This window comes from Glycine soja, chromosome 19, assembly GCF_004193775.1.
Source record: "Glycine soja cultivar W05 chromosome 19, ASM419377v2, whole genome shotgun sequence".
NCBI lineage: Eukaryota > Viridiplantae > Streptophyta > Magnoliopsida > Fabales > Fabaceae > Glycine > Glycine soja.
The window spans coordinates 20477039-20548713 of record NC_041020.1 but is presented as its reverse complement, the minus strand read 5'-3'; the positions used below and the strand labels follow the sequence as shown (position 1 = coordinate 20548713).

At 40.3% G+C, this 71675-nt stretch overlaps 2 protein-coding genes and 1 non-coding gene across 3 annotated transcripts; 1 reads left to right on the top strand and 2 right to left on the bottom strand.

The window, feature by feature from the left end:
- Positions 1–10933: 10933 nt before the first annotated feature.
- LOC114399646 (bidirectional sugar transporter SWEET17-like) lies at positions 10934–13018 on the bottom strand. The gene is made up of 5 exons (XM_028361851.1): positions 12876–13018; positions 12479–12672; positions 12090–12315; positions 11683–11842; positions 10934–11192 (listed from the first exon to the last, which is right to left on the bottom strand). Coding segments are annotated over exons 2-5 (426 nt in total). The 5' UTR covers positions 12481–12672; positions 12876–13018; the 3' UTR covers positions 10934–11154.
- A 3932-nt stretch (positions 13019–16950) lies between these two features.
- On the top strand, positions 16951–18559 carry LOC114399779 (peroxidase 44-like). Its single transcript, XM_028361994.1, has 2 exons — positions 16951–17218; positions 17721–18559. The coding sequence occupies exons 1-2, from the start codon at positions 17021–17023 to the stop codon at positions 18483–18485; spliced, it is 963 nt and encodes a 320-aa protein (XP_028217795.1). The 5' UTR covers positions 16951–17020; the 3' UTR covers positions 18486–18559.
- Positions 18560–40444: 21885 nt separating this feature from the next.
- On the bottom strand, positions 40445–40551 carry LOC114401031. The gene has a single exon (XR_003664147.1). It is a non-coding gene; the product is annotated as a small nucleolar RNA R71 (small nucleolar RNA).
- Between the last annotated feature and the right edge of the window lie 31124 nt (positions 40552–71675).

Here is a 71675-nt window from a genome sequence, read left to right as displayed (position 1 = left end):
GGTTGCTTCCTCCAGAAGCAACCGCCTTCTGGAGGAAGAATCTGGAAGGCCCATGTGGGCCTGGTTGCTATTTACACCCCTTTTTTACTAAATGCACCCCCTTTTGCTTTTTTTGTGATTCTTTTTCCGTAACATTATGAAACTTTACGAATTTCGTAACAATACTTATTTTCTTTCCGTAAGGCTACGGAACCTTATGAATCATATATTTACTCTTTTTTAGCTTTCGAAGAAGTTACAGAAACTCACGGATTGCGTAACAATACTTCCTTTTGGTTTCCGCCACATTACGGAATTTCACAGATCGCGTAACCATGCTTTCTTTTGATTTCTGGCACGTCTCGGGACTTCACATATTGTGCAACAAAGGGTGCTAAGTGCTTCGAAGCGGTCAATCAAAGGTTGCATGCCATCAAGCAATAGTCCCCGAACGAAATTAGGGTATGAGAGTTGGCCCTCCTCCGGGATCAGGGGGTAGCCCAGGAACTGATAAAAGGAAACTACTGGCCCCTTAACCGGGAGTGCAAGTTTCGGTTAAGCATTAAGGGTAGAGGACCTTAAATTCTCTTAATGTGCGGATATGGATCCCAGTGAAGGTGAGAGCACGTAGCCCTCTGAAGGCGAGGACGTGCAGCCCTCTGAAGGTGAGGACATGCAGCCCTCTGAAGGCGAAGACGTGAAGTCCTCTAAAGATGAGGACGTGTAATCCTCTGAAGATAAGGACGTGCAGTCCTCTGAAGGCAAGGAAGTGCAGCTCTCTGAAGGTGAGGACGTGAAGCCCTCTGAAGTCGAGGACGTGTAGTCCTCTGAAATGGAGGATGTGTAGTCCTCTGAAGGTGAGGGCGTGTAGCCCTCTGATGGTGAGAACGTGTAGTCCTTTGAAGGTGAGGGCATGTAGCCCTACGAAGGCGAAGGCGAGGACGTGTTGTCCTCTGAAGACAAGGACGTGTAGTCCTCTGAAGGTTAGGACGTGTAGTCCTCTGAAGGTGAGGACATATAGTCCTCGGAAGGTGAGGGCGTGTAGCCCTACGAAGGCAAGGACGTGTAGTCCTCTGATGGTGAAGGCGTGTAATCCTCTGAAGGCGAGGGCGTGCGGCCCTCTGAAGACGAGGGCGTGCAGCCCTCTGAAGGCGAGGACGTCTAGTCCTCTAAAGGCGAGGAAGTCTAGTCCTCTGAAGGCGAGGAAGTCTAGTCCTCTAAAGGTGAGGGCATGTAGCCCTAGGAAGGTGAGGACGTGTAGTCCTCTAAAGGTGAGGGCATGTAGCCCTAGGAAGGTGAGGACGTGAAGTCCTCTAAAGGTGAGGACATCTAGTCCTCTAAAGGCGAGGAAGTCTAGTCCTCTGAAGGTGAGGAAGTCTAGTCCTCTAAAGGTGAGGGCATGTAGCCCTATGAAGGTGAGGACGTGTAGTCCTCTAAAGGTGAGGGCATGTAGCCCTATGAAGGTGAGGACGTGTAGTCCTCTTAAGCTGAGGGCATGCAGCCCTCTGAAGGTGAGGACGTGTAGTCCTCTGATGGTGAGGATGTGTAGTCCTCTGCAGGCGAGGATGTGTAGTCCTCTGAATGTGAGGACGTATAGTCCTCAGAAGGTGAGGATGTATAGTCCTCTAAAGGCGAGGGCGTGCAGCCCTCTAAAGGTGAGGGCGTGTAGCCCTATGAAGGCGAGGGCGTGCGGCCCTCTGAAGGCGAGGGCGTGCGGCCCTCTGATGGCGAGGACATGAAGCCCTCTGAAGAAGATAGGTACTAGTACCCAAGGGTCCACCCTTATGAGAAATCAAGAGATCGACTTATCGAAAGGGCCGGTCATCCCAAATTCACAAGATTGGACATTTAGATGTAGGAAATCTATGTAGTTAACATGATTTTTAGGGATGCAGATGCATACAACCTTTGTTGTGAAATTTGGTAAATGCGGACTTCATATGAAATAATGCAATGTAATGGAAAGTTGTACAATGTTCATGTCATTCTTTCCTTGTTTTGTGATTTTGATTTTGATTTAATTTTTTTTGGAAAACACAAATTGACTGTCCATTTGAAAAAGGTGATAATTCATGCAACCTTATCCTATCTTTTGCAAATCTCTCCGGGAACTCCCTCTAAGTGTATGTTTTGTTTGATTTAGCCACTTGGCCATTTTGGAGTGATGATAATGAAGCCGTTTGACGTTTAATCAATCCATTGAAATCCTAGGGTTTGTCCCCCCCTTTTTTTGTTTAAAAACATCGACGGGTGAGAACTTTTGATCTGCCCCTATGTTCACTTGAGGCTTATGCACGATGCCCCTCATTGCCCCAGTGTAAGGCTTTGAGGTACCAATTTTTATCTTTCGTCATGACCTTGTAGTTGGGAACCTATTGGGTGAGAACTTCTAATCTGCCCCTAGGTTTACTTAAGGATCATGCACGGTGCCCCTCATTGCCCCAGTGTAAGGCTTTGAGGTACCAATTTTTATCTTTCGTCATGACCTTGTAGCTGGGAACCTATTGGGTGGGAACTTCTAATCTGCCCTTAGGTTCACTTGAGGTTCATGCACAATGCCCCTCATTGCCCCAGTGTAGGGCTTCGAGGTATCAATCGTTGTCTTATTTTCACAACCTTGTAGCAAGGAAGAACGAAAGAAGCTATTGATTCTCGAGAAATAATTGAAGGATTTTTTTTCAGTTGATGGATTAAGTCAAATGACTCCTATTCTCGATAATTCACTTCTCTCTAAAAAAGACAAACTTTCCAGAATGATAAAATGAGGTCACATGAATGTTTATATTTTTACTTGAAAACACAGTCAATCAAATGCCTTTTTCCAACGTGCAGGACGAGTAATCTCTGATTGAACGGTCTTGGAAGTCAACACTCAGGAGCGCAGGTCGCTTTGAGCAAACAAACCAATGGCTTACACTCACATTCCGGTGGAAGTTGAATAAGCAAAAATGTGTTTGTGAAAGGATGAGAGAGACAAAGGATGTCAAATTCATCCATTATTTAGCATTGTAATTGTGGTTTACAATAATGGCATAAACTTGAAAATCCTGATGAGTCATTAGAGACATCTAACAACAGCTTTCAAAATTTCCCCATGTGTGGTGTCGCTTGTCAATGTTAGGATTCACAAGCGATTCTCCTCAAATTTCAGCCAGCCCGCATCAATTAGACTTTGCACCTTACGCTTCAAGGTCATACAATGCTCAATGGAATGTCCCAGAATTCCTACATAATATGCACATGTTGTGTTCGAGTCGTATCCTCGGAAAAATGGAGGTTGAGGAAACCTAGCAGGGGTTATGGCAACCATTGAATTATCGAGTGGATATGGGAGCAAGTCAGCATAGGACACCGAAATTAGGGTGAATTCTATAGGCTTTTTGCTGCAAGATTCCTTCCTTGGTTAGTGTTTTGGTTCGTGCTAAAGGTGGTGTTTAGCATTGGTTGTGTGGTAGGTGGGTTTTGTGGTTGATTTAGGGATGGCCTTTGTGGATAACTGGGTGGTAAGTAAGGAGAAGGGTTGAGTAATGACATTGTTGGGTTGGTGGGAAACTTGGCCGTATAGGAATGGTAGTCATAGCATGGGTTTCTCCGTCATCCTCACCCTCTTCATTTGCCCCAGTTTTGCCATTTGTCCAAGCAGGATGATTAAATTTGCCTCTTTTCAGACCCACTTTGATCCTTTCGTAAGTGAAAACTAAATTAGCAAATCTTGAAGGTGTGCACCCCACCATTTTTCATAGTAAAGCATTGGTAATGTGTCTACTATTATTGTGATCATTTCTTTCTCCGTCATTGAGGGAACCACTTGGGCTGCCAGATCCCTCCACCTTTGGGTGTATTCTTTGAAAGATTCATGCCCCCTTTTTGCACATGTTTTGTAGTTGCATCTTATCCGTAGTCATATCAGAATTGTACTGATACTGCCTAACGAAAGCAACCATTAGGTCCTTCCAAGAATGGACTCAGGAAGGTTCCTAAGTTAGTATACCAGGTGACAGTTGTCCCAGTAAGACTTTCTTGGAAAAATGTATCAGCAATTTCTCATCTTTTGCATATGCCCCCATCTTCCGGCAACACATCTTTAGATGGTTCTTAGGGCAAGTAGTCCCCTTGTACTTGTCAAAGTCCGGCACCTTGAACTTGGGAGGGGTGATGATATTAGGTACTAGGAACAACTCTTCTAGGTTAGCAAAGGCATAATCTTGGCCTCCTTCAATGGCCTTGAGCCTTTCCCTTAGATGATCCAACTTCTCCCGTTTCTACCATAGCATGAGGGTTTTTACCCGCTGTGGAATGCAAGGGGTGTGGTTGTGGGTGATACTGAGGGCCCTCCAAAGTGTTTTGCAGGGGTATATCACCAACTGCTTACCCTTCATTGGCATATTCGAGGCAAGGCTCGAAGTTGGCTAGATTGTGGCGGGGCATTCCATGTGTCTCCCCCATGGGTTGAGAGACATGTGCATGATCAGATTGAGGTTGTTGGCTTTCAATGAGTATGGGAGCGGAGTTATTGACATCCTCCTAGGGAGGCGAGTCATATGGCGGGAAGGCGTGCTTGTTTTAAATTTGCACATCATGGGGCCGTCCGTACTTCCCAAATCTTTGCCCACCATATCTGAGGTTGGATGATTCATTTGGTTGAGATCAGATGGGGGCATCGAGTTCACCTTAGCAACAGCGCTGGTAGCGGCAACTGCAACCATATTGGCTTCCATTATCTTCTTCATGCTCATCATGGCCTCCACCATTGTGGCGATTTTCTCTTTCATGGCCTTCATGTCGGCCTTCATCTGCTCTTGCACCTCCTCTACTTCACCCATTACTCTAGCTCTAGCACGGGTTCGGTAAGCCGCACTGACCTCCATTATCTCCTTTATGCTCATCATGGCCTCCATCATTGTGGCCATTTTCTCTTTCAAGGCCTCCATGTCGACCTTCATTTGCTCTTGCACCTCTTTTACTTCACCCATTACTCTAGCTCTAGCACGGGTTCGGTAAGCCTCACTGACCTCCATTATCTCCTTTATGCTCATCATGGCCTCCATAATTGTGGCCATTTTCTCTTTCAAGGCCTCCATGTCGACCTTCATTTGCTCTTGCACCTCTTCTACTTCACCCATTACTCTAGCTCTAGCACAGGTTCGGTAAGGGTGTCGTAAAGCGTGTTTTTTTCTTTTTGATAATAATGATTAAGTTCATTTTTTTTTCAAGGAAAGAATGCAATGAGCAATGCAACCAATGAAAAGCATGGATGTATGCGAATGATGCACAGTTGAAGTATTGTGAATTTTTACGCAGGACATGGGGTTGAATCAATTTAGATTTTTCAACATGGTTCATGACATCTTGGTCAAGGTGAAACTGAAAGTAACAAGGACATCAACAATCCTAAATGTGTTTGGCAGTAGACGAAGCAGTGATGTAACTCGATTCATCTTTTGCCCCAATTTTTGCAAGATGGTTACTTCCATACTTCAACTTGACTTGATGAACTTTTTTCGAAAAAGCATGAGCTTAGTTCAATCCTATAATCCAAGGAATGGTAATTCTGATCACCAATACTTCAACAACCTTTCATAGGGATGAATGACTCGGGCATACTTTAAGCTATGCATGGAAAATGTAATTATGAAATTGAGATGCCCGAAGAAACATCATTTCCTTGTTAACCATGCATTAGGTACCATGTTCAATCATTTTGTTTTTAAGTGAAACGGGTTTATGATCCCAACATGGTTGGCTCATGGTACCGAATATATGCAACTAAGAATGCATCGTGAATTTTCATGCTTCCCCATTTTGTTTTTGTTTTGCAGAGGAAAATGCAAGGATCATGCATGAGCGAACATGAAAACAAAAGGTATGCAGTTTGTAGAACAAAAAGTATATTGAACACATATGCATGATGATGCAATGATTCATGCAAAATGTGAGGCTGGAATATGATAACGGACAAATGCAGGAATGATATGTTCATTATGATGCCATGAAGAGATGCTTATACGACGCATGATATGAATGCATTTACGGACACGAGAGCCCGGAAGATTATCTCTTCTTACTTGCGCATTTGGGGGCGCAGTGCCCCATGTGTACAGTTAAGAAGGTGATATGGACCTTCCGGCTTCCCGTGACAAAGGACGAGACCAACATACAATGCCTGCTAGAGATAAAATGTGGGAGTGACTTGATTCGCACTGATCTTTGGAGTAAAAACGCGGGATAAACTCATTTTATTCAGAAAGTTTATAACTAGTCAAGATTTGAGCGACAATACAAACTTCCTAGCGGTTTCTAATTATATGGGTCATTAAGTCTATCATACGTGTTTGCCATCGCTTTAGCCTTGGCTAGTAATCGGGGAAGCTCTTGACTCCCATTCAAGGTAAGAGCGAATCGGTCCATCCACATCGTTGCCTCTTGATGTAGCGAGTCGATCACCCTTCCTCTAGCCTCCTTTTCCGCGTACACTTGGGCATACTCGTCCGCCACTCTATGCTCGTGGGCCGTGGCTAGATTTAGTTCTTCTTGGTACTTGCTGATGATGGCTAACATGTTGGTCTCTATCTTGCATAACCGCTGAGACAAACTTTTCTTGGACCTCGAGCAAGCCTTCAACTCATCCTTCAAGATCAAATTGTCTACTCGCGATTGGTCCCTTTCCTCTCTCTGGAGCTTAAGCTCGTTGTTACTGCCCCACAGAGCCCCTCGGAACTTGTTCCGACCGTGTTCTTCCCTACGAGCCCTCTTGGTTTCTCGTTCCAAGGCTTTGGTGGTAGCCACATTTACATCTCTCAGTCTGGTATTCTATTTTCAGATTTTCAGAGTTGCTGATTTGAACCTTTCTTTAACTGTTTGGGCTTGCTCGAGTTCCGCCCTAAGGGCCTGCACTTCTTCGTCTTCCTTCAGTGCCTCAACTTCCTCTCTTTTAGTGGTTCTCAAACTTGGGAGGCAATCCAAACCTTGCACGTGGGCTTTTAACCACTTACGATAGCCACCGATGGGCCCATTGTTACTGCCCCTGAGTTCCTTGTCCTTCTTTTGCAACACCTCCCATGCCTTGCGGACCTTCTGAAGTGTCTCCACGTTGGTCTTATTGAAGCCTCGTGAAATGACAGGTGCGAGCTCATCCTCTAGTGGTGCCCCTCTCATAGGGTAGCCAAGTTGTCTTATAGCAAGAACGGGATTGTAGCTGATGCAACCCCTCGTCCCCATCAAGGGAACATTTGGAAATCCTCCGCATGAAATAAGAACTCCGGTTCTTCCTTCCTTCCATCGAGGGAACCAGTTGACAGACGCTCTTTCTTTGTTTGATAAGAGTTAGTCCCAATTTGCGCCTCCTTTCTCTGTGCATGAACGGTGACCTTCTAACGGGCAAACATGCCTTACCTCCTGGCGAAAAAAGTGTGAAACCAACCATACATAAAGAGCAGGAGTACAACAGACAATCCTCGTACTGCTCTTCTCACATCTTCATTCGAAGGTGTCATATAGGTCGGCTAACATAGCGACAACCGGGCTTTCCTTGTGGTTATGATAGGCGAGAAAAGCATCAATCACTGCCAGGTCCACCAACCCATCCGCATTCAGAAAGAGGACTCCTCCAAAGATCAACAGTGCGAGAACGTGTATGAACGGGGCCCATTCGCTTCTACCTGCCAAGATTCTTGCTTTTGCCTCCAAACATTTTCTCTGTATCCCGACCACCCTTTTTTCGACTTGCTTTTGGCGGTCTAATTCCTACGCCGAGATTTGAACTATTTTAGAAATTCTAACTAATGAGGGATAGAACCCTGAGAAGAGGTATGGTTTCCTTCCCCCTAGAGGACATCCTAGGATTTCTTCGAATTCTTCCACCATGGGTGATAGCTGGAAGTGCCCAAAAGTGAAGCACCTCAACGGCTGATCATAATACTGGGCGAGGGAGGCAATGAACTCGGTGGAGACTTCTACCATGGCTAGGTCCCAGATTTTACCGTAAGCTTTGCGAAAAGCTTGCCGCTGGAGCTGACCCATTAACTACCCTAACTCCTTTAGACTAGTGGTCCCTAGGCTCTTGACCTTGACTTGATAGAACCTCTTTTTAAGCAAAGGTGTTTGACTTGATCCCATGTTTTACTAAAGTAAAACAAAATCGGTGCGAATCAAAACTCTGACATCTATCATGGGTGAAATGGATGAATGCATGAAGAGATGCATATGACACAAATGCAATTTATGAATGCGGGAGCCCAGGAAATTGTCTCCTTTTTAGATACAACGTCTCGGGGTAGCACGGTGCCCGACGTATGTATTTAAGAAGGTGAGACGGACCCTTCGTTGGTTTGCCAAAGAGAGGGGATCAAGACAGAACCCGTGCATGATGCATATGCGAAAGGCACAACATGTGGATGTTCACAAACAAATACAAGCAAAAGGGTACATGACACTTATGTATGGCAGTGTGAAAAATGGCACGTAGCGTGTTTACTCCGTGCCCCTATTTTAGGGACCTACAAGGGAGGGAGCTAAAAAGGCCTTTAGTGATATTTCCCAAGGTGGTCATATCTATCTTGATTGTCTCTAGAGGTATCATCCCCTTCAAAGAACATATTGCAGCAGTAGGGACTACTAGCAACAATATGTTATCAAAGAGAAAAACTCTAGATGAGGGTTCACTGTAATCAAGCAAGTCGGAGACCTAGCATGATCACAGATTCACCTCCACTTCTTATGTTCCCTTTTTCAAATCACCGTGTGTGCAAATAGTGTTGGTGTTTGTGTGCATCAAATGAAAATATTTACCTCATGCATACCTTTTAAAACACACTAAAAGCATCAAAGAGTTATATACACAAGAACATAAGGAAAATAAAGGGAAACCAACAAAGGAGGATGTCATGATAAAACATTGCACAAGATTAAATGGCCTAACTCTCAAAAAATAGTCCCCAGTGGAGTCGCCAATTGTCGCAACCTACCCTTCGACGGGAAGGCTCCCGGGTGCATCTTCCAAGAAAGGAATACGCGCGAAGTCGCCACCAACGTTTATTTGAGGAAAACGTCGGAAAAACCGGAAAAGACGTGATCTACGAACTTTAAGTGAAAGGTTCGGGAGTTGTATTTACGCACGAAGTAGGTATTAGTACCCCACACGTCCGTCACAAGAGACGGCAGCCTTTAATCAAATGTGCAAATATGACTTCAATTTATGTTATCTTCCCTTTTTACGTTCTTATGTCTTTTTTATGCCTTTTTATATTTTTATCCTTTTGTGGTCGACAAGGGTGTTTCCCTTTGCTCCTACGTATTCCTCAATTGTGATGAGAAAATCAGACCTACGTAGTTCTTTTGTGAACAAAGCGTTTTGGTTAAGTTATTTTTTTATCCTTTTTTGCAAGATATGTTTTTATTGAATGAAAGGTCATTTAAGGCGTTGCACCATTAGACAATCTTTCGATTCTTTTGAAAAGTGAGAAAACATTAAGGCATTGGACCATTAATGATTTCTTTATTTTTGAAAGAGGTAACAAAGTTACATATTTATTTTAGGTTTTTTAGAAATCTACACTTAACCAATAAAAGCGGAAAAGACCATTTCAAGGCGTTGGACCTTTGAAAATGGCTTTTTTAGGCAATGACAAAAGTTTGGTTTATGAATTGATTTTAGTCTTAGTTTCACTTTGGTTATTAGTCGATTCAATTTAAGAAAGAGAAATCCCAAAGAAACACGTCCGATTGATTTTTTTTATTTATTTTACTAAAAAATGTTTTTGATTATTATATTATTATTTTACCTCTTTTGGTTTCCAACGTGGTTACGACATGACCGAACGGTCGGATTTCATTTTAACAGAAATTAACGGATGTTACAATTCAAATGATCGGTGAAAAATTATTTTATTTTTCGATTAGGCGAGAAAATGACTTAAGTAAATGACTAAAGCACGTTAAAAACAGAAGAAAAGAAAACTGAAAGTAAATGAAATTAAAGTGAAAGTACACAAAACAAGAAATGAAGTGAAAGTCTCGAATTCGAAAACTTACCCATTGAAGAACGAAGAACGAACGAAGAACGGATGAAGAACGGTGAAGAACGACTAAGAATGATGAAGAATTTCCACAAAATCGCTTACGGAAGCATTACGGAAGCACTTCGACTCGATTTTTCTTCACGAAAACGTGTTTTTTGCCCAAAATAGCCGAAATGCATAGTCAAGGGGTCTTCAACATTTTGAAACAGCTCCCCCTTCCCCTATTTATAGGAAAAAAGGGAAGTGCTTGCCGCCCAGAGACTTAATGAAGAAGATTTCTAAGCGCACCCGAATTACTAAGTTCACCCCCCTTTTCGTATTTTACGGAAAAGTTACGGAAGCCTTACGAAAGTGTTACAGATTTGATCTTCATCTTTTTTCTCTTCCCTTTCACTAATGTTAAGTGGAATATGCTTACCCAAGGTTTTCAGAAATTTTACGGAAGCATTACGGAAGCAACGGAAGCCCCGGAAACTATTTTTCAAAAACGTGGAGGAGCTTACCGCACAGTTGCTTCCTCCTTAAGCAACCCAACTAACCCAACTTCCAAAATGTTCCAGAAGAACCTAGACTCGAATTGCTATTTACACCCCTATCTTGATAAGTTCACCCCACCTTCTTTCGTAATTTACGGAAAAGTTACGGAAGCATATATGACTTAACTTTCATCTTTTTTTCTCTTCCCTTTCACCAATGTTAAGTGGAATATGCTTACCCAAGGTTTTCAGAAATTTTACAGAAGCCAGGGAAGCCCCAGGAACCATTTTTCAAAAACGTGGAGGAGCTTGTCGCCCAATTGCTTCCTCCTTAAGCAACCCAACTTCCAAAATGTTCCGGAAGGGCCTAGATTCAAATTGCTATTTACACCCCTATCTTGATAAGTTCACCCCCCTTCTTTGCTGATTCTTTTTCCGTAACGTTACGGAACCTTACGGATTACATAACGATACTTGTTTTCTTTCTGTAATGTCACGAAACTTTACGGATTACGCAACCACCCCTTCTTCGGCTTCTGGAATGTTACGGAACTTTACAGATTGCGCAATAATGTTTCCTTTCGAGTCCCGACATGTCACGGAACTTCACGGATTACTTAACGATGGGTGTCAAGTTCCTCGAAGCGGTCAAGCAAAGGTTGCATGCCATCAAAAAATCGTCCCTAGACGAAATTAGGGTATGTCACTTTCCAAATTATATCTGAGAGAAAGAAAATTACTACTCAGGGAAATGATCAATTTAGTTGCAGAGATGCTAGAACATAAATACTTATATGGAGAAGGACTATGAATGAGTGATCAATAAAGTGATATTTGAGATTTTTGGAAATTGCCATATGTCAGATAAGAGGTAAATTATATATCTAAGTTTAAATCTATGTAAACTTATGGATATTAATTACTATCTATCTATAAATTCAATTCTATAAATATTATCAGCAATGCTATGTAGCACGAAAGTTTTATGCATGAACACTATAAGAAAATAAAAGTTGAAATGTGATTGGTCGAGTTTAGATGAACAATTTTGTAATCAAATCCTTTGACACAAATTAATGGTGGTGAGAGGTGGTAAAGCATTTCGTGCCAGAACGAATTCGTACTGATAAACATTTTCCAAATATTATATAGTGAGATATAATGGAGCTTTGGAAATTAATGATAGCAAGCTAAGATTTAGTGCAACTTACCATGACAGAGAGGTGAGAAATATATAACAATGTTTAAGCCTGCTCCCATAACACCAACAGCACCACCACGAGCTTCTCCTTGCAATGCTAATTGAGTAGTAGCTACTGCTTCTGCCGAAATTGCCACATCCAAAATCACAGCCAAAATGGCAGTCCTACCCTGAAATCATATTCAAATTAATCTATCACCACTTAACAATAAACGGGATTTTGTAAGGTGAATTAATTAGAAACTGGCTTATATAGTTATAATATAATTAATTCATTAATATAGTACATATAAGGTAAGTTGGATGGTTAAGAAAAAAGAGGAGAGAAAAAATAAATTTGATTTTCTCTCCTAATAAAACTAAGAATATTAATAATTAACATTTGTTCTTTAAAAAAATGAAATATATACTACATACCCTTATCCCTTTTGGAGCATATATGAGAAATAGAATAACATAGATTGTCTCCACCACAATGCCAAAGCCATTGACAGTAGCCACGAGGTACTCTCTAGCCTTTATGATTCCATAGTAAGTCCATAAGGAGCAATTAAGCAATGTGCAAATGTAAGGAAGGCTCAAGAAATCTTCCGTAGATCCGTGCTTCTTTATTTTAATATTTTCCAAAACGTAGGTCTGCATCCTTTTATTTAATTTATGTATCATCCAGTAGCAATAAATATGAGATATATTATAATCTAGAAAGCAAATTAAGCAATGAAAAGTGAACTCTGCAATATTAGTTGATAGACTATTTACTAATAAACAAAAATTTGTATTTTGAATATTTGTTTATTATCACTTACATGATGTGCTGGGGCTTCGAAATGATAGAATAAGTGTGGAAGTTTCTGGTGGGGTTGAACCAGAGATAGAACTGTTGCTCCCTGTTACCTTTGCCTTGGGTGAAGATGTTTGTGCGCAGAATATAAGGGTCCCCACTTAGGTTTCGCAAAAACTCAAAATGAATCTCATCATGTGTTGGCCCTTGGGATGACAACTGCACCGCAGAAAAATGGAATTACTATAGTTGTTGAAATGACCTTTGTGTGTGGTAGCAGCACAAACAACTCCACAAAGAAAAGGACATCATTTTGGGAAATTGTGATGTTTGTTTAGCTTACTTTCATTTCTTGAAGAGCATGCAAAAGTGGAAAAAAGACTTTATAACTATAACAATGAAGCAAGGGAAATGAAGACAACCTTAATAATTTGCCCCGGTTCACCCTCTTCTCTACTCTTGACATGCTTTGTCTTCAAATTTAAATCTTTCACTATAACACTGTTGTCATGCTTGAAGATTTCAGTAATCTCCCCAACTTTACCCCTTTCTCGTCCAAATATGACTTAAACCGCATCTCCTGCATTTTGTGCAAGATAGGAAGACTGTTTGGTTTACACTCCTTCCGCTCCCATCGTTTAAGCTGCCAGAGGAGAAACAGAAAATATATTACACAAAACATTAAGGATAGCTACATAATATATTTGAGTACAACTATGTCTAGATACTCTGTTTTGCAATATAAATTTAGAGAAGCTTTCAGACTTGTTTTGTTTACATTAACATGAAAAAGGTTCATAACTCATTGTAAAGACAATTGAAAACGGATCCCAGTAAATACAAAGCAAAATAACGCTCACAAAATTTGGACAGGTTACAAAATGTGTGTTTTAAACATTGTTATATACACTTCTTTTGAACAGGGTTTTTAAATACAAAGCAAAATAACGCTCACAAAATTTGTAGAATTCTTTATATCAAGTGTGGATCAAATTTGAATCACAAGCATTGACTGGATCAAGTTCAATTGTGCTCTTAGATACCAACAAAATATATTTTAAACAAATTGATTTTTTTAAGTGCCACCAAGTACCAACAAACAATGAACTCCAAATGACTGCACATGCAGTGTTCTTCAGTCCATTTTGATTGAGCTTAACAAAATTTGAAAAGAATAATCATTGGTCATGGATAAGGCAAGAATCTGATACTAACACTCATTACAATGGGACATTGCTTCTCTGTTGACTTACCCTGCATATGACAAAGATAATATAATATCAATTATCAAGTTAGTCTACAAAACTCTTGAGTACTGTAGGAATTATGAAATTTAGTAACAAACTTGATTTATTTTATCCTTAATGACCATTCAATTCGTTTGTCAGACAAAATATTATTATAGTTGTTACTTTAAATGAAACAACAAAATGATGAGCAAAAGAAATTTAATTAGCCTAAAATTTAAAAGATTATATTAATAAGAAAAATCACGGTAAATTTTTTGGAGACATTGAGACAATTTGAACCAAATACACACTAAAAGGAACACAAAATCATAGCTGCAGTATGACTTAAAAATATTCATTAAAAGATGATTAGCAATTTTTTGAATAAAGCCAAAGTTTTTCAGACCTAATATAGTGGAAAAATAAAGATAATAAAATAATAAAACAACAAATCCTCCGGAAACATCCTAGGAAGTTTTAAGTAAATCAATGTTACTAACATTACGCATTTCTATGAAGCAATGGGTTCGTCTATACCATTGGTAGAACTTGTGAAACCACGACTGATCCATAACGGAATGAATGGAAAGGAACGCCCTACTCGTTCGGCTCACAACAATCCAATTAGTTCACTGGACAATAAAACATTACACATTCCATCTTCGGAAACCAAGACTTTTGATGTTATTTGACGCACAATAATTTCTATGCGCACTACTGGTGGCAAGACGATGGTATTTCAATGATGTCTTGCAAGGAAACATTTAAAAAAATTACTGAACAACGTGAATGAAAGATCCGTGGGTGAGATCCTGGATCATCACAGTTACAATGGAAGTTGGAATTATCATAATACAATCCTTGCATCCTGCAGGACAATGTACCAAACTGGCTTATTGCAAAATTGCCTAAAATTAATCATAATACGATCCTTGCATCCTGCTGGACAATATAATCCAATACATATAAAATTAATCACAAAACAATGCCTAAAACTGGCTTATTGCAAAATTGCCTAAAAATTTAAGATGCTTTGTTTGGCCATAAAGAAATCAAACCTGTGCATATGCTTAACAAAATCATCTATTAAAACAGGCCAAGCACATGCAAGCAAAAAGAAAAAAAAGAGCATTGCGTCAGTTAGTCAAAACACTCCACACCCAAAATTGAAAATTTATTTATTTATTGAAAAGAAACTATATAATCAAGATCAAGCACATACAAACCAACAGTTTTTCAAATTGAAAAATAAAGAAGTTATTATTAAATCCAAAATCCATTAAAAAAATACAAAGGGGTTAAATCCAATTAATGGAGGAAAAAAAATCGACATGCAAAAAAGGAGAGTGGAAAAAAATGGCAAAAGCTGGGAACTTGAAGTGAGTCTGTGTGTCACAGACCCTAAGACACAGTGGGAAGTGTAGCTATAGTATCATAGTATGAGAAAAGGATTCAAATTTACCCACACTTGCAGCATAGTTGAGCGAATCCACCAGATCGCAGAGGCCACCCCTTTCTCCATTCGTGAGTGCACGAACCATTCACAATGCAAATGTCGAAACCCATTAATCCAAATTGCAAAATTCCACTGCCAAATACACATAATCCAAAACCCAAATCAAATTCAAAACCCTAAAGCAAAAACCACAACAACAAAAAATTTAAACCTGTCACACACTAAAATTACCCAGAGTCCATACATACCCATGCACAAAGTCTCAAGATTCACAAAGGGGAAAAACCAAAGGGTAGTAAAAAAAACAAACTTTAAGTATTTAAGCATAAAGAAAACAAAACCCAGACCTGACATGAAAAACACCAAAAAAAAAAAGAAAGGAAAGAAACGGAGAAAGCAAAATGAAGAAGAAACAAAGGCAACAAAGAAGAAAGAAAGCAAAACGCAACGAAGAAGAAAGAAAGGAAACGCAGTTGGTGAAGAATGGACGGGCAATACAGCAACACATGACACCTGTAAGCAATTTAAGAAAAAAAAAGACGCGTGCAATAATACGTGGAGCAACCAACAGGTCTGGAAGTGTGATACAAAAATGCCCAAAAAACCAATAAATTGAACACATGTCAACAACTAGAGCATGGGCATAATAGCCTTTTCCATATACATCTCATTTATAAGACTTAGTATAGATAATAATAATAATAATAATAATAATAATAATAGTAGGTAATTGATGACTAAAATATGCTTACTAAAAAATAGTAATGTTTTCAAATTAAAATTACAAGGATATAAAGGAAGAATAATTTTTTAAAATCTTTCCTTCCATTATGTAATAAATAAGAAAATTACTACCTCCCTTCCCATTTATTAAAATTCCTCTCACCCCCTCTTTAAAAAAACAAATACCCTCTTCACTTTTATTTATCAAATATTATTGACTAATTTATGCTTATTAAAAAAATTAGTTAAACTTAATTATTAACATTAAACTTGTTTGTAATTATATATTTTCAATGAGTGTTGCTAACTATTTACACATATAACATTTTACACATCTCAATAAAAATACTTTTTTTTTAATTATTAAAGCAATGCCAAAAGAACACTAATTAGCATTTGTCTTTCCAAATTTGTCCTTAATGTTATTGGAAGTCTATCTATCTTATTCCATCTCCATAAGAGAGAGAAATCAAGTCTTATAAAAAGAAATATTTTTTTTCAAAACTTCATCTTAAAAATAAGGACGGAAGATCGTGTAGTTCCCTTACTCAAAAATAAATCTATGAACTAACTTTTTTCTCAATATCATATGACATGTATTTTGTATGTTGTTATTATAATAATGGTTAATGTTAATTAGTATAAAATTATGTAAAATTAGTTGGATTTGTTATTTTATTGTAATGATTAAAGTGATAATCAGTGAAAATTTAATTTGTATAAAACTAATTATATGTTTATTAGTTAATTTTAATTTTATATGTAAAAATAGTAATTTTTAAAAAATTATTATTTATTAAAGTTTAACATTTAAACAGTTATAAAAAAATTCAGCCTAGGATTTATGAATCCATCAACTACAACTAAAGTGGACATAAATGTAGCTAATTCTCACTATCATAGTATTCAATATCGTTGTTATGTGGAAAAAGGAAAATATTTAAGCAACCGACCCTTCTAGCATCCTGCCAAAAACAACAACTAATTGCATGCATCATCTCTTTTAATATGAAACGTTTTTTATTAAAAAAAAAAGAAGAAGAAGAAAAAGAAAGAAGTATTTAATAGCATGGCCCATAAAGTTTTATCACCAAAACAATGTTATTTATAATGAAATAAATGGCATTTGCAAGAGACTCAAGGCAGTGCAATACCCAAAATGAAGCTCACTACCATCTTAATCTTCTTCATCTTTGCCCTTCCGTTCACATTTGCTAACCTGCGCGTTGGATTCTATACCGCAACATGTCCAAGAGCAGAGACAATTGTAGGTGAAGTTGTGCAAAGGCGTTTCAGCCAGGATAAATCCATTGTCGCAGCCCTTCTTCGCATGCACTTTCACGATTGCTTTGTTAGAGTAAGACCAAAACTATATATACTCGTTGAAAAACGTGTTAATTAGTTCGTATTTACACACTCATTTTCTTTCAATATATAGATGAGGTTATTTAAGTTAATTAATTTCTATCTGATTAATGCTATCTATGCCATGTTGTTACGTACGGTTTTAAATTGTAGTTACAGCTTAATTTATTGTCATCATTAATAGTATTAAAAAAATTATGATGTTGTGGTCACAAATAACTTTTTAAAACCATAAAAGTGGATAAATTGTGACTTTGTTAATACGTAGGAACTAAATACCCGTGTGAGGGAGTTTACAACACGCCCACACCCTATTTAATAAATTAAACTGGTGACTGATAATTTAAGTTAATTATGATGTTTTAAGTTAATTTCTTTTAAAAAATTATGTATAAATGTGACTGATAATGCCACAATTACCATGTTTCATGCAGATCGATTGTCGAAATTATGATGTTATATATAATTAATATTTTTTAGCATTTTGGTTTCAGGGTTGTGATGCCTCAATACTAATAGATCCAACAAGCACTAGAACATCAGAGAAGATTGCAGGGCCAAACCAAACTGTTCGTGGATTTGAGATCATTGATGAAGCAAAAGCAATCTTAGAACAAGCGTGCCCTTTAACTGTTTCATGCGCAGATATCATAGCACTTGCCACAAGAGATGCAGTGGCACTGGCAGGAGGGATAAGGTACAGCATCCCCACGGGAAGAAAAGATGGTCTATTAGCCGATCCTTCCTTAGTAATCCTTCCAGCACCATCATTGTCTGTACAAGGTGCTCTTCAGTTTTTCACCGCAAGAGGGTTGACACTAGAGGACATGGTGACCCTTTTGGGAGGACACACCGTTGGTTTTGCTCACTGTAGTGTGTTTCAAGAGAGGCTTTCAAGTGTTCAAGGAAGAGTTGATCCTACAATGGATCCTGAATTGGATGCAAAGCTGGTGCAAATTTGTGAGTCCAATAGGCCATCATTGAGTGACCCTCGTGTGTTTTTGGATCAAAACTCTTCTTTTTTATTTGACAATCAATTTTACAACCAAATGAGGCTTAGGAGAGGGGTACTTCACCTTGATCAGCAATTGGCTTTCGACTCATTGTCAAGGGACATTGTGGAGGATTTTGCGGCAAATGATGGTACATTTCAAGAGAGATTTGCAAATGCCATGATAAAGTTGGGGAGCATTGGTGTTTTGGATGGAAACGAAGGTGATGTAAGAAGGAATTGCAGGGCTTTTAATATTCCTCTGTAGAATGTGCTATTGCAATATTACAGAGAAATGCCTATGCAAAATCAATAATAACATTTGAACGTTATATTTGTTAACTTTTTATTTTTAAAAGCTAAAAAAAAATCCAGATAGTTTTTTCTTTTCTGAGAGGAAAAAAATACAAAATATAAAGCAATGTACTCCATCAAGTCCTTTTTAATATGATATTTAAGGTTTTGGCATTGGTATTAAAAAATCTAATTAATACTTTAAATTTCATAAAATATATTACGTGTAACTTCCTAATTAATATACCCTTTATATATCTCTATAATTTGTTAAACTTTTTCTCACTACAAGAAAAATGACTTTTGCCTACGGACAAAAATCATCACTAGATGTTAAAAATACGTAGGTAAATGTAATAAAGACTTTGTTCTACGGATATTTTGATCGTCAACTTTGAGGGGACATACAGTGATGGATTATAGTCTGTTAGTGGAGGTTTTACCTACGGATTTACTTTCACCTACAATTACATTTGATTGTCGCTATATATCATTCATACAATTCACAATATGTGTAGGTAAAAACCATTAACTTATTTCTACAATCTCTAACTGTAGGTCAAAACATTAACTTGTACCTACAACCTCCAACTGTAGGTAAAAGTCATTAACTTATGCTTACCTACAATAATCATCTTGTGTGAGTGGTTTCCCTGAAATTCTCCCCACAAAATCATCTTCTGTTCATTTTCACTGAGTGTCATGCTATAAGTTTGGTGTAAGTTGTGAAGAGAAACCAATAATCAATGAAACAATGAAACTTTCATGCTAGAACATGCCTGATAATTAATGGAAAATTAATACAAATGTTAAAGGATGGAACTGACATTCACTAACAAAAATGGATAAAAAAATGTTGTTTAAAAGAGTTGAAAAATTGTTGTTGACAAATCCAACAACCAGTGTTGTATCCAGTTAAGTTACTTATCTTCATGATATATTTTAATTGAGTTTTTTATCTCAGATATATAGAGAGCTTAACACGTTCATGCTATAAATTTATTTATTTTTTATTTGGAATGTATGTGGAGGTTTCTATTAGTATATATACGAAATAGCTGAATCATCTTACTGTGAAAACTTTATTTGGTAAACATCTTAGACCCAATGAAGAATAACATTATTTTGTATACCGGGTATCAGCCCATTCCCACTGACCCAAAACATCTAAAAGTGCTATTAACAATTCAACACAATCCCCTAACTACCCACCACACATAATTCTACACAAATATGCCATCTTTTCTAGATTCTTCAAACCATAACCAAACTCAGTTTTACAAACTTCAAAGGACAAAAGTTGCACAAGTATAATCAATGGCTATGCTTATGGATTATGAAGCAGTCTTTTATTAAGTAACAGGAAAATTACATAAATGAACACTTTAGATTTGTCCTTACCTCTAAATATTCATCCATCCCATATTTGGAGTCTTCTCTTCTGAGGCCAGACTGTTTAAAACCACCAAATGGAGCCACCTACATCAACACATGCACATAGATAAATGCATCAACAAAAATTCCATTGTTACTTGATATCACTTAATAAGGAATGAGATGCACCTCAGTTGAAATTACTCCTTCATTAACACCCACTAGTCCATATTCAAGAGCCTCAGCCACACGCCACGATCGTTGGATACTGTTTGTAAATACATATGAACCCAAACCTTCATATGTACAAGCAATTCCATGTTCCAAAGTTTCACAGCATTAAACCAAGAGTGACCAAATATGACAAAACTATTAACCTAGGCTGTATAGGAGGGGGAGGGAGAGCAAAAACCATTCTTCAAGGCTGTATAAAGAAGAACCAAACGAACGACCTGTGTTAGTGTCGTTAGCAATTCTGATAGCTTCCTCTTTAGTTTTGAATCACAAAAGGGGTGCAACAAGTCCAAATGCTTCCTCTCTAGTTTAAGCCAAATCATTTAGGTGAATTAACAAAAAAAAAGTCCAGCAAGCAAAAATTAACAACAAAATTCCATTTGATGATAACAAGGCAAAGTGAAATAAACCATATCATAATTTCTACACATATAGAATATAGGAAGTATGCAACACAACACTGTAAACTATATAAACTACATTGGTTTGAATCCTCATATCACCAAAGAGAGGTGAAGACTAGCTTTACAGAAGATATAATGATAGTGCAGTGAAAAGATTCAATAGTTCTGCACAATTGTGTTTCTACCAAACTCAATCGCAGTTTGTATTTTGTAGATATTAGCCTCATCTATAATCTATAAAAATTATAAAGGCAATACACCCTTTTTGGTTTACACATTTTATTACCAAATTTATTCTTCAGCTGCTTCATTTGTAACTCCCCACTCTCCCATTCAAACTCTTGACATCCTCTCTCTGATGTTTGGTCTCCACTTTTTCAAAACAATGCAAAAAGAAAATGAAATACTAAGAGAAACACAAACCTTTTTTACAACAACTTCATTTATTAGAGGACCCTGTTTAGAGATGGATATGAAATGAGTTACACCATGACTCATTTTCTATCAATTTAGGAGAGGACTCTACAGAGTAATGACACTCAAAAACATATTATAACGGGAATATTGGAAAGGAAATATTTATCAAAAAGTACCTGAAGTCCATATGAATGAATATTACCATGGAAAAACAGAGATGCAAGATAGGCAATATCCACAGGCAGTTGGTTCAATAGAAAAACAGAAACTAATATAAATTATTTTAAATAGAAAGACCAATAACTACCTGTGACACACCTTCACTAAAACCATCCCCGACTTTCATATTATGAACAACATCACGTAAAGCATTTGCAAACTTCTCATATATATCTTCACAAAGAAACTTGGTTAAAAAAACAATAAATATTAAACAAATAATGTATCTAAATGCACATTTTCACATTGGTGTGAACTTCAAACAGCCAAACAATCAATAGGACACAAACACTTCGGAGGAAAAATCTCATAAGAATGTCATTGTAATGCCCTTTATTCGTTATCTTGTGTTCTGTTTTCAATTCTGAAATTTTTTTATTTTTCAAAACACTACAAATTCCATATAATATAATGACAAGGTTACAAAAGGCTATGTAAGCATTCTGCAAAGATTCACAATGTCATCTTGATTATATCAATAATGCTAATACAAGAGCACTTTTCATGAAACAACTACTGTGTGACTGTAACACATTCCGGAAACTCATACCATTTAGGAGAAGGAGCTATTAGAAAACAACAAAGTATCAAATTCTCCTAAAAGTATTCATAAATTCAGAACCATAAACATGTTATATTCAAATGAAAAGTTTTTAAGAGATGGCAAATCAGATAAATGCAATGTAATGGTAAAATTGATATTTTACTATCATTTTCATCTAACCTTCTTGCACAATAATTCTATTTGCACAAACACATGTTTGTCCACAGTTACGGAACTTTGCTGCAAGCTGCAACCAAATTAATAAAATATTATGATTAATGATATGATCAAGTATATCAGTAGAATTACAAAAACAATAAATAACACGATGGGAAATTTACCAAATACTTAGATTTAACAACAAGTGTGTGGATGAAATCTCTCTCTATCTTGCAAGGATCAAAACAAAGTATATATCTGTTTCGTGTAGGGACAAAATAAAAAAATATTAGCAAGCAAAAGGACTAAATCTAATAGCTTTATAACGTTGGCAAACGATGAAACAATTTGTAATCGACTTTTCATGTAGAAATAAAATGTTTTTCCATATAGGAACAAAAATGAAAAGTAGCATCAAATTTAGGGATCAGATTTTTAATTTAACCCCCAAAAGTATTTCAAATTGTAATTTTTTTGTCAAGCATAGACAAGCATTTTCTTGAATAATGAAGAAAAATCCCCTTCAAACTGTTAGTGGGTGTCTACACTAGTATACTAGTTGTCATACCCTAATTTCGTCCGGGGACCATTGTTTGTCGACATGCGACCTTCGTATGACCACTTCAAAATGTTTAACATCCATCACCGTGGAATCCATAAAGTTTCAGGATGTTTCGGAGAGAACCGGCCAAAAACACGAAAATGGGAGTATATTTAGCAAAGTGGGGTGTGTGTAAATAGATTGTTACACCCTAATTTCATTCGGGGACCGTTTTTGATCGCTTCAGAAGGCTTAACATCCATCTCTGTGGAATCCATAAAGTTCCGTGAGGATTTGGAAGGAAAACAGCCAAAAAACACAAAAACGGGAGGTGAACTTATCAAGATAGGGGTGTAAATAGAAATTTTTGAATCTACGCCAAAACATTTTGGAAGCTGGGTTGCTTAAGGAAGAAGCAACCTAGGTCACCTAGGCGGCAACCTCCTCCCTCGTTTTGTTGAAAAATGGTTTCCGAGGCTTCCGTAAAATTCCCGTAACCTTGAATAAGCATATTTCACTTAAGATGGGTTAGAAGGAAGAGAAAAAAGTAGAAAATCAAGTCCGATATGCTTCCATAACTTTTCCATAAATTACGAAAAAAGGGGGTGAACTTAGTAAAAAGGGGGGTGCCTCAGAAAGCGTCCTGAGGAAGCCACCTGCTCGCCTGGGCAAGCTGGGCGGCAAGCACCACCCCCTTTTTCTATAAATAGGCTAAGGGGGGCTGTTCCAAAGGGTCCCTGATCCCTATGCTATGCATTTAAGGTGTTTTGGGTGAAAAAACGTGTTTCCGTGAAGAAAATCCAAGCCGAGGTACTTCCATAACGCTTCCGATGCCTTAACGTTTCTCTCCTTTAAAAAAAAATAAAAGATAGTTTAATATTCCAATGCCTTAAACGACTTATGTTCAGTTAAAATCAATCTTGCGAAAATAGGATAAAAACAAATTAACCAACGTTTAGTTCTGAAAAAACTACGTAGGCCTGATTTCCTCATCGCAATTGAGGATACGTAGGAGTGAGGGAAACACCTTTGTCGACCACAAAAAGATAAAAAAATACAAAAGACCCATAAAAAGAAAAAAACATAAAAAAGGGAAAATACATAAAAGCATATGTCGCAACCTACCCTTTGCGGGCGAGCGAGGCGAAGCTCATGGGTGTATCTTCCGAAGGAGGAAAATGCGCGGAGTCGCCACCAACGTTTATTTGTGGAAAACGTCGAAAAAACCGAAGGAAACCGGTCATGAAGAATATTCCAGATTCGAGAGTTGTATTTACGTTTGAGAAAGATATTAGCACCTCTCACGTTTGTCCCAAAGGACAACAACCTTAATTTTAGAATTGTGTGAAATTGTGTACTTAAACTTTTATTTCTTTTTTATTTTTCAAGTCGACAAAAGCGGGGCTCTTGCTCCTATGTACCCTCCATCGAAGAGGAAATCAGATCCACGTAGTTCTTTCTAAAGCGTGAATCAAGCGATTCTTTTTACTTAGAAGGAGGTCCTTTTAATGCGTTGGACCTTAAAATGACCCATTTTTACTTGCTGAGAAAAACTGAGGTATTGAACCTTAAAATCCTTTTTAGTGATTTTTTGCGGACGAGCTTGACTTTTCGAGTTGATTTTAGCCTTAGTTTCACTTTAGTTATTAGTCAATTCAATTAAGAAAGAGAAATCCCAAAGAGAAACGTCCGATTGATTTTTTTTTTTTGGTTTATTTTACTAAAAGATATTTTTTATTATTATATTATTATTTTACCTCTTTTTGGTTTCCAACGTGGTTACGGCATGACCGAACGGTCGGATTTCATTTTAACAGAAATTAACAGATATTACTAATCAAATGATCAGTGGAAATTTATTTTATTTTTTGATTAGGCGAGAAAATGACTTAAGTAAATGACTGAAGCACGTCTAAAGGGGGTGCGGAAAGTAAATGAAACGAGAATAAAAGTACACGAAACAAATGGGGACCACCATGGGTACATAGATTGAATTGAAAAGTTTGATTTCGGGAACTTACTAGTTGAAGACCGAAGAACGACGAAGAACGAACGACGAACGACGAAGAACGGTTGAAAATCTTCGCGAAATCACCCACGAAAACGTTACGGAAGCACCTCGGCTTGGATTTTCTTCACGGAAACAATTTTCCTCACTAATTTTAAGTGATTACGAAATGCCAAGAAGGCTTAACCCTTTCCTTCTTCACTCCTCCCTCTATTTATAGGAAAATAGGGGAGGAGCTTGCCACCCAGCTCGCCCAGGCGAGCCAGGTTTCTTCCTCCAGAAGCAACCGCCTTCTGGAGGAACAATCTGGAAGGCCCAAGTGGGCCTGGTTGCTATTTGCACCCTTTTTTTACTAATACACCCCCTTTGCTTTTTTTGGTGATTCTTTTTCCGTAACGTTATGAAACTTTACGAATTTCGTAATGACACTTTTTTTCTTTCCGTAAGGTTACAAAACCTTACAGATCATGTAATTACTCCGTTTTTAGCTTTCGGAATGTTATGGAAACTCATGGATTGCGCAACAACACTTCCTTTTGATTTCCGGCACGTTACGGAATTTCACGGATTGCGTAACAATGCTTCCTTTTGATTTCCAGCATGTCTTAGAACTTCACGTATTGTGCAACAAAGGGTGCCAAGTACCTCGAAGCGGTCAACCAAAGGTTGCATGCCATCAAACAATAGTCCCCGGACGAAATTAGGGTATGACAGTTGTCCCTCTTTACTTACCTTTTATCGGAGATAAGAGGAAAGCAAAGATAAAACACTGATTTCGTCCGTCTTCGCCTTTTCCGTGATTAGTCTATGACGATTCCCGTCTCTCTTCCTTTTTCTCTGCACAACACAAAACAAAACACAAACAAAAAACACCAATAACATAATATACACATATACACATGTTTGGCGAACGAACCAATTGGGAAAATAATTAAAAAAAACCATATTTCCCAATCACCGAAGGTTCCGCGCTTGATAACGGAATAGGATTTGAGGGTGGAGGATAGGCGAACAGTGCTAGGCAGTCAGTTCATGGGTCTCCGAATAGGATTTGAGGGTGGAGGATAGGCGAACAGCGCTAGGCAATCAATTCGCGGGGCTCCGAATAAGATTTGAGGGTGGAGGATAGGCGAACAGCGCTAGGCATTCAATTCGCGGGGCTCCAGACTCGATGGTGGAGGACACATGAACAACACTAGGCAATCAATTCATAGGTCTCCGAATAAGATTTGAGGGTGGAGGATAGGCGAACAGCGCTAGGCAATCAATTCGCGGGGCTCCAGAATCGATGGTGGAGGACGCATGAACAGCGCTAGGCAATCAATTCACGGGTCTCCGAATAAGATTTGAGGGTGGAGGATAGGCGAACAGCACTAGGCAATGAATTCGCGGGGCTCCAAACTCAATGGTGGAGGACGCATGAACAGTGCTAGGCAATCAATTCATGGGTCTCCGAATAAGATTTGAGGGTGGAGTATAGGCGAACAGCGCTAGGCAATCAATTCGCGGGGCTCTAGACTCGATGGTGGAGGACGCATGAACAGTGCTAGGCAATCAATTCATGGGTCTCCGAATAAGATTTGAGGGTGGAGGATAGGCGAACAGCGCTAGGCAATCAATTCGCGGGACTCCAGACTCGATGGTGGAGGACGCATGAACTGTACTAGGAAATCAATTCATGGGTCTCCGAATAAGATTTGAGGGTGGAGGATAGGCGAATAGCGCTAGGCAATCAATTCGCGGGGCTCCAGACTCGATGGTGGAGGACGCATGAACAGCGCTAGGCAATCAATTCATGGGTCTCCGAATAAGATTTGAGGGTGGAGGATAGGCGAACAACGCTAGGCAATCAATTCGCGGGGCTCTAGACTCGATGGTGGAGGACGCATGAACTGTACTAGGAAATCAATTCATGGGTCTCCGAATAAGATTTGAGGGTGGAGGATAGGCGAATAGCGCTAGGCAATCAATTCGCGGGACTCCAGACTCGATGGTGGAGGACGCATGAACAGCGCTAGACAATCAATTCATGGGTCTCCGAATAAGATTTGAGGGTGGAGGATAGGCGAACAGCGCTAGGCAATCAATTCGCGGGGCTCCAGACTCGATGGTGGAGGACGCATGAACAACGCTAGGCAATCAATTCATGGGTCTCCGAATAAGATTTGAGGGTGGAGGATAGGCGAACAGCGCTAGGCAATCAATTCGCGGGGCTCCAGACTCGATGGTGGAGGACGCATGAACAATGCTAGGCAATAAATTCATGGGTCTCCGAATAAGATTTGAGGATGGACCGAATGGTCCGCCAGGTTCTTTCACCTAAAAGGCGAACATGCTTTAATAAGGAAAAATAAATCATTCACGAGAGCACCATATTTTTGAGAAACAATATGCTTATGCCAAAAGTAATTTTCCTTGTAACTGAAAACGAAGGGCGAGATGTCAACATTTAGCTTTTAAATGAACATTCAGGGGAAACGTCGGGTCAAACTGAAACTGAGAATAAAATCACTCATAGTGTATAAAGACTCACACAGGTAAGTGTTTTACCCTAATCCCAAACCATAGCTGCACCATGACTTTATTTTGCACATGACTTCCTATCGAACCAAAAGATCACACGCACGATCATGGATCAATAGGATTTCCTCAAGGGTAGTGTTTTTGGAGAGGAAGCTGGGTGTTTCGGTCTTTTCCTCTTTGTTTATGTGGGGCGGGATATGACCAGTTGAGAGCGACTTTGAATGGCAATCCCAAAGAAAGAACCACTTTAAAAATGGGTTTTCCTTTGCCGACAGTCATTTGCCCTGTCAAAAATTTATCTGGTCGGAAGATCTTCTGTTCTCTTTCCTGATTTCCTGTATTGATCGGGAATTATTCTGTTTTTCCTCCGATCTTTTTTTCTTTTTTACTTTCATTCGTTCTTCAATCGGGAATCCTTCTTTTCCTTTTCTTTTCTTTCTTTTCATTTCTTCCTTTCCGATCTTTGATTGGGAATTCTGATTTTAGCATTCGTTATTCGCTCTCCCTTGAGGAGATTCTGCTGTCGTTTTCTTCGGGGGAAAGGATGAGGATTATTTTCACGGCCCAAGGTTCAAAGTAGCTTAAGGTTGTGTCTCAACATGGTCTTTTCATCGTGCGAGCCCGATTTTGATATCCAGGGCAAAACAAATTCGTGTGTCAAGGTGTCGGTCTCGGGTTGAATTTCCATATTATTTCCACGAGGCACGCGTAACAATGATGATTTGGAAACAACGTGCATAATTAGTCATGGCCACAGCTAGGTGGGTACTCAAGCATCCAGTTTATGGCATCGTGATACTAAGGCTTGGGATTTACACAAGTAGACCCAATATTTCCAAATTATGTTCTTTCATCAGTTCAACGAATCCATCCATTTTCATCTCGGTTATTCAGGAAAATAAACTCTTAGCGTCAGTCTCTTGCTTCCAAAAGATATGTTTGCTCTCTACGAATGATTTATGCTTCCTATGACCATAACATGCCAACCTTCGAGGTCTTTCTTTCTCTTTTCTTTTTTTTTTTTGTTTTATTTTTTCTCTGTTTGCAAAAACTATACATCCATCATTATCTATGAGAAAAACTTTTTCTTTGTACACCTGCATTCCTATACACGACAAACTTTCTTTGTATACACACGCATTAAAACTCTTTCTCCTTATATCAACATGGTCTATATACAAACTCTATTCCTGTTCAAAGATTTCTTTTTCGTTTTTTCAACATACACTCATGGTTTATACAAAAATTTCTTTGTATACACTCGTTGCTCACACACAAGAATTTCTTTTCACACCTTATTTAAACACACACACAAGAATTTCTTTTCACACCTTATTTACACACACACAAAATCTTTCCATACATTTTTTACATATAAAAAACTATTTTCTTTTCTTTATATATAGACACAACATTTGTTCACAACACCTCTTTCTTTTTTTCTATTCTTGGCGTTATCATGATTTTTTAGTTCATTTTATTTTTAGGACGACGTTCCTAAATGAAAACTCTACACGGTTCCGGAATTTCAACAAACATTATTGACAATAACGAAGTAAGCACTAACGCAACAGTCCAACAACATATGCACAAAACAAAAGACAATCAAAAAACCAAAACAAACGTTAGTCCCTCAAGTTATAAAAATAAAATGATATGTAACAGATAAAAGAGGAAACATAAAAGAGAATATGAATCTGGGGATTCCCTGGTCATGTGGCTCCGCTCCCTCCCAAGAAATTGAGTAAATTTGTCATCTCCTCATCCATGCGGCCCTCCTCTGCATCATCGGGAGCCTCTACGGGCGCCTCCCCTGCCTAGGCCTCAGGCCAATCTCCAGGCCATGCAACCTCTGCCCTGAACTGATAGAGACTGAGGCTGAGCTGGTAGAGACACTCATGGGTTTGCACCTACCCCCTGTGGTTGGCCGGCTGCTGGCGAACCAAGTGCTGTACATACTGCTCCATGCCAAATGACCCAGCTGGATCAGCCTGACGAGGTGGTGGTGGTGCGTCTACGGCCTGCGGTGCATCACCCTGCGCTTGTCTAGGCATGCAATACTTCTCAATAAAGGCCCGGGTGATCGGCGGTCGAATCACCTTACTAGGTGTGACGGGAACCCCGAATGACTGGCAGAGGCCCGTGATCAACGCTGGAAACCCCAGGGCCCTATTAGACTTATCTGGGTCTAGAGGGTGCCTGGTTGGTGGCATACCTGCAAATAAATAAAAGGCGTCAGCGATCAACTGAGCCACATGGACACTCATCCGTGTCAGGATGGCGTACACCAGCTGACACTTCGGCAGAGGGAGGTCGGAGTTATGATCGCTGGGCAGGACGTTGCTGAGCAACAACGTCATCCACATCTGAGTCAAGGTGGTCATGCTGGTGCGCATGATCCACACCCGCCTCCCGGCAGCGGTCCGGGAAAAATCCTGACCCGGTATGCATAGCAGCTGGGCAATGACCTCCTCCTCAAATCCATCGGCCCGGTTCCTTCTCTGACTATACTCGCACTCTTGGCCCTCCTCTAACACTAGCGGGTCTCCCAGGAACAGGCTGAGGGCGTCTGCATCAAAAGGAATCCACTGGCCCCTTACCCATGACCGCACGACCCTCCTCCGTGGGCCAAGCATTGGCGTAAAACTCTAGGACTACATCTAGGTCGAACTTAGCCATGGGAGTGACCAGTGATGTCCAACGCCGACGAGCTATCTCTCCCTGAAAATCAGCGTACTCATCGTCCCTGAGTTGGATGCGTCTTTCTCGGTGGAACGACCATCCTTTGATGGCCTCGAAACGTTGTTGGTGCTCAGCACTCCTGAAACGATGGCTGTCAAACTCGGGGGCGGCATTGGTCCCTTCAGCCGCGACGTCCTTCCTAGATCTCTTTGCGGAAAGCTTTCTCGGAGCCATTTCCTGCGAGGACAAGCATTTGTAAAGTTTAGTTTACAAGGAAATGCTACTTTAAAGAAAAAACGGTATGCTGATCTTTTCGATTTAGAACAAACTTGTGCACACATTTCCTTAAAAGAACATTTACCAACGTGCGTATGCGTAAAATATCCTACTATTTATATCAACACACAAGGATATTCAAAACATTCTAGTTACCACACATATATTTTTTGGAAAGAATACATATACGCATGCTCAAGGTATTGTGTCAAAATTACACATGTTCATATCCTAAGTATTTTGCTACCACAAACTACCTACGCACATTTGGAGTATTTTATTAATATATACATTTTTGTTGTTTCATATTTGTTTATATATGCACATTGGAGAGCAAAACTCATGTCATGCACACACTTGCATTTATTTGAGAAGGAACTTTCATGTCATCTATCTACACTTGAAAGGCAATTCCACATCATATATTCATTTGGGAAGCATTCTCGTGCCATTTTCGACATGGGTACATTTTTGAAAGGCTCCTTATGCTACCTATCCACCAATATACATATTTTGAAAGGCATTTTTACGCTACCTATCCTACATATACCGATTTTTGAAATGCATTATTTGCTATACATTCACACTTTGCAAGGTATTTTTATGCCATATATTCACACACTTTGCAAGGCATTTCCATGCTATACATATTCACATATATACATACCGTTGAAAGGTATTTTCCATGCTACCTAGGTGCAAGGTATTCCTCATGGGGCAGCCAAATTTAAATTCTAATAGAAACCTCTCAAACATGTCCTAATATTCATGCCTTTTTGCATTCAAAACCCAAACTTAGATTCCTAGGCGTAAGTCATACTTCTTTGTATTGGAATTAAAAGCTTGGGTTCCTAGGCCTAGAATCACATTTGGGCACTCATTTTAAATCCTTCATGCTGTCCCTATACATATAAAACAGTCCCACAATCCCAAGCTTACAAAACCATGCCCATATGTCATTGAGGCATTTCATCGAGCACTTGGTGGGCGCATGTTTTGGCATGAATAGCAAGAGAATGGGGGCAATGTGGCATGCCCCATTACTCCAGAATGCAACTTAGGCCTAGGGCCATCCCGTACAACCCCCTAACTCACACCAATCAAGCATGAAACAAAGCCAAAATTGCCCCATAGACTTGGGCATATTCACACAATTTAGAGCACCAAAAGAAGACCAAGATACATCAATGGAAAGCTAGAAAGCTCAAGAATGAGATGCTTACTTGATGGAGTGAGTAGCAACACTAAGAATGGAAGCAAAAGCGCAAAAATAGTGGCCTAGGGGTGAAAATCCTCAATTCCCGTGAGCTTTCTTTTTTGAATGAGGGGGGGGGGGAAGTTTTTTGGGGTGCAGAAAACTCCCCCTCCCTCATTTTTTATTTGCGGGTGCAGGGGTGCTCGCCCAGGCGAGCTAACCTGTACTATTTTTTTATTTTTTTTTGGTGGAAACAAATAATGCTTTCTGTGGATCGGGTTCGCTTACTCGAACCCCCCTTAGGGTGGATTAGGCATTCAATACTTACTTTAAAGACGCAACAGTAATAACTACCGGGAATTCAAAGGATACTAGGCTGCCTTGCAGCGGCGCTTTCCATTTGTCCAAAGCTAGGCAAGGGATGACGATCTATCGGTCGTGACCCTAACCTCTACTTGCGTCCGTCCCTAAGTACCTGAAAGTAGGAAACAAATAATACGTGGCAAATCGTGGCTTTGTCGTCGTCTTACCTCGATTGGTTTTTGCCTTTAACCTTGTCTCGACCTTTGACCATTGCCTAAGACGATTCTGCCCCTGTTATAAAAAAATATGCATGCGTATGCGTATGCATAAAGGTTTTCAAATGCAATAATCTTCTTAGTGAAAGATGGTTAGGTTCAGTTTTAATTAAGCGCTTGGGGCACCCCATGAACTAAGCGAAAGGGCTCAGGTTATTACAAACTGCACATGGTTTAAAACCAAAGTGAGGACTGAAGCCTCAGACCCATGTTCTCTTCTTTTATAGAACTGTGACGAGACAATTACAGTGGACAGGAATCCTTGGAGGAAACCAAAAAGACACAAACACAAAATAAAAAGAACATGTAGTGGTTTCCTCCATTGCCCCAGCTTTCAAGTGTAATATCGCTTAACAACATCGGAGTTCACGGGCGAGGGTAGCTCCTAGCCATCCATGTTGGTGAGCACCAGAGCCCCCCCCCAGAAAAAGCCCTTTTCACAACGAAAGGTCCTTCGTAATTCGGGGCCCACTTCCCTCGATTATCTTTAACAGCGTGGGATATCTTTTTCAGGACAAGGTCCCCTGATTGAACTTGCACGGGCGTACCTTCTTGTCGAACGCATTCTTTATCCTTTGTTGATACAGGCGCCCATGGCTCATGGCCGTCAAATGCTTACCTTCAATAAGGTTGAGTTGGTCGTAGCGTGTTTGAGCCCACTCTGATTCTTCTAGGCCCGATTCCGCTAGTATCTTCTGGGAAGGGACCTCTACCTCAAATGGGAGTACTGCTTCCATCCCATAAACCAAGGAATACGGCGTTGCCCCAGTAGAAGTTCGTACCAAGGTTTGATATCCATGCAGGGCAAAAGGCAACATCTCATGCCAATCTTTGTATGACACCGTCATCTTCTGAATAATCTTCTTAATATTTTTATTTGCAGCCTCCACAGCCCCATTCATCTTTGGCCGATAAGGGGTGGAGTTATGATGCTGGATCTTGAAATCCCCGCACATTTCCTGCATCATTTTGTTATTCAGATTGGTGCCATTATCAGTAATGATCTTCCTAGGGAGTCCGTATCGACAAATCAGCTCCTTCTTTATGAATCTGACCACCACGTTCCTCGTGACATTGGTATAAGAAGCCGCTTCGACCCATTTGGTGAAATAATCTATCGCCATGAGAATGAAGCGATGACTGTTCGAAGCTTTGGGTTCGATGGCCCCAATGACATCTATTCCCCACATGGAAAAAGGCCAAGGGGCGGACATGACGTTCAGAGGATGTGGCGGAACATTGACATTGTCCGCGTACGCTTGACATTTATGGCATTTCCTTACATGGGCGCAGCAATCGCTTTCCATAGTGAGCCAGTAATAACCTGCTCTAAGGATCTTCCTGGCCATAGCATGCCCATTGGCATGTGTCCCAAATGAACCCCCGTGGATTTCCTCAATCATGTAGTACGCCTCTTTGGCATCTATGCATTGCAGGAGGGTCATGTCGTGGTTTCGTTTGTATAGGATGGTACCACTCACAAAGAAACCAGTAGCCAATCTCCTTAATGTTCTTTTGTCATTGTCGGAAATCCCTGGTGGATATTCTTTGTTCTCGACATACTGTTTGATGTCGAAATACCACGGTTTCCCATCTCGCTCTTCCTCTATTGCACAACAATGTGCCAGATTGCCCCAAGATCTCAATTCAATGTACGGCAGATCCCCGTGTGGGGCAAGTTGAAACATGGATGCCAAGGTGGCCAATGCATCGGCCATTTGGTTCTCTTCCCGAGGTATGTGGTGGAAAGAAATGTCGTCAAAGAATTAGGCTAACTTCAAGATATGAGTTTGATAGAGTATCAAGTTTTGATCCCTAGTTTCCCATTCTCTTCTCAACTGGCGTATTACCAAAGCCGAGTCTCCATACACTTTGAGTAGCTTTACATCAAAATCAATGGTCGCTTGAATCCCAAGGGCGCATGCTTTGTATTCGGCCATATTTTTGGTACAATCGAAACCTAGCCTGGCCGTGAAAGGAACACATTGATCATCTGGGGATACAAGGACTGCCCCTACTCCATGGCCCAAAGCATTAGATGCCCCATCGAAACAAACAATCCATTTGTCTATATCCTCGTGTGTCCGCTTCTCTTCGAATAGGGCCATGGTGTCTTCATCCGGGAACTCAGGGTGCATCGGCCGATAATCTTAGAGGGGTTGTTGGGCCAAATAATTTGCCAAGGCGCTTCCCTTTATCGCCTTTTGGGTGACGTACACAATATCAAATTCAGATAGTAGTACCTGCCACCTAGCGATTCGTCCTGTGAGGGCCGGTTTCTCAAAGATGTATTTCACGGGATCCATTTTGGAAATAAGCCACATGGTATGATTGAGCATGTACTGCCTAAGACGATGTGACGCCCATACCAAGGCGCAAAACGTCCTTTCCAACATTGAGTAATTCATCTCACAGGCGGTAAACTTCTTGCTTAAATAGTAAATAGCTTGTTCCTTTTTCCCAGAGTCATCGTGCTGACCCAACACGCACCCCATAGACTCGTCTAACACAGTCATGTACAGGAAAAGAGGTCTTCCTGTTACAGGTGGCATGAGCATCGGGGGATTTGCGAGGCTCTGTTTGATTTTTTCGAAGGCCTCTTGGCTGTCGCTGTTCCACAAGACCGCTTGGTTCTTACGCAATAGTTTGAAGATGGGCTCGCAGGTAGGGGTGAGTTGCGAGATAAATCTCGCGATGTAATTCAACCTGCCCAGGAAACCTCAAACCTGCTTCTACGTGCGTGGCTCTGGCATTTCAAGAATGGCCTTCACTTTCTCGGGATCTATCTATATCCCTTTCTGGCTCACGATAAATCCCAATAACTTCCCCGATTTCACCCCGAAGGTGCACTTGGCGGGGTTTAGTTTCAGTTGGTATTTCTGCAGCCTTCCAAACAGCTTACGCAGATTGACGAGGTGTTCGTCCTTGATCTGAGATTTGGCAATCATGTCATCTACATAGACATCTATCTCTTTATGCATCATGTCGTGGAACAAAGCTACCATGGCACGTTGATAGGTTGCCCCAACATTTTTTAGCCCGAAGGCCATCACTTTGTAGCAGAATGTTCCCCATAAGGTGACGAAAGTAGTCTTCTCCACATCTTCGGGTGTCATCTTTATCTGATTATACCCTGAGAAACCATCCATAAAGGAGAAAAGGGTGAACTTGGTTGTATTATCTACCAGTATATCAATGTGTGGCAATGGAAAATTGTCTTTAGGATTGGCTCGGTTTAAGTCCCGATAGTCTACGCACATTCATATTTTGCCGCCCTTCTTTAGGACCGAGACAATGTTGGCTACCCACTCCGGGTATCGAGCTACAGCCAAGAAACCCGCATCGAACTTCTTTCTCACTTCTTCTTTAATTTTCAAAGACATTTTGGGTCTCATCCTTCGTAGTTTTTGCTAAACCGGGGAAGACCCAGGATTCAATGGCAACTTATGCTGCACAATGTCGAGGTCCAGACTTGGCATGTCTTGGTACGACCACGCAAAGATGTCTTGATATTCTTCAAGAAGGGTTATCAAACCTTGGCGGATAGGTGCGGTCATACCGGTTCCTACTTTCACTTCTTTCTTTCCTTCCCCAGTCTTTAATTTTATCAGTTCAATTTCCTCTTGGTGAGGCTTCATTTCGCGTTCTTCCTGAGTGATCAACCTCTCCAACTCTGGTGAAAGGACGTACTCTTCCTCCTCTTTGTTTATTGTTTGACTTACTTCTCGGTCAAAATCGATTATCAAACCCTCGTTGTTAGGATCCTCAAAGAATCGACCCTCACATCTATACCATTCAAGACAAAAAAAACAAAAACATTCAAAATGATATGAGAAAAGGTGGAATCGCAAGAACAGATAAAACGAGATCTCTTTGTTATTTAATAAGGTAGGTTTCACAAAATGAAAGAGAAAGGAATCTATAGCCTCTAATTACATTGAATCAGCGGTATAGACTTCCGACTGGCTCATCACACGCCAGTTCCCCACTTGGGAATTGGGATGGCATGGTCGCACGAAACTTGGTGGATCTTGTGGAGATTCCTCTCCTATTGCTGCCACCTCTTCCTCGAACATTATCTCGGCACTTGTGAAGCACTGGCTAACATGGCCGGGCCATGCCCTATCTGCCCAGAGTCTTGACAGCACATTCCTTCTTCCCGATTTCCTGGGTTCATACCCCAACCCATATTTGTACAGGTTCCCCCTAATGTCGGCCACATCGGCATTCCCGTGGCTGTCCTTGCCCAGGCCCATTCCGGGCTCATAACCGTGCCTGAGCATTACCCAAGCCACCATTATGGACGCATTAGAGAGACAAGGTAGCAACGGACTCGTTTCCACAGAGGCACAACTCACCACCTCGAAGGATTGGAAAGTTGTTTCCAATGATTCCTCCGCTGCTTCCACATATGGCGTGGAGGAGGGGCAGCTCACCAACATATCTTCTTTGCCTGACACTATCACCAAGAGTCCACCAACCGCGAATTTCAATTTCTGGTGAAGCGTCGAAGGGACCACTCCTAGTGCGTGAATCCAAGGTCTCCCCAAAAGGCAGCTGTAGGTGGGATTTATGTCCATCACTTGAAAAACCACATTGCAAGTGTGGGGGCCTATCTGAATGGGGATGTTGATTTCCCCCATCACCTCCCGCCGACTACCGTTAAAGGCTCGTACTACCATTAAACTTGGTTTTAGACGTGACGCATTAAAAGGAAGTTTCTCCAAGGTGGTCTTTGGCATCACATTTAAGCTTGAACCATTGTCGATGAGTACCTTAGCAACGACATGGTCCATGCATCTAATTGACACATGTAGAGCTTTGTTGTGCCCTCTCCCCTCAACGGGAATCTCTTCTTCCGCAAACGCGATATAGTTATTGGTAGTTATATGATTAATAATGCCTTCAAAACCCTCGACTGAGATGTTGTGTGCTACGTGGGCTTCGTTGAGGCAAAGGGAACGAGTTCCTTAACGGGTGCGGATGGAGACGGGACGTGGCAGACTATGTTTGGTTGGGGTAACTCATGGGGGGTCGGATCCTTGAGGGGAAGTAGAGGGCCTAAATGGGCATCTCCTTCATCATCTTCTTACAGAGGATAGTCGGCATGAGGAGGGAGCTGCCCCTCGAAGGTAGGGGCTTGGCTCAAATCGTCTGGAGCGGTACGAGGAGTGAAGTCCGGAGGCAAACCATAAGGGTAAGCTTGAGGACTATACCTCCGATTGAAACCTGTCGCATTTTTGTCTCGGCCCAAGTTTATTACGAGCTGTAGCACCGGTTCCGCTTCCCTAGCTGTATTGGAAGCGGCTGCCGTGGCATTATCTTCTATAGTTTTTTGAAGCTTTAGCATGGCCTCCGTGATAGAAGCCATTTGATCTTTTAAGGCCAATAGGTCGGCCTTCATCTGTTCTTGCACTCCCTCTTCGTTATCCATCTTACTTCTTGATCGAGTGTTATAGGGGTGCCTTTGCGCTTTTTTAGTTATGGTGAGTTCTCTAAAGAAACAAATAGCGGTGAGTATGCCACCAAAACATGAATATGCTAATGAATGATCAGAGCACTTGGATCCACCTCAAGGCTTTTTTAGACAACGTGATGAGTTCCAGAACTTCTCTTTTTATAAAAAGGAACAAAAGCTTTTATCTAGCCAAGATCATACAAAAGTGTTACAACAGAACCTAACGGTTTCTAATTACATGGGCCATTAAATCCATCATGTGTTGACAGTAATTGATCAGCCCGTGAATTTCCTCAGGGGCTGAACACACTTCAGCGATGGCCTTTGCTTTGGCTAGTAGTCACGGGAGGTCTTGACTTCCATTTAAGGTCAAGGCAAACCTATCCATCCACATGGTCGCTTCTTGATGCAATGCATCAATCACCCTCCCTCTTGCTTCCTTCTCGGCATACGCTTGTGTGAAGTCCTCTACTAGTTTTGTTCATGGGTCAAAGACTGGTTTAACTCTTCTTTGTACTGCCCTATTATAGCTAGCATGCTTTGCTCCGTGGCTTCTAAGTGTTGGGCCAAACTTCTCTTGGATCTTGAGCAAGCAACTAACTTTTCCTTTAAGATCATGCCATGTACTCGTGACTGGTCTCTTTCCTCTCTCCGGAGCTTGAGCTCATTGTTGCTGCCCCACAGAGCTCCTCGGAATTTATCTCGGCCATACTCTTCCTTGCGAGCCCTCTTGGTTTCTTGTTCAAAGTGATGTGCCATCATTTTCTTCTATTTTCTAAACCCTTTTTGCACCATTTTAATTATTGATTGGTCTTAATTGTCAATTAATTAGGCAGTTTTATTATTTGGGCTCATTTAGCTAATTTGATGTTTTTAATCTAATTTCAGGAATTAATGAAACATTGGGCTTAATCTGGATTTTGGTTGTGGACTTGAAGAGGGCAAATAAAGCAGCGCTTACCTTAGTTAATTTCTAATTAGGAAATTTCGCAATTTTATTTTATGTTGTTCAGTGTTTATTTCGTTTTGGGCCAAAGTATTGAAATAGGGCCCAGTGACTTTGAGTGACTCTTTTTAAATAGCTACCTTGGGATTCGTGCAGGGCATTCTATTCTGTTATGCTATTCATCATTCAGAGCTTTGTTTTAGGGTTTTCGTTTTTCTGTTTTGACGTTTCTGAGTTCGTAATGCAATTTTACGTTTTCTGCCTCTAATTACGAGTTCATTCTTGCTTCTTCTTCTACTTTCATTTACGTTTCTGTTCATTTACGTTCTTCTTCATTTACGTTTCTGCTTCATGTTTCATTTGCGTTTTCTGTTTGAATCCATGGAAGGCTAGATTTTCTGGTGTTGTTTCCTTTTGAGGACGAAGCCCAACTCTCTTTGAGGTTTCGTTTGTAATGTGGTTTCCTGGCAGTTTTCCCTTCACCAGTTATCCCAATTTCGTGAATATTAATCAGTGCACGCTTCGTGTTCAATTAATTGCCTCTGAGCCTAACTTGCGTTCATGCTTAATGGACGAAGGGCTAACTGGTGTATGTGGTGCCTAATCACGTATTGAAAACCCTAAGTTGATTTTCGCTTAGTAAATTGAAATAGGGTTGGATTAAGTGGTTGACTGTTAGGGACGAATTCTCCATAACCCAGGATAAGAGAGTGGCTTCTGAATCAGAGGAAACAACCCGTTTTTAGTATTAGTAGTTTCGTATTCCATTTTATTTGTTCTGCTCTTTAATTACCAAACAACCAAACCCCCCCCCCCATCGTTACTGTTACTGCAAGTATATTATGAATATTTGGCTTGTCACTGCTCGTTGGGAAACGACCTAGGATCACTTCCTAGTTACTGCATTTTCATGTTTATTTGATTCGGGTACGGCCTCGATCAAATTTGGCGCCGTTGCCGGGGAGCAGTGTCCAAAGGTTCATAATAGCTAGCTAGTGCTGTGTGTTTAATCCTTTCGTGTTTTATGTTTAATTGTTAGTATTGTGTTAGTATGTGTGTTAGTGTTGATTAGTGTCCTGGTATTTTGTTTAATGTGTGTTCTGTTTCAGTTTTACCATTAAGCGTTTCCCCTGTTTCAGTCTTGGGTGTTTTGCTGTGAAGATTGTGCTTGAAAACAGAGTAGTAGTAGAAATCAGCTTGCGGAAAAACAGAGTAGTAGTAGAAATCAATTAGAGACGGATTTTAGCGACCACCCATGCTGAATTAATTGGGATTTTTTTATTTTAGTAGCTAGGGTTGTTATTTTTGGCTGAATTTTTTTTGTGGTAACTTCTTTTAATCCATATTTTGTGGGAAAAATAGCTAGAGCCTTTAGTTTGGTCAGATTTGAAAGTTCCAAAAAACTAGCAAATTTTGTGTTTGTCAAAACTTCAAACGGCCATAACTTTTGCTCCGGTTATCAGAATCGCAATTATTATATATGCATTTGGGGTAGAAAAAAATTTCCTACCAGCTGAGGTCTCCATCGTCCAAAAAAAGCGATTTTGTCAAAAGTTTTTTATTTTTCAAGTTTTATTCACTTATTTTTCTTAACCTACCAATTTTAGCTTTCATAGTTAGACTTTGAATTTTTGTCTAAAATTTTTTGTGCTATCTTCTCATCATTTTATAGGGTTGCTCACAAAATTTCAAGTCATTTGGATATCATTTGAGGGTAGCTGTAGTTCAAACCTACACCTTTATTTACATGACAAGGCAACTAGTTGTGTGCATGCTGAATGTAGTGTATGACTAGAGGCAATCCATCTGACTTACAACCCTTTGATCCTGAGATAGATAGGACATTTCATAGATTAGTTAGGCATCATTTTATACCTTTTGATCATTCTGAGCATTCCATAACTGGTGAATCTGTGCATTCTGTTATTGGTGATTTTGAACATCCTGATCTTGAGCATTCTGATTTTGAGCATTCTGATTTTGCACATTCTGAGAACATGGCACAACCTCCACCTCGTGAGAGGACTCTAAGGGAAATGGCTGCACCTGATTTCACCTATGAAAGCTTGTGCATCCAATACCCTGATGAGGATGTCCCATATGTTCTTAAGACTGGACTGATTCATTTGCTTCCAAAGTTTCATGGCCTTGCAGGTGAAGACCTGCACAAACATTTGAAAGAATTTCACATTGTCTGCTCCACCATGAAACCCCCAGATGTCCAAGAGGATCACATATTTCTGAAGGCTTTTCCTCATTCATTAGAGGGAGTGGCAAAGGACTGGCTGTATTACCTTGCTCCAAGGTCCATCACGAGCTGGGATGACCTTAAGAGAGTATTCTTAGAAAATTTTTTCCCTGCTTCCAGGACCACAGCCATCAGGAAGGATATCTCAGGTATTAGACAACTCAGTGGAGAGAGCCTGTATGAGTACTGGGAGAGATTTAAGAAACTATGTGCCAGTTGCCCCCACCATCAGATTTCAGAACAACTTCTTCTCCAATATTTTTATGAAGGACTCAGTAATATGGAGAGAAGTATGATAGATGCTGCCAGTGGTGGAGCCCTTGGAGACATGACTCCTGCTGAAGCCAGAAATTTAATTGAGATGATGGCCTCAAACTCCCAACAGTTTAGCGCCAGAAATGATGCCATAGTCATTAGAGGAGTGCATGAGGTAGCTACAAACCCATCTGCATCATCTGAAACTAAAAAGCTTGAAGGCAAACTGGATGCGTTGGTCAACTTGGTAACCCAGCTGGCCTTGAATCAGAAATCTGTACCTGTCGCAAGGGTTTGTGGTTTGTGCTCCTCTGCTGACCACCATACAGACCTTTGCCCTTCCATGCAGCAACCTGGAGCAATTGAGCAGCCTGAAGCTTATGCTGCAAATATTTACAATAGACCTCCTCAACCTCAGCAGCAAAATCTACCACAGCAGAGCAATTATGACCTTTCCAGCAACAGATACAACCCTGGATGGAGGAATCACCCTAACCTCAGATGGTCCAGCCCTCAGCAACAACAACAGCAGCCTGCTCCTTCCTTCCAAAATGCTGCTGGCCCAAGCAGACCATACATTCCTCCACCAATCCAACAACAGCAACAACCCCAGAAACAGCCAACAGTTGAGGCCCCTCCACAACCTTCCCTCGAAGAACTTGTGAGGCAAATGACTATGCAGAACATGCAGTTTCAGCAAGAGACCAGAGCCTCCATTCAGAGCTTAACCAATCAGATGGGACAATTAGCTACTCAATTGAATCAACAACAGTCCCAGAATTCTGACAAGCTGCCTTCTCAAGCTGTCCAAAACCCCAAAAATGTCAGTGCCATTTCATTGAGGTCGGGAAAGCAGTGTCAAGGACCTCAACCCGTAGCACCTTCCTCATCTGCAAATGAACCTGCCAAACTTCACTCTATTCCAGAAAAAGGTGATGACAAAAATCTACCTAACAATTTCTGTGCAGGTGAATCTTCTTCCACAGGTAATTCTGATTTGCAGAAGCAGCACATTCCCCCTCTTCCATTCCCTCCAAGAGCAGTTTCCAACAAAAAAATGGAAGAGGCAGAGAAAGAGATCTTGGAAACGTTTAGAAAAGTAGAGGTAAACATACCTCTGTTGGATGCAATAAAGCAAATTCCAAGATATGCCAAATTCTTGAAGGAGCTATGCACTAATAAGCGGAAGCTTAAAGGAAGTGAACGAATTAGCATGGGCAGAAATGTCTCCGCATTGATTGGTAAATCTGTTCCTCAAATTCCTGAAAAATGCAAAGATCCAGGTACATTTAGCATACCTTGTATTATAGGGAATAGTAAGTTTGACAATGCCATGCTAGATTTAGGAGCCTCTGTTAGTGTTATGCCTCTGTCGATTTTTAATTCTCTATCTCTAGGTCCCTTGCAATCAACTGATGTGGTAATTCATTTAGCTAATAGAAGTGTTGCCTATCCTGTTGGTTTCATAGAAGATGTCTTAGTTAGAGTTGGTGAACTGATTTTCCCTGTTGATTTTTATATCTTGAATATGGAAGATGGATTTTCTCAAGGATCAGTTCCCATCATTCTAGGCAGACCCTTTATGAAAACTGCTAGAACTAAGATAGATGTTTATGCAGGCACACTGTCCATGGAGTTTGGTGATATAACTGTTCATTTTAATATTCTGGATGCTATGAAATACCCATCTGAAGATCTTTCTGTATTTCGTGCTGAAATAATTGACCATGTTGTTGATGAATACATGACTGATCTTTATTCTAATCTGCATGCCTCTCACTCTTCATGCATTGAGTCTGAAATTGTACTTGATCATATGTCTGAATTTGATGCTGAGAGTGAATCTGAGAGTGATATTGATTGCATGCCTGGTGGTGGTGTTTTACCTCTTGAGATTGATTTTATAGAGTCAGATAGGACTAACCATGTTTCAGGAAGTACACATACCTCTGACTTTCTTTATGAGGTAAAGGCTGAGAAACCATCTCCTTCTACCACTGTCCAGCCGACCACACCAGAATTGAAGCCTCTGCCATCAAATTTAAAATACGCTTACTTGGATGATAGCAAGAGTTTTCCAGTGATTATATCTGCCTCCCTTGCTGATGAGCAAGAGGAGAAGTTGTTGTCAGTTCTCAAGAAGCATAAGAAGGCTATAGGCTGGACCCTGGCGGACATTCCTGGTATTAGCCCATCCACATGTATGCATCGAATAAATTTAGAGGATGGAGCTAAACCAGTAAGACAGCCACAGAGAAGACTCAAGCCGGTGATTCTTGATGTAGTGAAGAAGGAGATAACCAAGCTTTTGCAAGCTGGAATCATTTATCCTATCTCCGACAACCAATGGGTGAGTCCCGTCCAGGTAGTCCCGAAAAAGACTGGCCTCACAGTGATCAGAAATGAGAAGGAGGAGCTGATTCCTACTCGGGTGCAGAACAGTTGGAGAGTCTGCATTGACTATAGGAGGCTGAACCAGGTTACCAAAAAGGACCATTTTCCCCTGCCATTCATTGACCAGATGCTTGAACGCCTGGCAGGTAAATCCCACTACTGTTTCCTTGATGGTTTTTCTGGTTATATGCAAATTACTATTGCTCCTGAGGATCAGGAAAAGACCACATTCACCTGCCCCTTCGACACTTTTGCTTATAGGAGGATGCCTTTCGGTCTGTGCAATGCCCCTGGTACCTTCCAGCGGTGCATGATTAGTATTTTCAGTGATTTTTTAGAAAATTTCATAGAGGTGTTTATGGATGATTTCACTGTATATGGATCCTCTTTTGATGGTTGTTTGAATAGTTTGGAAAAAGTTTTGAATAGATGCATTGAAACTAACCTTGTTCTAAATTTTGAAAAATGTCATTTTATGGTTGAGCAAGGTATAGTTTTAGGCCACATTATTTCCAATAAGGGCATTGAGGTAGATCCTGCAAAAATTTCTGTTATTTCACAATTGCCTTACCCCTCTTGTGTGCGAGAGGTGCGATCTTTTCTTGGTCATGCAGGATTCTACAGGCGCTTTATAAGGGATTTTAGCAAAGTAGCCCTTCCACTGTCCAACTTGTTGCAAAAGGAGGTGGAGTTTGACTTTAATGACAGATGCAAAGAGGCTTTTGATTGCCTCAAAAGAGCGTTGACTACCACCCCCATCATCCAGGCACCCGATTGGACAGCCCCTTTTGAGCTTATGTGTGATGCATCAAATTATGCATTGGGGGCTGTCCTTGCTCAGAAAATTGATAAATTGCCCAGGGTGATATATTATGCTTCTAGGACTTTAGATGCTGCCCAAGCAAATTATACTACTACTGAGAAAGAGCTTCTAGCCATAGTTTTTGCTCTTGAAAAATTTCGATCTTATTTGCTTGGTACTCGCATTATTGTTTATACTGACCATGCAGCTCTAAAGTACTTGTTGAAGAAGGCTGATTCTAAGCCTAGGTTGATCCGATGGATGCTCTGGCTCCAAGAGTTTGACTTGGAGATCCGTGATAGGAGCGGAGCACAAAATCTAGTTGCTGATCATTTGAGTCGGATCGAACGTGTCTCTGATGCAGATTCACCTATTCGGGATGATTTCCCGGATGATCATTTGTATATATTGTATAGTATTTCTGACTCTCTTTCTACTCCCTGGTTTGCTAACATTGTCAATTATTTAGTTGCCTCTGTTTTTCCTCCCTTAGCATCTAAGGCCCAAAAAGATAAGATTAAAAGTGATGCTAAGCATTTTATTTGGGATGACCCCTACTTGTGGAAATTGTGCAGTGATCAGGTCATTAGACGGTGCATTCCAGATCATGAGACTGACTCAGTCCTGCAGTTCTGTCATTCTTCCGCACCGGGAGGTCATCTGGGTGTTCAAAGGACAGCTCGCAAAGTGCTTGATTGTGGTTTTTATTGGCCCACCATCTTTAAAGATGCGTGGAAGATCTGCAGCACTTGTGAGCAGTGTCAGAGAGCAGGAAATACACTTACATGGCGACAACAAATGCCTCAGCAACCTATGCTATTCTGTGAGGTGTTTGATGTCTGGGGTATAGATTTCATGGGTCCTTTTCCTGTCTCTTTTGGTTATGTTTATATTCTCCTTGCAATTGATTATGTTTCAAAATGGGTGGAAGCCAAGCCCACTAGAACTAATGATGCTAAAGTTGTCGCAGACTTTGTCAGGTCTAATCTGTTTTGCAGGTTTGGAGTACCTAAAGCAATTGTTAGTGATCAAGGAACCCATTTTTGCAACAGGACAATGCATGCCCTGCTTAAAAAGTACGGGGTGGTACACAGGGTATCCACACCATACCACTCCCAGACTAATGGACAGGCAAAAATTTCTAACAGGGAAATCAAGAGAATTCTAGAGAAGATTGTGCAGCCAAGCAGGAAAGATTGGAGTACCAGGCTTGATGATGCTCTCTGGGCACATCGGACTGCCTACAAAGCACCCATAGGAATGTCTTCTTATCGGGTTGTCTTTGGAAAGGCATGTCATCTTCCAGTGGAAATTGAGCACAAAGCATACTGGGCAGTGAAGACTTGCAACTTCTCTATGGATCAAGCTGGCGAGGAAAGGAAGTTGCAACTGAGTGAGTTAGATGAAATCCGCCTAGAAGCCTACGAGAATGCCAAGTTCTACAAAGAAAAGACCAAGAAGTTCCATGATAGCATGATAGTTAAAAAAGACTTCGTGGTTGGGCAAAAAGTGTTATTGTATAATTCTAGGCTTGGACTCATGAGTGGTAAGTTGAGGTCTAAGTGGATTGGTCCTTTTGTTGTTACTAATGTTTTTCCTTATGGTACAGTTGAGATCAAAAGAGACTCCACAAACAAGAGCTTCAAGGTCAATGGACATCGACTTAAGCCATTCCTCACGAACCCTTCTTTAGTGGACGTAGTGGTGGAAGAGACTTCCTTACTCCACCCTACTCTTCCTCCACCATTGATGCAATCCTACCCCGCAAGGGCATTGGATAGAAAACTGCAAGTAGATTGGGCCAGATATGCAAGAGAAGGCCCTAGGGTTCTTATGAGCCTTAGGGTAGATTTCGGGCCCATGGGCTAAGTACGAGCCCACTTATCTTTGTAAATATTAGATTAAGGTTTCATTATTTTTGGGCCTTGTATTTAGGGCTCCATAATGTAGGTAGGGTACCCTAGAAATATAGGATTTTTCAGCCCTTGTATTTTAGGGCACCTAGACTAGTTTTTGTATTAGGGGTAGTTTTGTAATTTCACATGCACTAAGTGGATATTTGATGTGTGTGGTTGGAAATAAATTTAATTGAATTGGTAGAAGCCCAATCCAATTAAATTTTAGAGGGGGAGGTGAGCATTTGCTTACTACACCCCATTGCCACATCATATAGTCACACTTTGTGCATGTCCTTCATGCTTTTCATGCCTCATGACACCTAAGCACACTTAGTGGAGAATCTTGGAATTGATCTTGGATTAGTGGGCTGAACCATAACTAAAATTCACTAATCATAATTAGTGAAATTTTGGCTCCAAAGTTTGGCTCCACAAATTCAATTTCAAATTCAAGTGAAATTTGAATTTCCCTCCAATTTTGTGTGACACTTAGGCTATAAATAGAGGTCATGTGTGTGCATTTTTTTCAACTTTGATCATTTGAATATTAACTTCAGATTTCAGAGCTCTTTTTGAGCACAAAATTTCGTGCTCTTCTCTCCCCCTCCCTTCATTCATCTCCTTCTTCCTCCAAGCTCTTATCCATGGCCTCCTATGGTGGTGAGCTTCTTCTAGACTTATCTTCTCCTTGAAGTGGCGTCTCCTCTCTCTCTTCCTTCTCCATTCCGCTGCCATTTATCTTCCAAGAAGCAAAGGAATCCATTGATGAAGAAGATCCTAGGCCTACAAGCTCCAATGGAGCTTGCATCATGTGGTATCAAGAGCATCTTCATCTAGGTGATGTTCTTTTGCTTCCTCTATCTTTTTGTTCGGTGAATTCTCTTTAATTCCTTGTTCTTCATCTTATTCTCCATGTATATCCTCCATTGTCTAGTGGTTTGGTGCTGTTTAGAGTAGATTCAAAAAATAAATAAACCGATTAAATCTTAGATCTACACTTGTTCTTGCATTTCTATGGTTCAAATTTTGTAGATCTACTCTTGAATCTTGTTTTTGTGTTGATTTTAGGTTCTATCAATTTTCATTCATAATATTCTTGTGCTGAACCTTTAGATCTAAATTTTGTTCAAAAATATTGATTAGAAAAAAAAACACAAAAATCTAAGTGTAAATCACTTAATCCATGTTGTCTTAGAGTCATGTTTAGTCATAGTAATTGTCACATTATGTTCTAAGTTTGTGTTGAATTTTATTTTGTTGATTGAATTCTAGATACATTTGTTCATGTATTCTTGTCATTCTTAGCCTATCTTTTGAATTTTGAGTCTAATTCATGCATGTTATTTAGTTCATAACATGTTCTAAATCAATTCCTAGAGGTAGTCTTGTTCTTGAACTTTTTTTTTTGCTTTCTAAGTTTCCTACATGATGCCTATGATGAAGTTGAGGTTTGGTGCTGAGTTGTGGCTGGATTTGTGAATCAAAATAAGTCTTAAGCTCTCTTTAATTGTGTTACTCAAGATAATTGAGCATAAGCAAACACAAATTGTAACTATCCAAGCCTTAAGCAACACAAACACTACTCTTGATTTCTAGGTTGAAATCGCTGGTGCTGGCAGCTTGAACATACGAACTTGTATAAATTACTGGGAATTGGTCACTACGTTTTTTGAGCTGAAACTTTTACTGAATTTTCTAGACATCTGGAAAAAAATTATAAAAAAAGAACCAAGCGATTTGGATTAAAGGAAAAAATAAGAAAAATATTACAAGTTGGCAGAAAAATCAGTGTCCAGGAAAAAAAAAGAAAAGTGAAAGGAAAGTGTGCTTGTTGTTTTGGCTCAAAATTTGTTCTATAATTGGTGCCTATTTTATACCAATCCTAGTTCTTAAATTTCAATTGAAAATTATTGTGAAAACAAGTGCCAAAACTAGAGGTTTCTTGAGTCTTTTTTTTTTAGTTTTTTCTACTCTACTCTAGAGCCATTCTAGGTTTCTCTTTGAGTCCTAGCTTGCTTTTTTGTGCTTTTCATTGCTTTAATTGTTGAATAATCCTTGGAAATTTGTCTTGTTAAAACTCTATTGGTTTAGCTTTCATTTCATTTTTTTTTGGTCTTTGGTTATTGCTTGTCTCTTTGTTTCCTTGCTTGTGAGTTGCCATATAGGGAATTGGAAAGGAGGATTGGTGCCATATCTTGAAGAATTTGAGTCCAGAAGCAAGGGGCCAACCACCTTAAGAGCTATTGGACTAAGAAGCACTCCAAATTGAGTGAAATACTAAAGATATAATAGCCACCACAATTGAGGACTTTTTTTTTTTGTAATTTTGTAATTGGCAATTTGTTTTGCTTTCAAATTTTGTAACAAAAAGGCCTTTCATTGGAAGTAAGTTGGGAGCCTCCAATAGGTCACCCTACTTCCATTTGTGTGTAATAATTTTAGGCAATTTCCCCTTAGGATAGTGAGTGTTTTGTTGGGAACCTTAAATGAGGTCATCCAAACACTCTTAGGATCCGCCTAGTTTGCATTTCTTGCACTTTAATTTCTTGCTTATTTTCATAGTTTATTTCCTTTACCCTCCATTGTCAAACCGCCTAGATAGCTTGCCTTTTACCAATTAGTTTTTACCTTATCTTTCACACCTCTTTTAGTGTTTATTTTGGCTAGTTTCAACCATAGTTTCTTTTAGCTTTTGTTTTCAAACCCCCAACAAGAAAGAACCATAACTTAGGAACCAACATGAGTCTTCATTCTTCATCTAGTGTTAATGGTGAGGGTTCTACTCCTAAGGACCCCTTGTATAAGATATTAGATGAGTTGAGATCCATTAAGTTGTGGAAAGAAAAACAAGAGAGAAAAGAAAAAGGTAAAAAAAGAGTGGAAGAAATAAGTCAAGATGAAAGAGAGAAAATAAGAGAGGAAGAAAGAAGAAAAATAATGAAAGAAATGAAAAGAGAAAAACATGTCTCCTATAGTAGTCATAACTCTTGCAAGAGCCTAAGTGAAGAACTTCGTGACTATTATGAAGGAAGGCATAGGTCACATCTTAGACCTCACTCCCATAGGAGAGAAAATGAAAGAAAGCCTCAAGAGGTTAACATTAAACTCCCATACTTCCATGGGAAGGACAATGTAGAGGCTAATTTAGATTGGGAAATAAGGGTAGAGCAACAACTTAAAAGGAAGTCTACTTCAAAATCTTATGGCTCTCACTCTTATCCAAAGAAAGACCAAGGTCAAGGAATCTTAGGGGTGAGACCTTCTAAGCCCAAAGATGATAAGGGTAAGACAATAGAAAAGCAACCCCTTAAGGCTAGTATGCAAGAGAAGACTAGCTCCATGAAGTGCTTTAAATGTCTTGGAAGAGGACACATTACTTCTCAATGCCCCACCAAGAAAACCATGATTATGAGGGGCCAAGACATTTATAGTAGCCAAGATGAGGCTACTACTTCACCTTCCTCTAGTAAAAGTGAAGAAGCAAAAGGGGAAGAATCTAGTGAAGAGATCTACCCCCAAGAAGAAGGACAACCTTTAATGGTTAAGGAGGAGTGTAAGGAGGTAAGTGTCTCCTCCAAGAGGTTAGCTAAGAAGGAAAGACATTTTGAAATAAAGACAAATATTAAAGAAATTTCCCTTCTTAGACAACCTCCACATTTTCTCCTTTGTAAAAAGACACTTGTTAGCATTGCCACATCTCTTAGGCTTGAGTTTATTCCTCAAGTAAAGGAGTTGTTGGATGAGGGTTTGGTTCGCAAGAGATTAAATCTTTGTGCTTTGTTGGTGCCCAAAATAGGTATTATTAGGCGCCAAATCCCAAAAATAGGTGGTGTGATGAATGCTTTGGGTGGTGCAACACTCTTTTGTAAAATCACTCGTGCACCCAACATCTTCATGATTTGTGTACATAGGGACTCGTTAGGTAGGTTTGTTCTTATTTTTAGTTTCAATACAAACTTAGGCACTCATATGGGACACCTTAGGTTTGTCATATTTTTTGGTAGGAATAATCAACATGAAAATACAGAAAAAGGTATGTTCTATTGCTTTACTTTTCTTAAATTTTTAAATTGTGATCAAGGGGTTCCCATGAACCCTAAGAGAATAAAGGTCATTCCTGAGTGGCCCGCTCCACCAAGTGTAAGAAAAATTTGGGGTTTCCAAGACTTAACAAACTTTTACAAAAGGTTTGCCCCGTATTTTTCTATACTTGTAGCACCACTCATTGAGTTGGTGAGGAACCATGTTCCTTCATGGGAAGATGCCCATGAAATGAGTTTTCAGACCTTACCTTACTTCAGCATACTAAACACCACTAATACATATGTTTTTGTTATTTTTACAGGTGTTGAGGGAAAAAGCCCAGAGTTTCAAGAACCTCGGGATTTGAGGTCAAATCCTTTTCAAGGGGGAGGGAATGATGCAATCCTACCCCGCAAGGGCATTGGATAGAAAACTGCAAGTAGATTGGGCCAGATATGCAAGAGAAGGCCCTAGGGTTCTTATGAGCCTTAGGGTAGATTTCGGGCCCATGGGCTAAGTACGAGCCCACTTATCTTTGTAAATATTAGATTAAGGTTTCATTATTTTTGGGCCTTGTATTTAGGGCTCCATAATGTAGGTAGGGTACCCTAGAAATATAGGATTTTTCAGCCCTTGTATTTTAGGGCACCTAGACTAGTTTTTGTATTAGGGGTAGTTTTGTAATTTCACATGCACTAAGTGGATATTTGATGTGTGTGGTTGGAAATAAATTTAATTGAATTGGTAGAAGCCCAATCCAATTAAATTTTAGAGGGGGAGGTGAGCATTTGCTTACTACACCCCATTGCCACATCATATAGTCACACTTTGTGCATGTCCTTCATGCTTTTCATGCCTCATGACACCTAAGCACACTTAGTGGAGAATCTTGGAATTGATCTTGGATTAGTGGGCTGAACCATAACTAAAATTCACTAATCATAATTAGTGAAATTTTGGCTCCAAAGTTTGGCTCCACAAATTCAATTTCAAATTCAAGTGAAATTTGAATTTCCCTCCAATTTTGTGTGACACTTAGGCTATAAATAGAGGTCATGTGTGTGCATTTTTTTCAACTTTGATCATTTGAATATTAACTTCAGATTTCAGAGCTCTTTTTGAGCACAAAATTTCGTGCTCTTCTCTCCCCCTCCCTTCATTCATCTCCTTCTTCCTCCAAGCTCTTATCCATGGCCTCCTATGGTGGTGAGCTTCTTCTAGACTTATCTTCTCCTTGAAGTGGCGTCTCCTCTCTCTCTTCCTTCTCCATTCCGCTGCCATTTATCTTCCAAGAAGCAAAGGAATCCATTGATGAAGAAGATCCTAGGCCTACAAGCTCCAATGGAGCTTGCATCAACCATGACTTAGGGAGTTTTTCTTTTCCTATCTCCTTCTTTGCTTTTATTACACTTGTCCGATTCTCTTTGATGATTTAATTGTTTTTAATCTTTTAATTGTGCTACATTGAGGACAATGTGTTGTTTAAGTATGGGGGGGAGTGTTCTTTGGTTTTGCTAGTTTTGTTGGTTTTGTTAATTTGTTAGTTGTGTTAATTTGTTAATGTTGTTAGTTTCGTCGGATTTTCAGTTTAATATTTTGGGTCAATTTCATGTGCACGTACGACTTTGCATGTTTTTCTTTGAATTACAGGATATGTTCAAGAAATGGGTAATTGTTTTGAAAATAAAAGTTCTTGACATTTTGTGACTTGAAATCCTTGATTCTTCTCTACATGTCATGATAGTTTTGAAAGCTCAATTTGAAAGTGATGATTTTACCTTTGTGAGAATTTGAGCCATCCATCATTATAATCATTTGGTGTGTTTTGCGCCATTGATTGCTTGCACAATAGCCTTGGCTTGATTCTTGTTGATGCATCCTAATTCACATGCATATTTGGAAATGATTAAGGCAATGTTGTTCTTATAAGCTTCTAGCCAAATGGACTTACCTTGAATTAATTCCTTTGATAGCCCTTTTGAGCCTTGTTTCCCTTTCCTTGTTTTGAAGCTCGCTACAAGCCTTAAGTGAAAAACCATGATATTACCATATCCTTAAGGAATTTTGGAGCTTTGGAATTGTTTTGGGAATAAGTGTGGGGGGTTTTTGTTTCATTGGACAACTTGTTTTGTTGGCTATGCTTCATGATGTATTTTGGGCCATACTTGATGTACATTGTATATTGGTTAAATGTTGTACATGCTGAATGAAATGTTATTTCTCAAAGGCTAAAGAGTAAAAAAAAAAAAAAAAAATCGAAAAAAAAAAAATTCGAAAAAAAAAGAAAAAGAAAAGCAATAAAGTTGAGTGAATAAGATCTTAAATGGCACAAGAATGATGAAACTCTTGGTTCTACTCTTCATGTTTAATTTTTATCTTTACTTCTTTTTATTTTTTTAATATGCACTTATTCCCCTTTGCTCCTCTATTCCTTTGGGATTTAGCCACTTATTCCATATTTCTCCATACCTTGTCCTTGGCCCCATTACAACCTTAAAAGACCTTTTGATCCTCATGTGCTTGTGTTTATGGGTTGATTGTCAATTTTAGAATCTTGCCAAGTTTATGTGGTGTTTGCTTTCATGGGTGCTTTGAGGGTAAATAGTAGCCTAGACACTTGAGAGATAGAGTGTATATCTTGTGAGGCTTTATCACTTTTCATTCTTGAGCTGATTAACTATTTTGCCATGATTGGGTTGCTTGGATGATTTTCATGAATGTCTTGACTTTTTGGATCTCCTTATGTTAGATGTTACCCATTCCTTTCATTCCTTGATGTTCATTGAGAAATATGTGAATGTTTTTGTTTGTCTCCCTTTCATATCCTTGGATTTTGTTCTTTGTTTCATTTTGCCCAGGAGTGCAAAAGGCTAAGTATGGGGGGTTTTGATGTGCCATCATTTTCTTCTATTTTCTAAACCCTTTTTGCACCATTTTAATTATTGATTGGTCTTAATTGTCAATTAATTAGGCAGTTTTATTATTTGGGCTCATTTAGCTAATTTGATGTTTTTAATCTAATTTCAGGAATTAATGAAACATTGGGCTTAATCCGGATTTTGGTTGTGGACTTGAAGAGGGCAAATAAAGCAGCGCTTACCTTAGTTAATTTCTAATTAGGAAATTTCGCAATTTTATTTTATGTTGTTCAGTGTTTATTTCGTTTTGGGCCAGAGTATTGAAATAGGGCCCAGTGACTTTGAGTGACTCTTTTTAAATAGCTGCCTTGGGATTCGTGCAGGACATTCTATTCTGTTATGCAATTCATCATTCAGAGCTTTGTTTTAGGGTTTTCGTTTTTCTGTTTTGACGTTTCTGAGTTCGTAATGCAATTTTACGTTTTCTGCCTCTAATTACGAGTTCATTCTTGCTTCTTCTTCTACTTTCATTTACGTTTCTGTTCATTTACGTTCTTCTTCATTTACGTTTCTGCTTCATGTTTCATTTGCGTTTTCTGTTTGAATCCATGGAAGGCTAGATTTTCTAGTGTTGTTTCCTTTTGAGGACGAAGCCCAACTCTCTTTGAGGTTTCGTTTGTAATGTGGTTTCCTGGCAGTTTTCCCTTCACCAGTTATCCCAATTTCGTGAATATTAATCAGTGCACGCTTCGTGTTCAATTAATTGCCTCTGAGCCTAACTTGCGTTCATGCTTAATGGACGAAGGGCTAACTGGTGTATGTGGTGCCTAATCACGTATTGAAAACCCTAAGTTGATTTTCGCTTAGTAAATTGAAATAGGGTTGGATTAAGTGGTTGACTGTTAGGGACGAATTCTCCATAACCCAGGATAAGAGAGTGGCTTCTGAATCAGAGGAAACAACCCGTTTTTAGTATTAGTAGTTTCGTATTCCATTTTATTTGTTCTGCTCTTTAATTACCAAACAACCAAACCCCCCCCCCCATCGTTACTGTTACTGCAAGTATATTATGAACATTTGGCTTGTCACTGCTCGTTGGGAAACGACCTAGGATCACTTCCTAGTTACTGCATTTTCATGTTTATTTGATTCGGGTACGGCCTCGATCACAAAGGCTTTCGTGGTAGCCGCATTTTCCTCTCGTAACTCGGCACACTCTTTCCGGATGCTTGTAGCGGCTGACTTGAACTTTTCTTTGGCGAGTCTTGCCTTTCCTAGCTCTGATTTTAGAGCTTGGACTTCTTCATCCTCTTCCGGAGCTTCGATGTCCTCTTCGTTGATAATTTTCAACTTGGAGAGCCAATCTAACCCTCGTGTATGAACTCTTAGCCATTCATGATAACCACCGATGATGCCATTACGGATGCCCCTAAGTTCTTTATCTTTCCTTAACGGGCTTTCCCATGCCTTGTGGACTCTTTGTACAATCTTGAGACTTTGCCTACTGAAATCTCTCACAAGGAAAGGCAAGAGGCTCTCTTCCGTCGGTGCTCCCCTCATGGGGTACCCTAACTGTCTTATGGCAAGTGCGGGATTATAGTTAATACAACCCCTCATCCCTATCAACGGAACATTTGGGTAGTCCCCACATGAGAAGAGAACTCCCTTCTATCCTTCCTTCCATCGAGGAAACCAGTTGATTGTGCTGCCTCCTATCCCAGCCAAGTATTGGTCCCAATCTACTCTTCTCTTTTTGACGCACGAGCGATAACTTTGAAGTGGACACGAGTGCCTTATGTCTTTTTGGAATAGGTGGGAAACCAACCACACACAAAGAGTGGGTAGGCAGCAGACAATCCGTGCGCTGTTCTTCTCGCACCTTCGGTCAAACGTATCAAATAAGTCTGCCAAGATAGCTACCACCGGGCTCTCCTTGCTATGGTGATATGCAAGGAAAGCATCAATTGTGGCTAGGTCCACCAAACCGTCCACGTTTGGAAAGAGGACAACCCGAAAGATCAGCAAAGCTAGTATATCCGCAAACGGGACCCACTCTTCTTGACTCACCATATCCCTTGCCTTGCCTTCCAAGTATTTTTGTGGTAGGCCCACTACGCCGTTTCGAGTTTGCTTCATACGATCCAACTCTCTCGTTGAATCTCCAACCACAACTGCAATCTTGCTCAAGGAGAGAAGAAACCCGGAGAAAAGATACGATTTTCTTCCCCCAAGAGGGCATCCTAATATCTCCTCAAATTCTTCAACAGTTGGTACTATTTGGAAGTCCCCAAACGTGAAGCATCTCAACGGCTGGTCATAGTATTGGGCGAGGGATACAACGGCTTCCGTAAATACCTCCGTTGTGGTCAAATCTAAAATCTTTCCGTACACTTTGCGGAAGGCTTGCCTTTGGAGGGGTCCCATCAACCGTCCCAACTCTCTAAGGCTAGTGACATCTAGGCCCTTAATCTTGACTTGATAGAATCTTTTTCCGATTTGATTTGTCCCCATCATTTACCTAAAAAAGGGGTGAATCAAGGCTCCGATATGAATGATGCAATGCGCATGCATGAAACGAAAAGAAAAAACAATAATTTACATATACGAGACCGAAAAAGATCCATCTTTTAATACTACGTTCTAGGCATTGCGGCACCCCAACGTATGCATTAAAAAGTGACACGTTACTCTAAAGAGACAAAATATCACTAGCTATACAGCAAAACTATAATTTATGTGCTATTCGCAAAAGAATGCATGAGAACAAATGGCACAGAGCGTGTTTGCTCCATGCCCCTATTTGGGGACCTATAGGATAATATCTAGGGGTCTCTAATAACTACTCCCAACGATCCATATCTCACATGGCTGTTTTCTAGAGGTATCATCACTCAAGATAATAATATTGTGGCGGTATGGAATACCAACGACAACACATTATAAAGAGAGAAAGCTCTAGACGAGGTTTCACTATTATCAAGCCAGTCAGAGACCTAGCATGACCATAGAATCACCTCCACTCCTTAGATTCCCATGGACCCGGGTATAGGGCCCCTTTTTTTACTCAAACTCGTGGGTGCTTAGAATGCAGTGTAAAAATGTGGAAAAGACAACATTTATTATATTTACACAGTTCAAAAAATAGGCACACACAAAGTTTCACAATTCCACAATTTCCTAAAATAGGCCTAACTCACAAAAACAGTCCCCAGTGGAGTCGCCAATTATCGCAACCTACCCTTTGCGGGCGAGCGAGGTGAAGCTCACGGGTGTATCTTCCAAAGGAGGAAAATGCGCGGAGTCACCACCAACGTTTATTTGTGGAAAATGTCGGAAAAACCGAAGGAAATCGGTCATGAAGAATATTCCAGATTTGGGAGTTGTATTTACGTTTGAGGAAGGTATTAGCACCTCTCACGTTTGTCCTGAAGGACAACAACCTTAATTTTAGAATTGTGTGAAATTGTGTACCTAAACTTTTATTTCTTTTTATTTTTGAGGTCGACAAAAGTGGGGCTCTTGCTCCTACGCACCCTCCATCGAAGAGGAAATCAGACCCACATAGTTCTTTCTAAAGCGCGAATCAAGCGATTCATTTTACTTAGAAGGAGGTCCTTTTAAGGCGTTGAACCTTAAAATGACCCATTTTTACTTGGTGTGAAAAACTGAGGTATCGAACCTTAAAATCCTTTTAAGTGTTTTTTTGCAGACAAGCTTGACTTTTCAAGCTGATTTTAGCTTTAGTTTCACTTTAGTTATTAGTCAATTCAATTAAGAAAGAGAAATCCCAAAGAGAAACGTGCGATTGATTTTTTTTTGGTTTATTTTACTAAAAGACATTTTTGATTATTATATTATTATTTTACCTCTTTTTGGTTTCCAACGTGGTTACGGCATGACCGAACGGTCGGATTTCATTTTAACAGAAATTAACGGATATTACAAATCAAATGATCGGTGGAAATTTATTTTAGTTTTTGATTAGGCAAGAAAATGACTTAAGTAAATGACTGAAGCACGTCAAAAGGGGGTACGGAAATTAAATGAAACGAGAATAAAAGTACACGAAATAAATGGGGACCACCACGGGTACATAGAATGAATTGAAAAGTTCGATTTTGGGAACTTACCGATTGAAGACTGAAGAACGACGAAGAACGAACGACGAACGACGAACGACGAAGAACGGTTGAAAATCTTCGTGAAATCACCCACGAAAAGGTTATGGAAGTGCCCCGGCTTGAATTTTCTTCACGGAAACAATTTTCCTCACTAATTTTAAGTGATTACGAAATGCTAAGATGGCTGAACCCTTTCCTTCTTCACTCCTCCCTCTATTTATAGGAAAATAGGGGAGGAGCTTGCCACCCAGCTCGCCCAGGCGAGCCAGGTTGCTTCCTCTAGAAGCAACCGCCTTCTGGAGGAACAATCTGGAAGGCCCAAGTGGGCTTGGTTGCTATTTGCACCCCTTTTTTTACTAAATACGCCCCATTTGCTTTTTTTGGTGATTCTTTTTCCGTAACGTTACGAAACTTTATGAATTTCGTAACGACACTTGTTTTCTTTCCGTAAGGTTACAGAACCTTACGGATCATGTAATTTCTCCTTTTTTAGCTTTCGGAATTTTACAGAAACTCAAGGATTGCGCAACAACACTTTCTTTTGATTTCCAGCACGTTACGGAATTTCACGGATTGCGTAACAATGCTTCCTTTTGATTTCTGGCATGTCGTGGAACTTCACGTATTGTGCAACAAAGGGTGCCAAGTACCTCGAAGCGGTCAACCAAAGGTTGCATGCCATCAAATAATAGTCCCCGGACGAAATTAGGGTATGACAACATAAAAAAGGGAAATACATAGTTTTGAAAGTCATATTTGCACACTTGATTGAAGGTTGTCGTCCCTTGTGACGGACGCGTGGGGTGCTAATACCTTCCCCGTGCGTAGAAACAACTCCCGAACCTTTCATACTTAAAGTTCGTAGACCACACGTTCTGATATTTTTGACATTTTCCTCGAATAAATGTTGGTGGCGACTCCGTGCGCCTTCCTCCCTTGGAAGACGCACCCGTGAGCCCCGCGTCGCCCTCCCATCGAAGGGTAAGTTGCGACAGTTGGCGACTCCACTAGGGACTGTTTTTAAAGAGTTAGGCCAATTAACGGTTGTGCAACATCTCATCATAACTTCTTTATTTATGTTCTCCCTTCCCTTTTATCTTTGGTTTTTTGTCCATATTTGTACATAACCTTTGCTATGTTGTTGTGTTTGGTGTATTTGTCTATCAATTACATTCATAGTTAGAAATACCTTTTTTTCTACACACACATGACATCTACACCTCACACAAACATTGAGATATTAAGCCCTATGCCCGGGTCTATGTGAGCCATAAGGAGTGGAGGTAAATCTGTGGTCATGTTGGGTCTCTGACTCGCTTGATGACAGTGAAGCCTCATCTAGAGTTTTCCTCTTTTAGTGATGCATTGTCGCTGATAGTCCCTATCGCCACAATGTATTACCTAAGAGGATGATATCTCTAGAAGCTAATAAGGTTACATAAAACCACGCTTGGGAATTGTCACTAGAAGGGGACTTTTGGATCATTTCCATTAAATTCCTCAATTAGGGGCACATAGAAAACTCACTCTGGCATATTCCTTGATGGCATCATGCATCTCTTTATGGCATCGTAATGGACATATCGTTCATGCATTTTCATGCATTGCATTTTGCGTAAGTCATTTCATCACCATGCATATGCATCTAACATGCTTTTTGCTTACCTTTTATTTTCATGTTTACTCATGCATGATCCTTGCGCTTTCCTCTACAAAACAAAAACAAAAAAGGAAGCATGAAAGTTCACACTGCATTCTTAGTTGCATGTGTTAGGTACCGTGAGCTAACTATGTTGGGATCACAAACTCGTTTCTCTTAAAAAACAAAAATGATTGAACATGGTACCTAATGCATGGCTAACTAGGAAATGAGGTTTCTTCGGGCATCTCAATCTCATAATTACATTTTCCATGCATAGCATAAGTATGCTCGAGTCATTCATCTCTATGAAATGTTGTCAAAGTATTGGCGATCAAAATTTCTTTTCCTTGGATTATGGGGTTGAACCAAGCCCAAGCTTTTAAGAAAGGTTTCGTCAAATCAAGTTGAAGTATGGAAGTAACCGTCTTGTGAAAATTGGGGCAAAAGATGAATCAAGTTACATCGCTACTTTGTCTACTGCCAAGCACATTTAGGACTGTTGATGTCCCTGTTACTTCAAGTTTCACTTTGACAAAGATGTCATGGACCATGTTGAAAATCTAAATTGATTCAACCCCATGTCCTGCGTAAAAATTCACAATACTTCAACAGTGCATCATTTGCATACATCCATATTGTTCATAGGTTGCATTGCTCATTGCATTCTTTCCTTGAAAACCAAATTGTAATCATTGTAATCAAACAAAAAGAATGCGCTTTACGACACCCTTACGAAACGCGTGCTAGAGCTAGAGTAATGGGTGAAGCAGAGGAGGTACAACAACAGATCAAGGCTGACATGGAGGCCATGAAAGAGAAAATGGCCACAATGATAGAGGCCATGATGAGCATGAAGAAGATAATGGAGTTCAATGCGACTGTAGTAGCCGCTACCAGCTCCATTGCTGAGGTGGACCTGACTCACCCATTTGGCCTCAACCAAACAAATCATTCAACCTCAGATATGGGAGGCAAGGAGTTGGGAAGTACGGGTGACCCCGATTTTGTGAAAGTCCAAAGCAAGCATGCTTTCCTGCCATATGGTTTGCCTCCGAACTATACTCCACCGAATGAGAATGTCAATAGCTCCACTCCCATACTCATTGAAAGCCAACAACCTCAATCTGATCATGCACATGTCTTTCAACCCATGGGGGGGGACACATGAAATGCCCCACCATAATCTAGCCAACTTCGAGCCTTGCCTCGAATATGCCACTGAAGGGCAAACAGTTGGTGGTGAGCCCCTGCCAAACACTTCGGAGGGAACTCATTTTCGCCCACAACCGTAACCCTTGCGTTTTGCGGTGGGAAGAGCCCCTCCTGCTATGGCTAAAGACGAAAAGTTGGATCATCTAGAGGAAAGGCTCAGGGCCATTGAAGGAGGCAGAGATTATGCCTTTGTTGACATGGCAGAATTGTGCCTAGTGCCTGATGTCATCATCCCTCTGAAAAAGCCTGTAGAATTCACCCCAATTCCGATGTCCTATGCTGACTTGCTCCCATATCTACTCGATTATTCAATGGATGCCATAACCCCAGCCAAGGTTCCTCAACCTCCATTTTTCTGAGGATATAACTCGAATGCAACATGTACTTATCATGGAGGGGCCCCGGGGCATTCCATTGAGCATTGTAGGACCCTGAAGCATAAGGTGCAAGGTCTAACTGATGCAGACTGGCTGAAATTTGAGGAGAATCGCTTATGAATCCTGACATTCACAAGAGATGCCACACATGAGCAATTTGAAGGTCGTTGCTAGATGTCTCTAATGACTCGTTAGCATTTTCAAGTTTATGCCATTCTTGTAAACCACAGTTGCAATGCTAAATAATATGGATAAATTTGACATCCTTGTCTCTCTCATCCTCTCACAATTACATCTTTGCTTATTCAACTTCCACCGGAATGTGAGTGTAAGCCATTGGTTTGTTTGCTCAAGCGACCTGCGCTCCTGAGTTTTTGACTTCCAAGACCGTTCAGTCAGAGATTACTCGTCTTGCACGTTGGTGGAGGTGCCGTAAAACAACGAGTAAAGTTCAAAACAATAATTTTTAGAATAAAAAAAAAAGCATTTGATTGACTGTGTTTTCAAGTAAAAATATAGACATTCATGTGACCTCATTTTATCATTCCTGAAAATTTGTTTTTTTGAGAGAGAAATGAGCTATCAAGAATAGGAGTCTTTTGACTTAATCCGTCAAACTAAAAAAATCCTTCAAATGTTTCTTGAGAATCAACCGCTTCTTTCATTCTTCCTTGCTACAAGGTTGTGGAAACAAGACAATGATTGATACCTCAAAGCCCTACACTGGGGCAATGAGGGGCACCATGCATGAGCCTCAAGCGAACATAGGGGCAGATCAAAAGTTCTTACCCGTCGATGTCTTTAAATGAAAAAAGGGGGGGACAAACCCTGGGATTTCAATGAATTGATTAAACGGATCCATTGTCGTCACTCCAAAATTGTCAAGTGACTAAATCAAACAGAACATACACTCTGAGGGAGTTCCCGAAGAGATTTGCAAAGATTGGATGAGGTTACATGAATCATCACCTCTTTCAAAAGGACAGTTAATATGTGTTTCCCAAAAAAATCAAATCAAAATCAAAATCACAAAATAGGGAAAGAATGTCATGAACATTGTACAACTTTCCATTACACTACATTGTTGCATACGAAGTCTGCATTTACCGCATTTCAAGGCAAAGGTTGCATGCATCTGCATACCTAAAAATCATGTTAACTGCATAGATTTCCTACATCTAATGTCCAATCTTTTGAATTTAGGATGAGAGGCCATCTCGATGAGTTAATCTCTTGCTTTCTCATAAGGGACCCTTGGGTACTAGTACCTATCGCTTTTCGAGGGCTGCATGCCCTCGCCTTCAGAGAGCTGCATGCTCTCGCCTTTTGAGGGCTGCACGCCCTCACCTTCAGAGGGCTACATGTCCTCGCCTTCAGAGAGTTGCATGCCCTCGTCTTCAGAGGGCTACACGCTTTCGCCTTCAAAGGGCTGCACATCCTCACCTTCACAGGGCTGCACGTCCTCACCTTCAGAGGATTGCTCGCCCTCGCCTTCAGAGGACTACACGCCCTCGCCTTTAGAGGGCTGCAATTCCTCGCCTTCATAGGGCTGCACACCCTCGCCTTCAGAGGGTTGTGTAGAAGTAAGCTTCATGATTATGAATTAAGTATGAATCAAGTAGTTTTGATGATGACAAAAAAGCCCAAAAGAATGATTTTAAGATGAGTCAACAAGTTCAAGATCAAGATTAATTTCAAGATTCATTAGAAGAAATCAAGAAGATTCAAGATTCAAGAGTAGATGATTTCAAGATTCAAGAATAGACATCAAGAAGAATCAAGATTCAAAGAAAAGAAATCAAGAAGCAACAAGTCAAGACTTCACAAGGGAAGTATTAAAAAGGATTTTTTTCAAAAACCAAACATAGCACAGTCTTGTTTTACAAAAGAGTTTTCTCAAATTTTTCTAAGTTACCAGAGTGTTTACTCTCTGGTAATCGATTACCAGTTTCCTTTAATTGGTTACCAGTGATAAAATTTGATTTCAAAAAGTTTTTAACTGAATTTGCAATGTTCCAAATGAAGAGTCACATCTTTTCATAAAATGCATTGTGTAATCGATTACCAGTGTATCTGAATGTTGAAATTCAAATTCAATTGTGAAGAGTCACATCTTTTCATAAAATGCATTGTGTAATCGATTACATGATTATGGTAATCGATTACCAGTGACAAGTTTTGAATAAAAGATCAAGAGATGTAACTCTTGACATGATTTTCTCAAGGTTATAACTCTTCCAATGGTTTTCTTGACCAGACATGAAGAGTCTATAAAAGCAAGACCTTGACTTGCATTCAAAAATCTTCTTGAACAACTTCTGAGAAACCTTTAAACTTTTACAACCTTTACAATTCTTTAAGAATTCTTTCCTACTCATCTTTCTTCTTCTTCCTTTGCCAAAAAGCTTTCTAAGTTTTCTGTTTTCCAAACCTTTGTTCTTCTGCAAGCGAAAATTCTGCAGAAAACAAAAGTGTGCTATATCTTTTCATTCTCTTCTCCCTTTGCCAAAAAGAATTCAACAAGGACTAATCGTCTGAATTCTTTTTGTTTCTCTCTTCTCCCTTTTCGAAAAGAACGAAGGACTAACCACCTGAATTCTTTTGTGTCTCTCTTCTCCCTTTCCAAGAGAATTCAAAGGACCCCGCCTGAGAATTCTTTTGATTCTTCCCTTCCCCTTAAGAAAAAGATTTCAAAGGACTAACTACCTGAGATATCTTTTGTTTTCCCTTTACAAAGATTCAAAGGACTAACCGCCTGAGAATTCTTTGTCCCAACGCATTGGAGGGTACATCCTTTGTGGTACAAGTAGAGGGTACATCTACTTGGGAATTGTTATACTGAGAACAAGAGAGGGTACATCTCTTGTGGATCAGTTCAAGTGGAGGCTACATCCACTTGGGTTTTCAAAGAGAACAAGGGAAAGTACATCCCTTGTGGATCTTTGGCTTGTAAAGGATTTTACAAGGTTGAAAGAAATCTCAAGAACCACAGGTTGCTTGGGGACTGGATGTAAGCACGGGTTGTTGCCGAACCAGTATAAAATTCTTGTGTTTGTCTTTTTCTTCCCTACACTCTTTAATTTCCGCTGTGCACTTTAATTATCGCTTTTACTTTTGATTAAGTTTCTATTTCTGTTCTTTACTTTCTTAACTTAGTAGTAAAAACCTAATTGAATCTAGTAACATTAAGAAGGATAAGTTTTTTAATTAGTAAAGGTTCATTAATAATTAATTCAACCCCCCCCCCCTTCTTATTTATTCCGAGGCCACTTGATCCAACAAGTGGTATTAGAGCAGGTATCTTGTAGAAAGTTTCACAACTTCAAGATTCATGGCCTCCTCAAATTCTCTGTTTCTAGAAAGAAACTCCATCCATAGGCCACCCATCTTTAATGGTGAGGGTTACCACTATTGGAAAACCCAAATGCAAATCTTTATTGAAGCCGTAGATTTAAACATTTGGGAAGCAATAGAAATAAGACCTAACATACCCACCATAGTAGATGTAAGCACTAGCACCACAACACAAAAACCTAGAGATAAGTGGACTGATGAGGATAAAAGAAGAATCCAATATAATCTTAAAGCCAAAAACATTATCACTTCTGCCCTAGGAATAGATGGATATATTAGAGTGTCAAACTGTTCAAATGCAAAGGAGATGTGAGATACTCTCCAACTTACACATGAAGGCACCACTGATGTAAAAAGATCTAGAGTCAATACCCTTACACATGAATATGAATTATTTAGGATGAACCCTAATGAGAATATCCAAAGTATGCAGAAAAGATTCACACACATACTCAACCATCTTGCCTCCTTAGGAAAAATCTTTCCTAATGAAGATTCAATTAATAAAGTTCTAAGATGTTTAAGTAGGGAATGGCAGCCCAAGGTAACTGCTATTTCTAAAAACAAAGATCTTTCCTCTATGTCTCTTGCCACCTTGTTTGGCAAATTGCAGGAACATGAAATGGAACTTCAATGTCTCAATCAAAATGAAGAGACCGACAAAAGGAAAAGAAGCATAGCACTCAAAGCCTCTTCCTCAATACAAGAAGAAGAAGAAGAAGAAGAAGAAGAAGAAGAAGAAGAAGAATCTGATGATGAAGAAGTCTTCTCACTCTTTGTGAAGAATTTTCATAAATTCGTCAAAAATAAAAGAATGGAGAGAAGCCGTAACTTCAACAATGGGAAGAGATCCCAAGAAGTTTCTCCTACACTTAAATGCTATAAGTGTAATCAACCCGGTCACATAAAGGCAAACTATCCCTCAAATGAGTCATGACCCGAGAAGAATGAGAAGAAAAGCTATAAAGAAAGAAGATCCAAGAAGGCGTATATTGATTGGGATGACAATGACTCATCCGATGGTTCGAAGAAGGAGATCAACCTTCTATCCAAAGACTATGAAAGCGATGAGAACATCACTCAAGAAGATTAAGCACAAAAGCAAATGTTTGACTTCTACCTTCAAAGATCTAGACACTTGAATCATGAAAAAGATAACATCAAAACAATTCTCTTTTAAATTTAGTTGATTGAAATTTTTCTTTCAATTAACTTATTTATATGATGACTAACAAAATTTTACTTGTTTGTCTTGATTGATTGAAATTGTGAGTATGTGTTTATATGTCTTGATTGAGTTAATTTTCTTTCTCAAAGCATGAAGTTTCTTTTTAAATATTTGATAATGTCTATGATCTTTATTCTTCAATACTTGTGTTGATTATTTTGATATAATTGAATATATACATGACTAATTTTTTAATGATTATGCATGATTTTGAATGTGATATGTGAATTACTTGCTTAAGGTTCTTTCATAAAGTGTTTTAAAAAAATTTAATGTTATATATATTTATTTTTTTTAAAAGTATTTTGATTTTCATTCAAATCCATTTTTCCTTAAGAGTCATTCAGCATTTAGTTTGGCTAAAATGCTCTCAGGTAATCGATTACTACAATAGTGTAATCGATTACAGACAATTAGGAAGAGTGTAATTGATTACTAAATGCTGTAATCGATTACAACGCGTCCCTACTCCTATAAATTCAGATTTCAAAATAAGAAATCTGCAACCCTTCATTCCTCTCGCGAACCCTTCATTTTGTTCTTTACTTTCTTAACTTAGTAGTAAAAGCCTAATTTAATCTAGTAACATTAAGAAGGATAATTTTTTTAATTAGTAAAGGTTCATTAATAATTAATTCAGCCCCTCTTCTTAATTATTCCGAGGCCACTTGATCCAACAGGTTGTGCATCCTCGCCTACAGAGGGATGCACACCCTCACCTTCAGAGGGTTGCACGCCCTCGCCTTCAGTGGTCTGAACGTCCTCACCATCAGAGGGCTGCACCCCTTCACCTTCAGATGGCTGCACGCCTTCGCCTTCAAAGGGTTGCACGCCCTCGCCTTCAGAGGGCTGCACACCCTCGCCTTCAGAGGGCTGCACGCCCTCACCTTCAGAGGGTTGCACACCCTCGTCTTTAGAGGGCTGCACGTCCTTGCCTTTAGAGGACTCCACATCCACGCCTTCAGAGAACTCAAGGTCTTCTTCCTTAATGCTTAATCGAGGCTTGTGCTCCCAGGTGAAGGGCCCGTAGTTTCCTTTTATCAGTTCCTGGGCCACCCCTTGATCTTGGAGGGTGGCCAACTGTGCGAGCATAACCTGAGGAGGGGGCAGGTCTCCGACTTTGATGAAGAGACTAATGCAATCCTACCGCGCAAAGGCATTGGATAGAAGACTACATGAAGATTGAGCCAGAGATGCAAGAGAAGGCCCTAGGGTTCTCATGAGCCTTAGGGTAGATTTCGGGCCCATGGGCTAAGTATGAACCCGCTTATCTTTGTACATATTAGATCATCCAAACACTCTTAGGATCCGCCTAGTTTACATTTCTTTCACTTTAATTTCTTGCTTACTTTCATAGTTTATTTTCTTTACTAGCCACACCTAGTTTATCTTGTTATTGCATAGTACTTTCTTCTTTCTTATCACACTTATCTTTAGCTCTTTTGGAACCTTAGCTTTTACCTTTTTTACAAACCCCCAACAAGAAAAAACCATAACTTAGGAACCAACATGAGTCATCATTCATCTAGTGTTAATGGAGAGGGTACTAGTCATAAGGACCCTCTATCTAGAATCTTAGATGAGTTGAGTTCCCTCTAGTTATGGAAAGAAAAACTAGAAAGAAAAGAAAAAGGAAAAGAGAGGGTAAAAATAAATCAAGATGAGAGGGAACAAATAAGGGAAGAAGAAAGAAGGAAAATGCTAAAAGAGTTATGAAAAGAAAAACATTCCCGAAATCGAATCTTTCAATTCACCGTTCTTCATCGTTCTTCGTTCGTTCTTCACCGTTCTTCATCGTTCTTCGTTCTTTCTTCGTCGTTCTTCGGTCTTCAACCAGTACATTCCTGAAATCGAATCTTTCAATTCATTCTATGCACCCTTAGTGGTCCCCACTTGTTTCGCGTGCTTTTATTTTTATTTCATTTGTTTTCCGTACCCCCTTTCGACGTGCTTTTACCATTTATTTAAGTCATGTTCTCGCCTAATAAACAATAAAATGAATTTCCACTGATCATTTGAGTTGTAATATCGTTTAATCTTTGTTAAAATAAAATCCAACCGATCTTTCACGCCGTAACCACGTTTAAAACCAAAAGAGGCAAAATAATAATAAAATAATCAAAGTATCTTTGAATAAAATAATCAAAAGAATCAATTGGATGTTTTTCTTTGGGATTTTTCATAATTGAATTGACTAATAATCAAAGTGAAACTAAGGCTAAAATCAGCTCACAAATCAAGCTTTGTCCATAATAATCACTTAAAAACCGTTTTAAGGTCGAATGCCTTAAATGGTCCTCTTTGATTTTTATTGGTTAAACGTGGACTTTCGAAAGCTAAAGTCAACATGTAACTTTGTCACTATTTTCAAAAAAACCAAGAGATCATTAATGGTCCAATGCCTTAATGTTTCTATCCTTTCAAAAAGAATCAAAAGATCGTTCAAATGGTCCAACGCCTTAAACGACTTTTTGTTCGGTCAAAATATATCTTGCTAAAAAAGATAAAAACAACTTAACCAATGTTCAGTTCTCAAAGAACTACGTAGGTCTGATTTCCACATCGCAAATGAGGATACGTAGGAGCGAGGGAAACACCCTTGTCGACCACACCAAAATTAAAAACATAAAAAGCATAAAAACACAAAAAAGACATAAAAATGGGAAAATAAAACATTTCAAAGTCGTAATTGCACACTTGATTAAAGGTTGTCGTCCCTTGTGACAGACGCGTGGGGTGCTAATACCTTCCCCGTGCGTAAAAACAACTCTCGAACCTTTCACACTTAAAGTTCGTAGACCACACATTTCCGGTTTTTCTGATGTTTTCCTCGAATAAACGTTGGTGGCGACTCCATGCATTTTCCTCCCATGGAAGGCGCACCCGTGAGCCCCGCGTCGCCCTCCTACCGAAGGGTAGGTTGCGACAGTTGATGACTCCACTGGGGACTGTTTTTTTAGAGAGTTAGGCCTTCTAATCTCGTGCAATATCATGACTTCCTCTTTTTTCGATTTCCTTTTATTTCCCTTACGTTCTTGTATATAACTCTTTGATGCTTTTAGATTGTTTTTGAAGTGTATGCATGAGATAGATATTTATTCATTTGATGCACACAAGCACCAACACTATTTGTACACACGGTGAGTTGAAAATGGGCCCTATACCTGGGTCCATGGGAACATAAGGAGTGGAGGTGAATCTATGGTCATGCTGGGTCTCCGACTTGCTTGATAACAGTGAACCCTCATCTAGAGTTTTTCTCTTTGATAACATATTGTTGCTAGTAGTCCCTACTGTCGTAATATGTTTGTTGAAGGGGATGATACCTCTAGAAACCATCGAGAGAGATATGACCACCTTGGGGTTTATCATTAAAAGCCTTTTAGGTTCCTCCCGTTTAGGTCCCTAAAATAGGGGCATAAAGCAAACACGCTGTGTGCCTTTTAAACACTGCCATTCATGTAGTCTAAAATGTCATGTATGCCTTTGATGTATGATTATTTGTGGATATTGTCATACTATGTACATCCCCGTGTTGTGCCCTTTTTCGCATCTGCATCATGCACGAGTTGCGTCTTGATCCCATCACTTTGTCACGAACTGATGGAGGGTCCGTGTCGCCTTCTTAAATGCATACATCGGGCACCATGCTGCCCGAATGTTGTATCTAAGAAGGGGACAATCTCCCGGGCTCCCATATTCATAAAATGCATCTGTGCCATACACATTTCTTCATGCATTCATCCATTCCACCCATGATAAATGTTGGAGTCTTGATTCGCACTGGGTTTTGTTTCACTTTAGTAAAACATGGGATTGAGTCAGACGCCTTCGCTTAAAAAGAGGTTCTATCAAGTCAAGGTCAAGAGTCTAGGAGTCGCTAGTCTGAAAGAGTTAGGGTAGTTGATGGGTCAGCTCGAGCGACAAGCTTTTTGCAAAGCTTACGGTAAGATCTGGGACCTAGCCATGGCAGAGGTCTCCACAGAGGCCATTGCCTCCCTCGCCCAATATTATGACCAGCCTTTGAGGTGCTTCACCTTTGGGGACTTCCAGTTATCACCCACGGTGGAAAAGTTTGAAGAAATCCTGGGATGCCCTCGGGGAGGAAGGAAACAATACCTCTTCTCGAGATTCTATCCCTATTTAGCTAGAATTTATAAGATATTCCAAATCTCGATGCAGGAATTAGACCACGGAAAGCAAGTCAAAAATGGGGTGGTTGGAGTACCAAGGAAATCTTTAGAAGCAAAAACAAGAGTCTTGGCAGGTAAAGGCGAATGGGCCCCGTTCATGGACATCCTGGCACTTTTGATCTTCGGGGGGGTCCTCTTTCCAAATGTGGATGGGTTGGTGGACTAGGCAGTGATTAACACTTTTCTCGTCTTTCATGACCGCAAGGAAAGCCCGGTTGTCGCTATCTTAGCCGATCTATATGACACCTTTGGCCGAAGATGTGAAAAGAACATTGCAAGGATCATTTGCTGTACTCCGGCCCTCTACGTATGCTTGGTTTCGCACCTTTTCCGCCAAGAGGTGAGACATGCTTGCCCGCTAGAAGGCCACCGCTCATGCACAGAGAAAAAAGAGGCAAGTTGGGACCAAATCTTAGCAAGCAAAGAAGGAGCGTCTGTCAACTGGTTCCCCCGATGGAAAGAAGGAAGAACCGGGATTCTTATTTCGTGCGGAGGGTTTCCAAATGTTCCCTTGATGAGGACAAGGGGTTGCATTAATTACAATCCCATCCTCGCCATAAGACAACTTGGCTACCCTATGAGAGGGGCACCATTAGAGGAAGGCCTCACACCTATTATTGCACGAGGTTTCAATAGCACCAACGTGGGGGCACTTTAGAAGGTCCGCAAGGCATGGAAGAAGATGCAAAAGAAGGACAAGGAACTTAGAGGCAGTAGTAACAGATCCATCGGTGGCTGCCACGGGTGGTTGAAAGCCTACACACAAGATCTGGATTGGCTCCCGAATTTGAGAACCACTAAGGGGGTGGAGGATGAAGCTCCAGAAGAGGACGAAAAGGTACAGGCCCTTAAGACAGAACTCGAGAAAGCCCGAACAGTCAAAGAAAAGTTCAAGTTAGTAGCTATTAGGATCCGAAAGGAGAATGCCAAACTGAGAGACGTAAATATAGCCACCACCAAGGCCTTAGAACAAGAGACCAAGAGGGCCCGTAGGGAAGAACATGGCCAGAACAAATTCCGAGCGGCTTTGTGGGGCAGTAACAGTGAGCTTAAGCTCCGAAGAGAGGAAAGGGACCAATCACGGGTAGACAATTTGATCTTGAAGGATGAATTGAGGATTTGCCTAAGGTCCAAGAGGAGCATGTCTCAGCGGTTAGGTGAGACCGAGACCAACATGTTAGTCATCGTCAGCAAGTACCAAGAAGAATTAAATCTAGCCACGGCCCACGAGCACAAAGTGCCGGACGAATATGCCCGAGTGTACGCGGAAAAGGAGGCTAGAGGAAAGGTGATTGACTCGATACATAAAGAGGCAACAATGTGGATGGACCGATTTTCTCTTACTTTAAATGGGAGTCAAGAAATTCCCCGATTGCTGGCCAAGGCCAAAGCAATGGTGGATGCCTACTCCGCCCCCGAGGAGATCCATAGACTCCTCAGCTATTGTCAGCATATGATAGACTTAATGGCCCATATAATTAGGAACTGCTAGAAAGTTTGTATTGTCACTCAGATCTTGACTAGTTGTAACTTTCTGAATAAAATGAGTTTGTCCCGTGATTTTACTCCAAAATCAGTGTGAATCGAATCACTACCACATTTTATCTCTAGCATACATTCATTTTTTTACGTACTCCTCACATTTGGTTTTTTAGGAAAAATGACATAACTAAGCGCGCCCCAAGGCATCTCTATCGCACCAGATCCAAATCTAGGACGATGGGTGACCAAGAGGAAGTACAGGAACAGATGAAAGCCGACATGTCGGCTTTGAAAGAGAAAATGGCTTCCATGATGGATGCCATGCTAGGACTGAGAGAACTAATGGAGAATAACGCGGCCACCGCCGCCGCTGTTAGTTCGGCTGCCGAAGCAGACCCAACTCTCCCAGCTACCGCGCACCACCCTATCCCAAACGTGGTAGGACGAGAAAGAAGTACACTGGGGCACATCAGCAACCCCCATCCGGGGTACAACCGAGTAGCTTACCCCTATGGATTACCACCTAATTACACACCACCAGCCATACGTGACGACGCGGGTCATGTCCCTCCCCCCATCCTTGAAGGGGAGCCTCCTCGATAGCCGGATGAGGTCCACGAGGATCGTCGAGAGCATGCTCAGGGAGACATCGATTCCTACTCCCCATTCCCCGCCGAAGGGTGGGCACCCAATGCGCTGCCTCAGCCCAACCTCACGGGAGAACCTCGAAACCACCCAAACACAACCAATATTTTTGTCCACATGAGGGCCACCCCTGGCAGCAGAGGAAAAGGGGAAACTCGATCCCATCGAGGAGAGATTGAGGGCTGTTGAAGGCTTTGGCGATTATCCGTTCACGGACATGACTAACCTTTTCTTAGTGTCGGACGTCGTCATCCCTCCGAAATTCAAGGTACCTGATTTCGATAGGTACAAAGGGACAACTTGTCCTAAGAATCATCTCAAAATGTATTGTCGCAAGATGGGTGCATATTCCAGGGACGAGAAGTTGTTGATGCATTTCTTCCAAGATAGCTTGGCTGGGGCAGCGGTCATCTGGTACACTAATCTAGAAGATTCCCGCATCCGCACTTGGAAGGATCTGATTACCGCCTTCCTTAGGCAGTATAAGTACAACTCTGACATGGCTCCCGACTGGACTCAGCTGCATAGCATGGTTAAATGGGAAAGCGAGTCCTTTAAAGAATACGCTCAGCGTTGGAGGGACATGGCAACGCAGGTAGCCCCTCCCATGGTCGAGAGGGAGATGGTTACCATGATGGTAGATACCTTGCCTGTGTTTTACTATGAGAAATTAGTGAGCTACATGCCCTCCAGCTTTGCAGACTTGGTATTCGCCGGGGAAAGGAAATAGGTGGGCTTGAAGAGGGGGAAGTTCGATTACATCTCCTCCACAGGTACCAACGGTAGGAGGATCGGAGCAACTAGGGCAAAGAGGAAGGAAGGAGATACCCATGTCGTCACTTCAACACCTGCATGGGTCAAGCCGCTGCAGATC

What these genes read in the sequence shown, in the direction of transcription:
- LOC114399646 (XM_028361851.1), bottom strand. An exon ending in ATGCTCCAAAAGGGATAAGG is followed by an intron (nt 11,843 to 12,089) that starts GTATGTAGTATA and finishes ATATGATTTCAG; the next exon opens with GGTAGGACTGCCATTTTGGC. An exon ending in TTTCTCACCTCTCTGTCATG is followed by an intron (nt 11,193 to 11,682) that starts GTAAGTTGCACT and finishes TCTTTCTCTCAG; the next exon opens with ATATAATTTGGAAAGTGACA.
- LOC114399779 (XM_028361994.1), top strand. Translation starts at nt 17,021, where the DNA reads ATGAAGCTCACTACCATCTTAATCTTCTTCATCTTTGCCCTTCCGTTC. An exon ending in TTCACGATTGCTTTGTTAGA is followed by an intron (nt 17,219 to 17,720) that starts GTAAGACCAAAA and finishes TTTTGGTTTCAG; the next exon opens with GGTTGTGATGCCTCAATACT.